General features: G+C 48.5%; 1 protein-coding gene and 1 pseudogene across 3 annotated transcripts in view; both read left to right on the plus strand.

Moving 5' to 3' along the window:
- Window positions 1-1,267, plus strand: part of LOC144111110 (DNA-directed primase/polymerase protein-like) — a 67,217-nt gene extending 65,950 nt beyond the window's left edge. For 2 of the 3 annotated variants that reach the window (XM_077644249.1, XM_077644248.1), the window contains exon 2: window positions 1-1,267. This exon is cut by the window's left edge and continues 4,575 nt beyond it. The gene's annotated coding sequence lies outside the window, so the exon portion shown is untranslated. The other variant, XM_077644250.1, reaches the window with a different exon arrangement.
- Window positions 1,268-19,611: 18,344 nt separating this feature from the next.
- On the plus strand, window positions 19,612-37,772 carry LOC144109858 (uncharacterized; annotated as a pseudogene).
- Window positions 37,773-72,089: the final 34,317 nt, after the last annotated feature.

Consider the following 72,089-nt stretch of genomic DNA (forward strand, 5'->3'; position numbering starts at 1 on the left):
AAATTGTCTTGCCATGTGATTGGAAGTTAGCGCGAGTTGTTCCTATTTATAAGAGTGGTATGAGAAACTCCGTTCAGAACTACAGACCAGTTTGATGTAGTTGCACATAGCCTCCTCACTAAGCTAGAAGCTTATAAGCTTGACTATAATATTAAATGGATTGCCGAATATTTTTCATTACGGAGACAGGCTGTTGTTCTGAACGGTGTTTTTCCCCAATATACACCAGTGACTTCGGGAGTTCCCCAGTGTTCTGTGTTGTGTCCACGGTTGTTTTTGTTATATATTAATATTTCAATTAGTACAAGGTCTTCATATAGAATGTTTGCTGATGATTGTGTTGTTTATAGAGTAATTAGTGGAAATTCTGATTCCCAAGACTTGCAAGATGATTTAGATACCATAGCAGGTTGGTGTGCACGTTGGTATGGTAAATAAAACTGTTCACATCACCTTTACAATAAAACGCACTTGCCATCCGTATAGCCATGGAATTGGTGACATTACCTTGGGCACAAGTAAGGAATTTAAATATCTGGGGGTCTTTTTTTACATCTGATGTACGGTGGAGCAGGCACGTTAACTATATTGGAAATAGGGCGGCATCAGTTTTGGGTTTCTTGAGGAATTGCAGTCATCTTCTAGGTAACTTAAAAGCCCAGCTCTATTTCAGTCATGTTCGACCAATACTTGTGTATGCATGTGTTTGTTGGGATCCACACACAGATGAGCTTATAGACAAATTAGAAAAAATCCAGAACAGGGCAGTCAGTTTTGTTCTTGGAAATTACAGCCTGAAACTTAGCATGACAGAAAACAAATATGAACTTCAATGGCAAGAGCTAAAGGATCGTAAAAGAAATGCTAGATTAAAATTTTTCAATAACATTTATTACTTAAAACAGGAATCAGCACGAAAAATATATCCAGGCACCAAATTATATATCGAAGCGGCTGGACCACAATTTGAAGGTCTGGGAATTTTCTTGTAGGGGTGACGTCTTGCGTTACTCTTTTTTTGTTAGAAATGTGCGAGAATGGAACAGTTTGCCATCAAGCACTGTATATTTCGATGAGCAATTCTTTTTCCATGCATTGAAATAATATGTAAAGTGACAGTTTACTTTTGTAGCCCCCCTGTGTAATGCCCTACGGGCGATGCAGGTATCCAATAAATAAATAAATAAATAACATTTTCAAGCACAGCTCAATTTCGCAAATTTGCAATGACATATGAATCTAGTTATGAAAACCGCGATGAATATGTTTTTGTGCTAAATGTACAGGTGAGAAGGAATATAACAGCTTAATTCCGCCATTTTTAGGAAATTGTCGCTTACTGCAAAAAATTTCGAAAACGACATGTCTAAAATAAGCCTATTTTCATGAATTTTTTTCTTCGTAAATATAAAGCACATTTCCTGCAAATTTTCACAATAGATAAGCATCGAGATGCTAAAAGATTGTAGCGAATTTCGTTGTTATATAATCAAGGGAAGTTCCAGAATTAATGCCATAAATCTGACATTTTGAATATAGTAGTGTTTCAAAAATGAGGAAAAAACCCATCTCCAATTTTTCTGAACACTCCTGAAACAAATCTCTAGAAGGAGGCAAAAAAGAATACGTGAGAACTTGCTGCATTGTTTTGTTTCCAATAATATTATGCAATCTCAAACTTGTAGCTTTTTGAGCATTGGCAGGAGCGCCTAAATGAGGGGGCGGAAGCGGCAAACATGCCCTCCGCTGCTCTAAATTTTACCCAAATCCCGACAGACCATTTCCATCAAGTGAGAGCGTACCTTATTAGCTTTTAGTGGACGAACACCGATCTGTGACATCAGCAGGATTCGATAGCGCCGCTATCCCCATATGCGGGTAAAAACTTAAAAACTTGGAGTGCGGCTCATAGGAATGCATGTAAAGAAATGTTTGTATGTAATTTTCTGACTGCACAGTGCATCTTTGAAGTCGTGTGTGTACCCAGGCTCTTGCTTTGTTGTTACACTCCAGGCATACTGTGGCTAATTTTCTAATTCGCGTTTGATTTAAAAATACATATTGGTTTCATTTTTAGTCACTGTTCATTTCTTTTGATTGGCTATGCTAGTATATGCTGGATTGGTTATAGCTATACTGGAGTAGTCATTTCCTCAATTTATGTACAATCACAGAGCCTTCAGAATGAGTAAATGAGGCCGTCCTTCATTAATAAAAGATGAGAATGTGGATTTGTAAAATGTCTCTGGCAAGCACTTATTGTGATGTTATAAAAAAGAGAACATTGCCGTTCAAATGGCGTCGTATACTTCCACGTTCCGTTCTACTATGTAGTCAGCTTTTTTTAATGAGGCAATCTTACAGGTGCACTGTGCAGTCAGAAAATTACATTGAGCGCTTTTCTTTACATGCATTCCTATGGGCCGCACTCGCATTTTTTACTCGAATGCAGGTATAGCGGCGCTACTGAATCCTGCTTATGTCACAAATCGGTGCTTGTCCACCAAAAAAGTAACCAGGTACGCTCTCACTTGATGGAAAAGGTCTCAGTCTTGGATCTGGGAAAATTTAGAGCAGCGGAGGGCGTGTTTTCCGTTTCCGCCCCCTCGTTTAGGCTCTCCTGCCGATGCTCAAAAAGCTAAAGGTTTGAGCTTGCATAATATTATTGGAAACAAAACAATGCAACATGTTCTCTTGTATTCTTTTTTGCCTCCTTCTATAGATTTGTTTCTGCAGTTTTAAGAAAAATTGGAGATGGGGTTTTTCCTATGATTTTTGAAACACTACTATATTCAAAAATGCCGGATTTAAGGCAGTACCTCTGGAACTTCTCTATTTTATATAACAATGAAAGTCGTTACAATCTTTTAGCACCTCGATGCTTATCTATTGTGCAAGTTTGTAGGAGATGAGCTTTAAATTTACAGAGAAAAAACTTCCTTAAAATAGGCTCGTTTGAGACTTGTGTCGTTTTTGAAATTTTTTTCCATAAGCGACAACTTCCTCGAAATCACGAAAATAAACCTGATATATTCCTTTTTACCTATACATTTAGCACAAAAATATATCTATCGTGGCTTTCATATCTAGATTCTTACGTCATTGCAAATTTGCGAAATTGAGCTGTGCTTGAAGACGCTGTCTCTGGCACGACGTCCTTTGCAATTTTTTACTCCTGAAATATTAGAATTTTCACAAAACAAGATTCATGGTTGGCCTGCCTAATAATGTATCGACAATATATAGAATAATTGAGAAAATTAAAAATTTGAAATATCTAGACAGTTCGATCGCTCGTGGAATCACCCAGATATGAATTACAGTGACAAGGTACATATTTGTTTTGTTAATGTGTCTCCTTGGCTAGCTGTGGCAAAAAATTTACTTAGAGAAACTGTCAGCCCAAAAAGAGCTTGGATAGCAGTGGTTTCTGCAACATAATAGAGGAGTGAAAGGAAAAATAAAAACAAGAGTGCAAACAACACGGTGCAAAAATACAATAATAAGAGCGGTTTTGTACAGCGTGATATGAGCATCCCTTCGAAAACTTTCTTTCTTGGACGGTCCTACAATGCTTATTTAACATTATGTGTGATGGAGTTCCATTGGTGTACATGTGTTTGTCTACTGGTGTTTTGTCATTCTTAATATAAAACAGATTGAACGTTTTTATTTTCGTTTAGAATGGGGAAATTTGCTCCTGCCTCCGATACTTAGAAAAGATGAAACACAGTACTCGTCTTTGCACGTGCTCCGGTTTAGATGCCAGGGACTAAGTGCGGGGTCCCAGTCTTCACAAGTGTGCTTCTTCATTGGATGTACTGTCATTTTGTAAGCTATCAGTTTTTCTTCTGATGTGCCAAGTCTAAGTGTACGTCTTAAGTATTCTATTTGCTTTCCTTAATAAGTTTTCTATATGCGTGGTCCAACTTGTTTCGTATTAATTGTAATACTAAGGAACTGTTATCCGTGACCTTCGATAAAGTGCATTTTTGTAATGCATAGCTATAGTGCAGAGGTTTGTGCTTATGGGAAATTGTCATAAATACCGTTTTCTTCAAGTTCAAAGAAATTTGCTAGTCATTACACCAGTCGTTTATTCTTATTAATTGATCGTTAACTCTAATCTGGTTGGCTACTGCTTTTACTTCAGTATAAATAATGCATTCGTCAGCAAAGAGTTTTGCTTCCACAGATGACAAAAAATCGGGTTGTTCACATAAACCAAGAACCGCACTGCACGCTACATATACCCGAAGTAGAAGCTTCTATCCATCAGACAATTTGTTGTTCTGTAGAAGAGTTCTTAGCTTCAATGCTAGTTTTTGGCAAATGACAGAATCAAAGGCCTTTTTGAATCGAGGATTATTATATCTTTTTGACTGCAGTGATCCAGTTCCTCATTGATATCATGTACTGTTTCCATTACCTATGTGACAGTTGACAATCCTTGGCGGAATCCGTGCTGGCAGTTACTGAAGAATTTGTCTCTAAATGTTTTCAAAACATGTTTGGAAATAATGTGCTCTAAGATTTTTACAAGCACTGGACGTGGGCGCAATTGACCGGTAGGTGGACACGCACTTGCATCACTACTTTTCAATATGGAGATTATGTTACTCATTCTTCTGTCTTTAGGGAGTGTGCCAGAGGTTAGTGACTTATGCAATATCAGCAAGAGGTATTTAGCGGACCAGTCGACCAGAGAAGCATTTGGAATTTCATCAGGGCCTGCCGATATCATTTTCTTGTGGTTGAGGAACTGCATTAAGATTTCTTCAGTGCTCAGTTCAGTCTTGCCAAGTGGAAAGTGTTGACTGGTCAGCTGGTAGTCTAGAACCCGGTTATCTGTGGTAAAAACACTGGAGAAGTATTGTTTGAAACAGTTACCTATTTCTTGTTTGGGAGTGTAGCGGTATCTGTTGTAACCTCCGAAACTAACTTTTTAAAAAGAGCTAGCTGTCTCCAAAATTTGTCTGGTGATTCACATAGCTACTTCTGCAGAGTAACAATATAGTATTTGTGTTTAGAATATTTTATAAGGAGCTTCAGTCGATCGCTCAAAGAGGCAATATCATCCAATAATGCTGAGTTATGCCTGTTGCGTAAAGCTCTCCTGCATCGTCTAAGTTTGTGCTTTACGTTGATAATATTCCTCGTTATCCGAGGGTTGTTCATTCGTCGCTTTTTAGTCTTTAGTGGCACATAATACATTTTACACCGTAGTTTTAATTTAAACAACAGTTCATTAACAGTTACTAACATATTCATACTTAAAGCCATAGAAAGGGATGTTTGAGCTAGGCTTTAAAATGCTTGCGCTATGTAGAGTACCGGCCACCGAGCGTCCACGCCGCATACGAGACCTCAAAATCGAGCGGGAAATTTAAAACACATTTTTAAAAATTCCCCCTTTCGCAGCGACGCGCGGTACCGGGCTTTGGCGCGAAACCTGGCATACGACGTCATTTTTAAAAATTCCCGCTTTCGCACCTCGCAGCGACGCGCGGTGCGCTAGCGGGAATTTTTAAAAATATATTGTAAATTTCTCGCTCGATTTTGCGGTCTCGTATGCGGCATGGACGCTCGGTGGCCTGTACTCTACATAGTGCAAGCATTTTAGCAAGTGACGTCAGCAGCCGGGGGTTATCATTGGTTCACAGCGCCAAATTCTTTCAGACGTCACGCGCTACCGCGGCCACGGATCCACGCACGCCGAAGCCGGCGAGGGTAGGGGAGGGGCCGAGAGGGTGAGGCTAAAGCCCCTAGATCAGCTTTCTTTTTTAGAAAAGCTCGTGAAGGGACTTAAGGTGAGGCCGGCGGACGAGCGCCGCCGTTTTGGTGTGCGAGAGAGGGAAAGACGCGGAAGTTCAAATTTTGTCCGCATATAACTCAGCTTCGACAAAACGCATTGAAATAATTCTTGCTGGAGGATAATCATGAAGCGGCATCTTTTAACATCCCATACATATCGCAACTTTATTCAGAGCCTCTTTCTGGGGCCCTTTAAGGTCACAAAATCCCCGTATTGCAGGCCTAACTCATAAAGAATAGCCGAATCGTCAGCCATATTGAAGCCATGTTGAGACAGTCTCTTCTATTTGAAAGAACAGGCTCACAGTCATACTAACAGTTGAATGATCGGACTGCCTGGCAGTACTTCCACAGTGTTTGGTCGGGATGCAACGTTTTCACTGAAAAAATGTGATTAAGTACTGTTGCCTTGTGTTCTCTTGTAGTTGTAAACTCTGTATGAAACCGTAAGAAAAGCATAGATCGGTAATTGCCAGTGATACTTCATGGTCACGTGCTCCAGGAATAGTTTCCTCCCATTCAACACTGGTGGCTTTATGATCCGCGTCTCATTCGGGAGGTGTTGGGTTCGATCATCGGTGCCAGCGGGGACTCACCGGTTTTCTAAAGGGTACAAGATTTCCGCCGGCCTGGTGCTCGGCTTTTCGGGGTGGAATATGCTCGGCGAATGAGCCATAAGTGGGCTTTTACCGCATGAGGTGGATTTAGGGTTGCATGGCGGCGAAACGAACCGCTGGCCGGTCAACGCAACTGTTTGGTCGAAGACCCTTTCTTCAAGCATTTCACCCCCGAAAAGCCAAGTACGAGACTGGGGATCAAACCTAGCAAAAAGTTGGCTGCTCGTGCCAACAGGGCGATTTCCCAAGCAGAGCTGGGTCCACTTTCAGAGAGTTGAGGTCCTGTGATGGCCGAGCACCGGACTGTAAGCGCCCTAGTACCTACTTCATCGGTAGGCACCCGGCGACACCGAAGTGCCTCCCACGATCTTGGCGGATGCTCAACCACGAGGCCATAATTATATTTTTATTTTCTACGTGCAGGTTATGCAGAAAATCGCCTAAATGCTCGATATAATTTGCCTCAGTTCCTGGAGGCTGATACACTGCTCCTTAATCATTTCATGCACGCCAAGAAAAATCTTGCACCATGCACATTCTGTGCCACCTGCACTTTTTTTTAAAGGTTTGGGTATTTCATTTTATCGAGAAAAGTAGCTACGCCACCACCCCCACAATGTCGATTGTTCCAATCCCATTGTACTCAGGTGGGCTTATGTCGCAATTAAATATGTCGGCACGTAGCCATGTTTCTGTCATAACTACTGCATCTAGCTGCCCATGTGCATCCAAAAAGGATGGAATGTCGCAGTACAACATTTATCAAACATTTCCAGACCGTAAAGGCTGGACACAGAAACACAAGCAAAAGGGCAGTGCTCTCAATAAGGGTCCAGGAACGTTTTTTTCGACAGTGTTAGGCAGAAACAAAAAACAATCATAGCACTTTGTTCCCAGAAAGGTAACTGGGGAGAACGTTTTGGGACCAACGCTTTTCAGCAAGAATAAAAATCGACTCCCCGCTTTCTCCCTCGCGACACAAGCTGCGGTGAGAGAAGGTTCTGCTCTTGCACTCGCCGTTTCGAGAGATCAAACAGTTTCGCTCGAACAGCCGAAGGAAGCATGCAGTTAACCCCGCATCTCTATCGGCGCATGCGTTTCTCGAGTACGTGGCCGTCGGCTCCATGCTGCAGGCAGACGACGGCGGTCTGCCTTTCCGTCGCGCCGCCGGAAGCGGCGGTCACCAACATGCCCGTTTTCTATAGTGTTTCCCGCTTCAACACGGTGCGGTGGTCCCTGCAGGCACTTCCAACTACCAACAGTCCTCGTTGCGCCGCTGTCCAGCAGAGGTGCAGTAATGGCCTCTCGTCGCTCGACCGCCTTCCTCGCTGGACGGAAGCCATCTTGCGCACACTTATTCGCGCAGCCCCTAGCCGTTCCCGCGCAAGCCCCAGCGTGCGGCAGCTCTTGCACTCATCACTAGGCTGTCATGGACTTCGTTCCCGCGCACCTCGGCGTGCTCACATAATTCCTTTGGGACTGACGCAGCGGCGGCGCATCGGAAGTCCTTTGCGCAGCTTCACGGCCCTACTCCACGATGCTGCTGTTCCAGGCGGCGTTCGCGGCCGCGGATTTCAAGGCAATGGGCGACTCCTAGCATGCACACTGCATTCCTTAGCGCCTCCGACGACTGTGGCGTGTTGTTGATGGCAGCGTGGCCGTCCACTGCGGTCATAGGCGGGAGAGATCTTCGGAGGCCCACCACTCTTGCTGCGAGTGCCCATGGATTAACCTGCTCTACCTACATTGCCGTCCTGTCGCAACGGTATGGTTTGTGTTGTGTTCGCGTCGTATTGCGGTCTGCTGTACCATGGGTGCGGCGCGCCAGGGCTCCTACCCCAAGACGTTTTGGCTCCAAGCATTATTACCTCCACACTTAGTCACAGGAAAATAAAAATTTGGAGGACGCTTAAGCTTCGTCTTTAAGAGTGAGACGCGACAGCGTCTTGCAGCGTTGCCAAGGGGTCCACGGAACGCCATCACCCGTTCCGCTCGACGCGTGGCCCGTTGGAGAATTTAAGGAAAGGACGCCTTTCTCACGTATCTCGTTGGACACCCGAACCGGGCCGTAAGGGAAGCAAAATTAAATGAAAATTGTTTTTAAGGAAAGGAAATGACGCCTGTTACAATTCTCGCTGGACACCCTACCGCGCTGTAATAATAATTGGTTTTGGGGGAAAGGAAATGGCGCAGTATCTGTCTCATATCGCTGGACACCTGAACCGCGCTGCAAGGGAAGAGGTAGAGTGAAAGAAGAAAGGAAGTGAGAGGTGCCGTACTGGATGGCTCCGGAATAATTTCGTCCACCTGGGGATCTTCAACGTGCACTGACATCGCACAGCACACGGGCGCCTTAACGTTTTTCCTCCAAGGGAAGGAAAATCTCTCCATTACGGCGCGGTTCAGGTGTCCACTGAGATGTGACATATACTTAGGGTTGTTCGTTTTCGGGTAAAGCCCGAATTTACCCGATTTTTGCACCCCGAACGTGTTCCTAAAATATCGGGTAAAACCTGATTTTTCCCGATTTCTGAAACAACTGTGCCCACGGAATTGCTGTGCCTCCAGTTGGCGCGCAGGCGAGAGGCGGCCAAAGCGGCCGACAGACAGACAATCGTTGATTGCAGGGCCCGTGGCGCCATCTAACGTCGGAGTCCCGAACACAGCGCCTGCAGCTTGGGCACGCGCAGCGGCGATATTTACACGTCGTGCATTCGCAGCACTGCTGACTAGCGTTCACGATGGGAAGAAAACGAAAGACATTGGATGATTGGTGCAAAGAACACGAGGATTTACAGACTACAACAAAAGACTGAAGGCAGCCGCGCGCTGGTGTGCAAGTACTGCAACACCGAGATGGTCACCGATCCAGCGAAGAAGCCCTACGACCGAATTCGCGAGCATCTCGCGTCATCGCGTCATAAGAAGTTGAAGATGGCGGTCCAAGAAGCTGAAAAGGCGGGAACATCTCAGCCAACCCTCTTCGATGTTTCCTGTAGGCAGCGTGCGAAGGAAAATGAAGCGAATGGCGTGATTCACGACTTCGTTCGTGCCCTGGCGTACAGTGGAATCAGCATGCATCAGGTGGACGGACCTCTGGGGGATTTCGTACGCAAATACTGCAAGGCCGCTAAAACTATGCCGACTGGACAGCGACTTCGGATTAAATACCTGAAAGAAGCTTTTGACAAGGACATGGCGAAAATCCGTGATGATATGCAAGCCGTTAAAGTGAGTGTTATCGTCGACGAATCCCCTGACATAACCGGAGTGCCTGCCATTAACACTCTGCTGTGCTATTATAGTCAAAAAGCAAAAAAGAAGCAGGTTTGTTTAGTCGACGCCGACATAGTTAATGCTTCGAACAGCTAAGTCGGCAAGGCTCTCTTTACTGTCAGCAAGACGTGGAAGGATGTAGCCGTAGCCACAGATTCCGCGGAGTACATGCGAAAAATGGTACGTGAGATCTGCGAAGCTGAAGCGATCCACATCTTGCATGTAAATGACTTAGCTCATTTGATCCATGTGAGCGTTGACCATGCGATTTCGTCACCTTGCGTGCCTGATGTTCGATCCACAGTGATCAAGTTTGGAGCATTATTTAAGCACGCTAACAAGCTGCACCAAAAGTACATCGAAATATGTGCCTCTAATAGCCTGTTTGGCGCTGATGCAAAGAAGCCTCCTTCTGTAGTTCCGAACAGATGGCAAAGCTTCTACAACGCGCTTGTTGTCGTCATAGAAATGTGGAGCTCATTAATAGAACTTGTTGAATGCTCGCATGATAGCACCAAAGCGGAAGCTATTCGAGCGATACTTTCTGAAAAAGAGGTTCTTTATGCAAAGGCAGTCTTAATGAGAGATGCACTCGAGCCTCTTTTAGATGTCCAGAAAACGCTTGAAAGTGGAGAACTCCTCATGCCAAGCTTCGATCACCTCGTAAACGTCAAGCTACAGCAGACTGTCAACGAGCTTTCCACGATGATCGGTAAAAGTGATCGGGCGAAAGGTGTTTTGTCTATGTTGCCTAAGAGCAGTGCCACATTAGTAAAAACTTGTTGTGAAGAGTTTTGCGCCAAAATCTCCGCAAAATGGGACTGCACTTTGAAACGGAACATCTCAGACAAAGAAGAAAACCAGTTGACATTGTGGAAACTGGGAGCCGTACTCGATCCATTCCAGAAGCGGCTGCTGAGTCAGTCGTTTGATGACTGCCGACCTCTCTTTAATTCCGTGATGGACGATGTAGGCTCGCTTCGCGAGGAGTTCAACCAGTACTTGCTGGAAGCAAGCCCCACAAATGAAGGTGTTGAAGTGATGGACTTTTGGAACGACGCAACTGTGCGTTACCCAAGGCTAGCAAATGCAGCGTTATCATTGTTGTGCCCAGCTAATGGCAGCTGGGACGTTGAGCGAACGTTCTCTCAGCTAAGGTACCTGCAGAGACCAGACAGGTCTCGTATGGAAACCGAGATGTTGCGCATGCAGATGATTATGCATGTTAATAAGGACGTGCAGAACGTCGAATGACCAGCCCTCGTGAATAAGATGTTTCTTTTTTCAAAACTGACCGTTGCCTCTCACTGCGAGTAATAATTAATTACCAAAGAAACGCCAAATTTTGCAATATTTTCTTGAAAGCAGCCCAAAATCTAGCCCTAATTGTCACCCACCGGTTAGAGCAAATCGAATAAATTATTAGTTTGCAAATTTAACCCGATAAAACCCGGATTGCGGAATTTTTCCACGAAAAACCCATTTCTCCCCTATTATCAAGCCGAAAAATAACGCCCGATTTTTACCCCCCGAATTTGAAAAAATATAAAACCCGAAAACGAATAACCCTACATATACTGCACCATTTTTCGCTCACGGCCAACGCCGCCGACGACACCAGCTTTTCTGCGACGCGGGGCCCTTAACGCTATCGCTTTAAAATGGGGTGCAACGGTGACGTAACGCATATGTTTGAGTGTTTGCTGTGCTGTGAGAAGGCGCAGAACAGAAGGCTACGTTGAATTATTTTGCAGCTGTTTTTTCAGCCTTTTATTTCATCCCTGGGTTTCCGTTGGCAACGTCGTCAAGATATGTTGGTTTATGCATCTCTAGTTGCGCCGGAACGCTACGATAATGTTAGATTTTTGTTATGGTCAACTGTTATTTAAATATGCTTATGTCCTTTTTTCTAATGTTATTGCAATGTTACATGTAAACGTTAGAATAACATATCTCGTACATTAATAAAACGTACATAACATAAACAAATGTAACATTCAAAAATGGTGAAGCAGCCCTGCACAAGTATGCAGGCCCGGCGGTTGTGCTGGCACGCAAATTACAGTGCTTTGAAAGAATCAGCAATGAGAGCGACACTTCTGTTCCACTATACAGCACAACATACAATTCGTATTCACTGACCTCCGAACGGATATCATAGAGTCAAGCTCATATACCCATTACTAAGGGATGTCCCATGAGTGATAGTGGCGAATGGGTAATAACCAAAGTTTTGTGACGAAATATTGGGGCTGTGCACGCAATCTATGGTGACTACTATCTACGAGGTGCGGTTAATTGCAAAATACTGCTAGTTGAGAAATATCTTTCTGTAAAAACAATGGGAAAGGTTCGGGAAATCAGTGCTCGAAATATATTTGTAATTCAGTAAAACAACTTTTTGGGCTAGTTGGTTCATTTTGGACCAAGGAAAAGGAGCAGCGCAAAAGCATGCATCCACGCAAAAAGAAAGGACAAGACACAGGCGCTGACTAACAACTGAATTTTATTGAAGGAAGGAAGGCCCGCCTTAAATAAAGCGAGCAACAGAGGTGAAAAGGAGCAGAGCGAACAATCGAGAAAGATAACAGCAAGCCCAAACAAGCATCAAGACATGAAAAACTCAAACGTTGGCTTCTTCTAAAAAGTCTACCTCTGCTGCAAAAAGTGGTAATGAGGGAGTGCTTATGCAAGTGTCGCCATATCTCTTAATATTGTTACGAGCAATTCGAAGGAGAACCTCCACAGATTGATAGATAAAGAGGAGAAGGGAAAGGCAGGGATGTTAACCAGAAAGGGGTTCCGGTTGGCTACCCTGCACTGGGGAAGAGGAATTAGGAGACTAAAAGGAGGAAGAGAGAAGGGGAAAAAGGCATAACACACGCACAACGCTGTCACAATTTGTCACTCAATCCAGTCGCTCTCAGTCCCCGCAGGGGGGCGCCTGCAGCTTGCAGGCGTCGCGACGGCGAGTGGCGACACCGCGGGTTCCCGAGCATCCGCAGGGACATCCCCGCAAGGGGATGATGGTGAACTGTGCATCACCACGGACCCGAGCACCCGCGCCTCGCCGTGCGTGGCATCGCCGTGTCCGGGGAAAAGGGGATCCTGGTGGTTGAGCCGATGCCGAGCGTTTGGACCCTTTAGGCCCCTTGGCGGAGGCAACACACCACTTTGGCCCCAGCTTCCTGCAGACGGCACCTCCGGCCTGACCCGACCGGGGGGAATCGGCAGTTGCCTTTTCCTATCCTCCTCTCCATCTTTCACTTTCCTATCTCTGTCTCAGAACTCTCCTATATCCTACTCACTTCTTGGTTTTTCCTGTTTTCCTGGCGGCGAGGGTTAACCTTGTGTGACCAACTACCCTGAGTTGAGTCATATTTGGTTATAGTTGAGGTGTAGAGCTGGCGTGGGCAGGACTTGCTTTCAAGTTCCTGTCCCGTCCCCTTGTTGGACTCCGTGGTGGGTGGCTGGCACCATGACCGAAAAACTAAATATTTTCATGGCTCCACCCTTATCCAAACCTGATCGCTCTCTAAAAAGAGGGCGGAACGAAGCAGCTGATTTTTTCTCAAAAACGATACAAACATTTTCAAAGTTCTACGTAATCCACAGTGAAAGTGACGGAATACAGGCAAGAATAATATCCCCATTCCTTGTGTCAAAATGCTTAACCGATACCTTAGGCCCTGGCTACAAGGTCTCAAAAATGTCCAGCGGTGACTTACTTCTTGAGCTGCGCGACAGCATCCAGTGTTCCAAACTCTCCAACATTGCGTCTATAGGGGACATCTCTGTATCTGTAACCCCCCACCGATCTCTAAACACAGTCCGAGGTGTAAGCTCTGAATCAGACTTTATCCATATCACAGAAGCTGAAATGCTTGAAGGGCTTACCGACCAGGATGTAATCGACGTTCACCGTATCAAGATCCGCAGGCATAACAATGAAATAGATACCAAACACATGGTCCTCACATTTAAGACCAGTACCTTGCCCGAAACGATCGAAGTTGGATACTTGAAAGTCAACGTCAGACATTATATACCCAATCACCGCCGATGTTTCAACTGTCAAAAGTTTGGCCACGGCTCACAAAGTTGCCGCGGCCGCAAAACCTGCGCGAAATGCGCTTCGAAAGACCAGCATTCTGAAGAATTGGACGCAGCACTGCGCTGCGCAAACTGCGAAGGAGACCATGCAGCGTACTCCAGGGCATGTCCGTCCTGGAAAAAAGAAAAGGAAATAATTACCATAAAAGACAAAAGAAAACATTTCATTCAAAGAAGCAAGGAGGCGTTTTGCGCTTACGAACACATTCTCTTTCACAGCAAAACCTAACTTCGCTGATGTGGTGCGCGGGGGCGTAGCACCACACAGCACTACGGCACCTGCCGAGGCTGCTTTCACAGAGCCAGTGGCAGGGCCATCCACGCCCCAGGCAGGGACAGCGAAGGCTGCTCTGCCACCCTCAAAGCAGGGAGCGCCGGTCCATGGGTCGGCATCCCGCAGGACCTCCCCCCGTCGGGAGAGGCCTGAAACTAACACAACCGCGGCCCCTCCGCGGTCCTCCGGCACCTCGGTTGAGGTGATGGATACAGCACCCACTCCGCCTCCACTACGGAGGCGAAACAGCTCTCTTGAGCGGAAAAAAGACAGGCCCCTCATAACGGGCCCACCACATAAGTGAACCCCGCTTCATTTCTTCTCAAACACATAAACATGGCTTTTTTAATTCAGTGGAATTGCAGAGGACTTATGCGGAATTACAGCGACATAACACATATTTTAGGGTCAATGTTACCCACAGCTTTATGTCTTCAGGAGACCAATCTTGGTCCACAACATGTACATATCCTGAAACATTATAAAACTTTTAGACGCGATCGAGAGCAGGCAAATCGGCTATCGGGAGGCGTCGCGATAGTCGTTCAAAGCGGCGTCCCTGCTCAAGAAATTAAACTCAAAACAAAACGAGGCGGTTGCAGTCAGTATCGTAAGCTACAAAACACTAACAATCTGTTCCGTATACATTCCTCCACATTTTACGTTAACACTCCATGATCTACAGCAACTGATCAGAGAACTTCCGGAGCCATATCTGTTACTTGGGGATTTTAAGGCTCACTCCTCCCTGTGGCGAAGCGAACGCTGTGACGCTAGAGGTCAAATAATCGAAGATTTTATCCTGACGAATAATGTATGTCTTTTAAATACGAAAAAGGCCACATACTGTTCCCCAACGTCTGGGAAAATGAGCAGTTTAGACCTGTCTTTTTGTTCACCTTCTGTTTTTAGCGAATTTAAGTGGGACGTTTTAGACAACCCGTTTGGGAGTGATCACCTACCAGTTTGTATAAGCCTATCATCCTCACCTGCAGTCATCCCAACCAAACCACGGCGATGGAAGCTACATTTAGCTGATTGGGCGTTGTTTAGAAAAAAGGCCAGATTAGAAGACATTTACTCAGAAACACTTAGCATAGATGAACTCAATGAAATTCTCACAAAGTGTATCATCGATGCTGCACGGCTAGCTATTCCCCTGTCCACAGGCGTGGTGCGCCAGAACCACAAGGTATGGTGGACGCGAGAACGTTGGGAAGCCAAAAAACAACAAAATAAGGCCTGGGGTGTATTCCGTAGGTATCCTACTCACGAAAATCTAATAGTTTTCAAAAAGGCAAAAGCTAAAGCCCGATATATATGGCGGAACGCGGAAAAAATGTCTTGGCAAAATTATATGTCTTCAATAAACAGCTCGGTAACATCAAAAAAACTGTGGGAGCAGGTCAGAAAAGTAAATGGCAGCTATTCCCCATTCACCCTTCCTCTGCTGACGGATCCTGGTATTCAGGCAAGTATTAAACAAGCAGACATTTTGGGGCAACATTTTTTTATAGTTTCTAGTACTTCCCACTATACACAGTAATTCTTAAAATACAAAAACACAACCGAAAAACAAAGGCTCCCTACGGCAGGCAGCACAAACGAGCCTTACAATAATTTGATTACAATTCAAGAAATACAGAGAGTGCTGTCTATAGGTAAACAAACTGCACCAGGCCCCGACGAAATTCATTATGAAATGCTGTCCCATATATCTGAGCAATCTGTAGAAGTTCTGTTAAAATTTTTTAACAAAATATGGGTAGTAGGAAAAATACCAGCTGCTTGGAAAAAAGCCGTTATTGTTCCATTTCTAAAACCAGGAAAGCCACCAACCTCCCCTAACAGTTACAGGCCTATAACCCTTACAAGCTGTCTTGCCAAATCTTTTGTGAGTGTTATAAATATTAGATTAATGTTTATTCTAGAATCCCGAGAGCTTCTTGATGTTTTTTAATGTGGTTTTAAAAAAACATGTTCCACAGTCGACCATTTAGTTCGCCTGGAAAACACAATCCGAGAGGCCTTTATACACAGGCAACACTGCCTTTCAGTTTTTTTCGATATGGAGAAGGCATATGATACGACCTGGAGGTTCGGGATTCTTCGCGACCTGGCAGAGCTTGGTATCCGCGGGAGGATGCTGAAATATTTGAGCGACTTTTTATCCAACCGTTCTTTCCAAGTTCGTCTCGGCGCAACCCTCTCAAATAATTTTACTCAGGAAAACGGCGTTCCTCAGGGATGCATTTTAAGTACTACATTGTTCATAGTAAAAATGAATTCTTTAACCAGTATCATTCCACAGTCCATTATGCACTCGGTCTAGGTTGATGACCTTCAAATTGCATGCACATCTTCTAGCCTGGCAACTTGTGAGAGACAACTACAACTCACAAAAAACATATTAGCACTTTGGGTAGACAGAAATGGATTTAGGTTTTCTCCACAGAAAACTGTTGCGGTTCTTTTCTCGCTGCAGAGAGGCCTGCAGATTGATCCCACCCTCCACTTGAACAACACCACACTTCCAGTAAAACAAGAACACAAATTTTTAGGCTTAACTTTTGACAAAAAGCTAACGTTTCTACCACATATAAACACCCTAAAAAAAGAAAGCCACCCAATCCCTGAATATACTCAAAGTACTCTCACGGAAGCGTTGGGGATCCGATAGGAGGTGCCTATTGCATATCTATCGCTCTCTAGTACGCTCTTCGTTAGACTATGGATCCATAGTGTATGGGTCTGCGAGACCATCATACCTTAAAAAGCTAGATCCAGTACAAAACCTCGGGTTGCGCCTTTCAACTGGTGCTTAAGAACATCACCCATAAATAGCCTTCACGTAGAAGCAAATGAACCGACCCTCACCAACAGGAGAACAATGCTTACTTGTGAATACGTACTGAAAATAAGGTCGCTACCGAAAGGTCGCTACCGAAAACACCATAGTTACAAAATGCCCATCCAGAACACTGTTCACCAACAAACCTCAAGCTGTAAAACCATTGCTCCTCCGCTTTGAAGAAATATGCCAAGAAATAAACATACTAGATGCACTTCCTGATGTTGCCCAGAGACCCGATAGGTTGCCACCTTGGTACTTGTTTCCTGGTGTATGCGATTTCGCACTGACACACATTCAAAAAAGACATACCCCACTGGAATATATACAGCAAGAGTTTCTTGGAGTAAGTGAAAAATACAAGAATTGCACATATTTCTACACAGATGGATCTAAGACAACACTCTATGTAGGGAGCGCGATAGTGCAAGGGAAATGGGAAAAAGTAGTCAGGCTGCCTCAGTGCGCTTCAATCTTTACAGCAGAATGCTACGCCATTGCTCTAGCTGTAGAACAAATATTGAAGAAAAACATACAGAACAGTGTTATCTACAGTGACTCCCTCAGCGTAATTACAGCAATAAACCCCAGAAATGCAACCGAACCCTTAACAGGAAACATAATACATAATGTAATACGAGCTGATTCACAAGGACATGGACTGGGTTCCCAGTCACGTGGGCATCAGCGGAAATGAGAGGGCTGATGCAAGCGCCGCACTTGCCTTTAACGTAGAAATAAAACCAGTAAACATACCGCATAAGGACTGCATCAAGTTAGTCCAGAATAAATTGAGAGAAAAATGGCAGGCTTCTTGGGACAACGAGGTTAACAACAAGCTGCACTTTGGAAAACCTGTCCTGGGTGAATGGAAGACCTCTAGGCACCAGGAACGATTTATTGAAGTAATTTTATGTCGTCTCCGCATTGGACATACACACATTACACATAATTTCTTACTAACGAAACAAGACAAACCTCGTTGTGAAAGATGTGGAGACGAACTAACAATAAACCATATTTTATTCTCTTGTGCAAAACTCTAAAAACTAAGAAATAAGCACTTTACGAAGTTTTATAATGAATACATTCCTTTACACCCAGCGCTGCTTTTAGGCGAAAATGCCATTGTTAACATATCTTCCGTTTTTAGCTTTTTAAAAGAAGCAGGTGTTCTTCAGAAACTGTAAATTTTGATCCACAGCTTTGCTTTATAATATGATGCATTTCAGCCATTTTCTCATTCCATGAGAAGAGGGCTGAGGTGGTTATTTGAATGGTTGGGAGCCTCAGGATCCTTGCCCAGCCAAGGATGGCTACTGAGGTTATCTGACCTTTTTGAAAGCGTTTATTTTTAGCCATTTATAAAATTTCTTCTTTCTCTTATTACTACCAGAACGAAATAGCAATTTCATCCTCTACACAACCATGTTTCCTCCCACCTACAGAAAAGTTCATATACCTTGAGCCTGGCGCATGATAGCCTTAGCTGCTTATGTGCCATTAAACCCAACACAACACAACACAACCAGCCGCTCTCAAGTAGGCAAAGAGTGCCTTGTATGCCTTGGGGGCAGTCGAGTGCCGCAGAAGACACGTAAAACTGCGGCGGTTCCTAAAGGGCGGTTCACATGCAAGCGAATTGGCGAACAGAGCGAACAGCGGCGCGGCGCTGCGAAGCGGTTCGCGAGCTTTCGTTTCACATGCATCGCCGCTCCGCGTTTCCCACCGCTATAGAGTATTCTAGTACACTATACCCACCGCTATGGTGGCTGAAAGGGGGCAGTGTGACGGGCGCCCTATGCGCGCCATGGGAGAGAGAGGCGCGATGTGCGATGAAAGTTCCCCGCGCCGCTAGGGGCGCTGAAGCGCGCTGGTGTGCAAGCCGTTGCCGCCGCTCCATACCAGAGGCCGCAGGTGCGTGTTTACCGATTGGTCGCGTTCACTTTAGAGCTGGAAAGCTCTGCATATGTGCCACTGTGATTATTTGAAGATGTGTAGTGCGTGATATAGTGCTATTCCTGCGCTATGTGATAGATAACGCTGCGTGCACTCATGGCGTCAAAAGCGCGAACATGTTTTGTGCCTGGCTGCAGAAGCGGATACAGAACGTGCAAAGACAAGGCCTCCCTCTTCAGACCGCCTAAAGATGCAGCTCGACGCGAACTGTGGTCGCGAAATATCAAACGTGCTGACAAGGAGCTAACAGCAGAGTGTGTCGTTTGTGAACGCCACTTCGAAGTGAAGTACATCGAAAGGGCCTTTCGGCATGTGATAGATGGGGACGTAGTCGATATTCCACGTGATCGGCCACAGCTGACTGACGACGCTATCCCTACTGTCTTTCCGGATGCCCCCAAATACTTCACCAAGAAAGCACCCGTCAAATGGAAGGAGAGGAATTTGTGCAACCAAGACATAAAATGTTCAAAACGCAAAAGGGTAGGCACGGCCAACGACGCGCAGTTGGCGCAGTCATCGGATCCGCTCGACATAGCCGTCTTGTCACCGGGCCAGTCACCAGCACGGGACAAGAACGAGGCAACTGTAGAGAGCATTTTCCAAAACCTTCAGCTGCCAGATAGCTCCTGGAGCAAACTGAGATTTGCAGCCGAACCGCACGTTGCGTCGGCGTTTGCGAGCGAGACGGAGATGAGATATGTCGCATGCGGCTGCCAAAAGCGATCAAGTTTCAAGAAGACAACAACCAGCTGGGATCAATTCTGTGCTATGTCTATGTGCGAGGTGTAAAGCACTCGGAGCGCATTGTTAAAACCTCTGTTGAAGCTCAAGCAGTCCTCGACGCTACTCACTTGCTTGTGATGTGCACAGGTTGCGGACTTACCCCCTAAAAATCAAGCAAGTATGTATCGTTTGCTGGCGCCCACTTTTCCTCCAAATGCTTTCTCACATGCGAAGTGCCGAGACCCTGTATCCACTGTAAATATTTAAGGAAGCTGATTCAAAACCAGCAGTCACGGAGAAAACGGCCGCGTGCGGCAATAAGTCGGCTGCTTGTCACCGTGTTCCTACCAAGAATACTACAATCCCGAACATCATTGTGCAGTTTCGCAACCGCTTGAAGCGGGACACCGTTCTAACAAAGGCGAAAAAACCAATATGACTACAAGCGACCTTGGCCACCCCGGACAAACTTCCATTTACATAAATGAGCACTTGTGTCCTGCCCTGAAAAAGCTGCTAGGAATGGCAATTTCGCGTAAAAAGGAGAAAAGCTGAAAATTCGTCTGGACACGTCATGGCCACATTCTAGCTAGAAGGAACGAAAGTTCGGGTGCGGTCAGGATCGCTTGCCTAAAAGACTTAGACAAGATAAACTAGGCGTCCCCTCCCATGCATTCTTTTTGTTACTAATGTGGTATCCGGCTTCTTTACACATGATGATGCTTCATCTTTGTACGCAAAAAACAAAAAAGCCTCAACTTTTTTTCATCTGAACGCACAGTCACTCTGTAACAAAGAAGATGAAGTTGTTGCCCTTTTGGATGCTTTTACCTTTGATTTTGATGTCATTATGATAACCGAAACGTGGTATAAAAAAGATACGGTGCCACTGAAACTACCGCAGTACGATATTTATCTCCAATCTCGCCTTAATAAAAAGGGCGGAGGTGTGTTGATAGCTGCTAAGAAATGTTTCCAATGCTGCTTTATTCCAGAATTCTCAAAAACGAACGAAAATTATGAGATACTTTCTTTGAAATCTGGCAGTAATGTATTTTCTGCTGTATACCGTCCCCCAGCTGGGAACATCTCAGTCCTTTTTTCCTTTTTAGATCTAATGTTATCTTGGGTAACCGAAAATGACTTAAAGCTAATACTAAGTGGTGACCTTAATATTGACTTTTCGTCCTCATCTCCTGAGTCACAAGAAGTGAACAGGTTGTTCAGATGTTACGCCCTTACCAACTTCATAAATGAAGAAACGCGACCGTTAACACAGACATCCATTGATGTTTTCTGTAGCAATGTGTCAAAGGAATTTATCAAGTCTGGAGTGGTACTAGCGCAAGTTAGTGATCACCTACCAATTTTTCTTTTTGTCGAGTTGCTAACGGCATTTCGAAAGAGTAAGCCTTCCTATATGACATACCAGTGCATAACAAAACAAACTATCGAAAATTTCAGTAATGAAATACAAAAAGTTGACTGGAATCACGTCTACAAAATAACTGACCCTAGCAAAGCATATGACGCATTTATAAACACACTAAAATTTTTGTACAATAAATGTTTCCCTTATAAAACAACTAAGAGGCCTAGTAAAGCGCGCAAGCCCTGGATAAATCGTCGTTGCTTAAATATGATTCAAAAGAAAAATAATCTTTTTAAACGGTTTCTTCGAACTAGGTCTTCCGACGACTTAGCCAGATTTAAATCATATCGCAACAATGTAACTTCATTTCTTCGAGAAACCAAGAAGGAATACATGGAAAAATTATTTTCTGGTAATGTACAAAATCGAAGCGACCTCATGTGGAAAGAAATAAATAAAGTTCTAAACCGTACAGAACAGGAACCCGTGGAGCTAGAAATCTTAGTCCGAAATCAAAAACTTTCGGGAAAAGAACTAGCAGATACTTTTAATAATTACTTCGTGTCTTTAGTTAACAGTGTACATAATCCTGATTCCCTGAGCTATCTGAAATCTAGAAATCACAGTAGTGCATTTTTATCACCAACGGATCGCAGTGAAATTGAAAGCTGTTTTCTTGCTCTCCGAACGAGTAGTACAAGGGACGTAAATGATCTAAAAATTCAACCTATTAAACATACCATTTATCTAATTAGTCCTGTTTTAGAGCATATATTTAATCTATGCTTTCTGCAGGGAGTTTTCCCACAAGCCATGCAAGTTGCTAGGGTGACAGTAGTTTTTAAAGGTGGCGAGAAAAATAACTTGTCGAACTATCGTCCCATAACAATCCTCTCCATTTTTTCAAAATGCTTAGAGAAACTGCTGTACAAATGGATCATTAGCTTTTGTATCAAACATAACTTATTGACATCTCATCAACATGGGTTTAGAATTGGCCACTCCACAGATACAGCGCTTTTAACTCAAAAGGAAATAATCCTGCAATCTTTCGAACAGCACCAATTAACTCTCGGTGTATTTGTAGATTACTCAAAGGCATTTGATTCTATCAATCATCAGACAATGCTTGCTAAACTTGAGTTCTATGGCTTCCGTGGCGTTTTTCATAACATATTGAACTCTTATTTATCTGCGCGAGTACAACAAGTAGTAATTAACAATAAATTATCCGACCCGAAATCAGTTTTAGCAGGTGTCCCGCAAGGAAGCATATTGGGGCCTCTACTTTTATCATCTACATTAATGACATCGTTCTCATTGACCCACGCCCAACATTTATAATATATGCTGATGATACCAGTTTATTTTTCAACTCTAGCAATATACAAAATCTGACTGAACAAGCAAACACGTGTTTACATCTTTTAAATCATTGGCGCACGTCAACTCACTATCTATAAACATAAATAAAACAAAAGTCGTGCTTTTTAGGCTAAGAAATAAAATAGTGTGTGATAGCGACATTTCACTTCGGATTGGGTCTGTGCCTTTAGAAGTTGTCTCCGTCGTAAAAAGCCTTGGAGTATATTTTAAGAAGCATTTATCGTGGTCAACACATGTCGATAAAACAGCGGACAAGGTGTCAAAAATAACTGGTGTGTTAAGTAAACTACGCTATTTTTGCCACAAAAAGTGAAACTAATTCTTTATAATTCCATGTTTGCTTTCGTTTTAAACTACGGTTTCACGGTATGGGGAACTACTACACTCTCAAACTTAAACAGGTTACATGTAATCCAAAAACGAGCCATAAGAAGCATTGCAAGCATCCCCCGCGACGTTACGACAAAACCCCTTTTTAATGCCTTCCACATAACTCCAATACATGAGCTATATAATGTCAACTTAATAAAACGATATAGGAGAAGTAATACCTATCGTAATTTTCTTGAAACTTTGTCTCAACTAACACCTAGAGAACACACTTATGCCATAAGAAACCGCGATAAATGGTTCATTCCCCAAATACGAACTAACTATGGACGTCAAATGCTCAGCTATCTCTTACCATTATTGCTAAATGCTTTGTGTTAGTCTTACAAACCAGTATTTTTGCATCTTATTTCTTTTCCTGTTTTTGTCTGTTTTTATCTCCTTTTTTATTTGTTCCGAGTCAGTTGTGTCTCGCTTATTTTTCCTCAAACGCAATTGTTATGTTAGTTGCTGCCAATATATGTAATCAAACAAACCTTGTGACCTTGTACGGGGGCGCAGGCACGCAATCAAGCTCCAGTGAGAGCTTTTTGTCTGCGCCCCTAACATCTGGATGATGTAAATAAAGATTTGATTGATTGATTGATTGATAAAAAAGCACGCAAATACACGCCGTCGCTTGCAAGCCGCGCAAAAAAAAACTGCGCAACACAGCGAGGTTGCTAGAGGCTATGAGGCGGGCATATGAGCAAATGGGGGATGAAGTGCTCAGTGACCGCATCAAAGCATTGCCTCTTAAACAACAATTGGCCATTAGGACCTGCTTCAAAGCAGCAACAAGAAAGTCGACGTCTGGCATGTATTATGAGAAAGAATGGATTCTTCAATGCGTACTCTTACGTATGAGAAGCCCTAAACTCTATGAATACCTTCGAAAACAGAAGATCCTGATCCTACCCAGCCGGACCTGCCTACAGCGCTATGTTCAAAACTTTAAAAGTGGCTTTAGCTTCAGTGAAAATGTATTTGAGGCCATCGCTCTGAAAACTGAGCATATGGACACGAATGCACGACATGGTGGCATAGTGTTCGACGAAATGAAGTTGTGCGAGCACTTCAGTGTCAACACTGCAGGTAAGCACAGCCACTGCAACTACCTCTCCCATGACAGTTGGTATCTCTAGCATGGTAGCATTGTAATTAAATATGACATGCAGCACTGTGTAGTCATGGAATTTTATAATTTCAGGTGCAGTACAATATTTCGTAGACCTCGGAAGACATACACCCGAAGAAGAAAGAACTGTTCCAGCAGATCACGGAATGGTGATGCTCTTCCAACCATTTCAAGGTTTGTAATGCTGCTTATTTTGACTTGTATGTGCTTATAGGCCTTGTGTGCCACTCCGATTTGTTGCGCACAAAGAGAAGTGGTTTCCCAGTCTTCACTTACGGCAGCCTTGTTGTAGTAAGGAGTGTTAGCCCCAGCTACACACACAAAATAAGCACTAAGCAGAGACAAGGTTTCCATTATGGTTGATTCAATAAACATTCTGTGCCGCTGACTGAATATACAAGCAGTGTTCCTAGAATAAGTTATGCATGCTGCCTATGTGGTTTTTTTATTTTTGTGCAGGTGACTGGACCCAAATACTTGGTGTCTTTGCGTCAAGAGGCAACATCAAGGGCGAAATGCTTGCAAAGCTTTTGCTGGAAGCAATAGTGCTGGCTGAACGGGCTGGACTGTTTGTTGACTTTTTGACTTGTGACGGAGCATCATGGAACCGCAGCATGTGGAGGTCATTTGGAATTGGTGGTAAGAAACCACTTGGTGTTCGATTTATTTGGCATGGCACTCCAAGGCTGGAGTGCAGTAATCTGGAGAACACATCTTGATCTAAACATCTAGAGGACGTACGACAAGAGTTGGCTCTAAATATCTCCATTTCTCTTGCAGCATCCTCAAGCCATGTCACATTCAAGAAACGACATCCTGTAGACTCTACAAGAGAGCTTCATTTCTACACAGATTTTCCGCATTTAGTGAAATGTGTTAGAAACGCATTTGTAACCACTGGTTTCTTAACTCCAGATGGCCGAGCATGTGTAGAGCATATAGAACTAGCATGGGAAAAGGACAAAAGCCCTTTAACGCTGAAGGCAATGCCACATATAACCAGTGCACACATCAGACCCAACTCGTTCGAAAAAATGAAAGTAAATTTAGCCTTCACACTCTTTAGCGAAAAAGTGATAAAAGGCCTCTTTATACTTAAAGCACACCTAAAGCACTCTTATGATTCAATTACGCTGACAGAAAGGCTTGTGAAGTGCATGAGTGGCCTCATATCCCTTCTCAGGTCAAGGTTTCCACGCAGTGGACTAAGACCATCCTCTCAGGGTGTTGCCGACCTGGCGGCTTTTCTGGACTATTTAGATAAATGGGAAGATGTGGCAAAGAGGGTTGGAGGTGGCTTTCTTAGCAAGAGCACTGCTGAAGAACTGCGCGTTACAATTCGAAGCACACTGTCACTTTTGAACTTGTTCGGTATTATCAGGCAGTCCTCGGTGACAAATGATCATCCAAGCCCTGCACAGTTTCTCGTAACTGTGAATTGCCTCAGTTTCTATAACCTTGCTCGTCCGCCCAAGTCAGGAAACAGTCCAGCCCAGCTTGTTAATGCCCTCCTTAGTTCACCAAGTGGTGAAAATAAGTATACATTTAGCATGCAGGACATAATTGAGGACATGCTGGAGGTTGGCAACATTTATGATGCTGGCTCTGTGATTCAGCAGTGCCTCAGTTCGGACCACAACAGCTATGTGGTTGAGACAAGTGATAGCCGGCTTGTCTTTTACATGGCGGGATATGTGGCCAGGAAGTTTAGTGGCAAAATTTCTTGCCAACGTTGTGCTTCTGGCCTCACGGTCACCAGAGAAGGAGCTGAATGTAATGCAGACAACAGTGTGTTCACTCAACAATTTGATAGGGGAGGCCTGTTGTACCCTGGCGATGAGTTGGCCACGCTCAATAAAGTGCTAGAGGGTGCATTCACATTGTTTTTCTCCACAGAGAAGCTTTATGCTTTCAGTGTGCATGATTTTATGCAATTTCTGAGCAGTCTGATGCTCCACCAAGTAGGATTAGAGCTTCATCGCAGAGAAATTACTGCCAGAATTATTCAGTTTGTGGTGCTAACTAAGCTGCATTTTTTTACAAAATCCTTAAATAAGGACAAGGCTGTTCAGAGGGAGCGCCAGAAACATTTGAAGTTAAGAAGAGTGAAGTAGAGCACACTGCTCCACTCGGTCTGATGTGTGCATATGGTTATATGGTTTGCTGCACTGTTAAATAAAAATTATTTATTCTCTTGTGGACATTGAAGTGTTTCCTCTGGCCTTGTGGACCTGTACAACAAAAGCAGTGACGGAAAATATTTACTGCATATTGAAGTTTGCCTCTGCATCCACATAAGCACCTAATTTTTTTTTGTTTTCACAAAGCTAAAGCTTCTGGTGCTGGCGAATGCTGACGCGGACAGAACAGAACGAAGATTTGGTGATGTCGCCGAGTTTTATTGCGCGCGGCCACAACGTAGTATTTGCTTGTTTCCTTGTGCGTATTTTTTTTCTGTGGCCACTGACTATATTACGGCGGATGTGTGAATGACAAAGTTGAAAAGCGTTCCGAGTCGTTCGTGTTTGCTGTCCGTGTTCGCTTGGGTTAACATCATGTCTTTTCTTGGAAACCAAGGCGTCCAGCAAGTCAAGGTTCTACTTTGCGTTCAAGTGCAAAATATAATCCTTTTTTTTTAAGTCGCCCATCTAAGCTCCTGCTGCGCGTTACGATGAAGCAAATTACGCCTCGTTTTATTCTTTGCTCTCCAAAGAAGCTTCACTCTTCTTATTAATGAATCTGAGCAGAAAACAGCTTGTAGTACTTGCGCCGCGCATAATTTGTTCTTAAGCGACTATTAAAAAAAACGCGACGCTAGCTAGGCGGGCGTCCTAGCTGCCCAGCGCCGCCCCCTGAAACAGGCGCGATGGCTGCACACCAGCTGCAGGTAGCGCCATCTACAGCTTTCAGCGCTCCTCTGGGCGCCCCGCCGGCTCCTGCCCGTCACACTGCCCCCTTCCAGCCACCATACCACCGCTAGGGTGGCTAGAATGGGAAGGCGTGAAGACCGGCTTCCGGATGCTGGCCCCAAAACCAGTTCCTGCCGCGCGGCGGCGCTGCCGGTGGGGGCGCCGTCGTTTCTCGCGGCGTCTGCATTGCTGCGGCCCGGCGAAATGATTTGGTCGCGCGTGTTTATATCCGCCTGAATGCTTTACATGCTGACAAGTATCTTTTTTCAGCAATGCAGGTGCTAAGATAATTTAATTTATTGCTTCACTACTCTAATTCTACGTGAGAAACTGCCAGCACCAAAGCTGATACAGCGAGGGGCTTGATCTTCAACGCTTATCTCCTGTGCTCTAACGCGGTCACCTATTGCCGAGGTTGGCGCACTCATGCGTTGCCGAAAGTAAAGTTCGCCATAGGAATTACTGTGGAAAGGTCAGCACACTGGCAGTACCTTGAACATGTTGCCCGCTCATTTTTGACGTGTTTGCGATTGTGATAGTACTTTAATGGGAGGAAGAGATTGGTGCAATATGTACAGTCGTTAAATATATTATAAAGTACAAAACATGGTGGCTGAACACAAGTTTATTACACATAGTTCAGTTATGGCTGAACACATTTTTACAGAACACAGGGCTTAACCCTCATGGCTTTTTTGTGAGTATCAGGCTGGTTTTTAAACCTTTGAGCCCCTACTCGCCGCGGTAGGGAGTGCCTGGGTTCCATTCCGGCCACATTTCGATGGTGGTGAAACGCAAAGTGCACCCGTGTGCTGTGCGATGTAAGTGCACGTTAAAACAACCTCAGACTGTCCGAAGTAATCCGAAACTCTCCACTACAGCTACCCTCATGGCCCGTTCGTCGCATCGGGTTATTAAAACCTCAACTTTTGAGAGAAGCTTAAACCCGTACCTTGCGTCGAAGAGCCTTTCGCAAACCGCAGGATTCTCTTGCAGCGGCTTGTCGGCCCTTGGAATATCACGTGCCCACTTTTCAAATTCATCTTTGCAGGCAGGCGCGCGGAAGATGTAGACGACATCATCGCCACCTAGCACAAAACCTGGGACTCCAGAACAAAGGGGGGATCGCCCCCCCCCCCCCCACATTTTTCCAGAGCGGGCAGCCCCCCCCCCCCCCCCCCCACCCCAAAGTCACCGACTGCTTGCACTTGAATCGGAGTTCTGACAAGTGAAACATTTCAGTTCTAGGACTCTTTTAATGCAAATCACAGTGGCGCTGAGCTACTTTGCTTCGTAGCCAGATGTAAAGCATTTCGTATAGCCAGTCATGTCCCAACAGAATTAAGTCGACTGTCTGACCCGTGTACATAATCATGATTAGCGGAATTAATAAAAAAAAAACTATGCACAAACTTTTTCATGCAATTGATCACTCCTCTTGCGTACAGGTTCCCATTTCAGTTCGTTTTATATGGCCGCGAATCTTTTGCACGCACCGTTTGTTCGTTCGCAGTCAAAACCGCCGGCCCGCGGCTTTATCCTTTTGTTTTGTAATGCGAGATGCGACCAGACTTAGCTCTATTGATCGTGGCCACGTGCATATGCTTCAACATTTTTCCAGATTGTTGTATTTGCTTTTGGTTCTTTATCCAGCGGTTTCCTTGCCAGCTTTAAATTGAGATCTGGAAAAAAAAAAACAGCGCACCGTAAAACAAGGGCAGAGGAAGGTATAACGACACAGCTCTGACTTCAACTAGTTGAAGTTGGCGCTGTGTCGTTATATCTTCCTCTGTCCGTGTCTTAAGGTGCGCTGTCATTTTTTTTTCAACAATGAACTACCAACTAGCCCTTTTAACCACACTTGCATTCAAATTGAGCGCGGCCAAGAACTGCAAGCATTCATTTCGATGACCGCCGAGCACGTTTGTGGCTGCCGTCGCCGCCGAGTCATTTAGTTATTAGTAGGCGCGAGTCAGCCCCATAAACAACTTCTTTTGGAAGCCTTTTCGTTTTCTTCTCGACTTCTGGAGTGTCGTCACCACATCGTGACAGTTTGCATCAACCTTTGAACATTGAAGAAAAAATAATAAAAATATAAAATTTATTACGTAAATGAGCAGTAAATAAATAAATAACAAAATAAGCTCGAAATCCTTCCCCCTCCACTCAAAAAAAAGTTCCGGAGTCCCTGCACAAAACACCACCATTGCGTTTTTTCTTCGGTGTTGACATGATCTTTCAGAGCGTGTCAAGGGGTAGCGACAGCTGCTCAAACCACCAAAGTTGAAGAATTACTAAAGAAACGCAAAGGAAACAAAACAGCACTATGTAGGTAGGTAGGAAAAACTTTATTGAAAATGCCGGCAACCGACGGTTTGACGCGTCGTGACGTTGGCCAAGCGTCGACCCGGGGTTATGCCCTCCTCTGCACTACCCCCGTTCGGCCCGTTTGTGGTGGGTCGTGAGGCTTGTGCTTTTCGAGCGCACCCCGGGCTTGCTGGACGGCCCATAGTTGAATGTCCTTGTCTGCAGACTGCACTGCACTTTGAAGTTCGGGCGGGTATATCCTGGAGGTAGCCTCGGTCGGGAACCTGGCGCAGTCCCACATGATGTGCCATTGGTCCGCCGGACCAGCTGCACAAACATTGCACACATCGCTCGGATAGAGTTCTGGGTGAAGTACGTGTAGCACTGCCGGGGCGAGGAGTGACCCGGTCTGTATCTGTCTTAGGATGACGGCCTCCTCCCGACTGAGTGCCGGGTGGGGAGGCGGCATTGTCCGTCGAGCTAGGCGGTAACACATGGTAACTTCGCCATAACTGGTTACGCGGTCCTTGGTTTCGAACCACCACACGGAACGGTCACTCTCTGGGGCGCGGAGGGTAAGCGCTCGCGCCGCCGAATGGGCCGTCTCGTTGTGGTTCGGCGAGGATGCACACTCGCCCGCGTGCGCCGGGAACCACTTGATACGGATGGTGCTGCGGCGGTCTTGGGGCTGGAGCTTGCCGATGATGGCGGCCGCCGGCGCGCTCACTCGCCCCTTGGCAAAGTTGCGCACGGCGTCCCTCGAGTCACTGAGCACGGTGTGACACTCGGCCTCGGAGATCGCCAGAGCGATGGCAACCTCCTCGGCGTCTGTGGCGTCCGTGCACCGCACGCTCGCTGCCGTTGTCGTGGTGCGCGCCTAGGCCGTGTGCGCGTGTAAATGCATAAGCCATGTACTACAACTTTGCAAAGACCGTTCATTTTCACGAAAGGAAAGGCGCACAACCGGCTCCGTGGGCAAGTGGAGACCTCAATCTAGATTTCACTTTGTATATCCTGGATTAGCTGGGCTAATCCACATTAATGTTTCTTTCTACCAGACCCCCTTCTAAAACTTACGTCCGCCCTCTCCTACTCGAGCGAACCGCCCGTCTGCTCGTATTGTGGGTTTTCTCGTGGTGGCGTGGGCTCCCCGGGGTTGGCCGCACTTGTCGGCACACACGGGGAAGTGGGTGACTGCAACGCCCGTAGTTACAGCGGGGAGTACACTAAAGAAAAGAAAGAGGTGTGCACGTATGTACCGGCACTATACACACGTACGAGAGCGCGGCACACAGAGAGGAGTTTCAAAATTTTTAACCAGAATCCCCCGCGCGACGCGCACCATGGGCGCTACAAACGCTCGTTTAAATGTTTGTCTCCTTAGACGCTTCCTTAGAGGCTTGGCTCGTCTTCACGTGACTCTACAGCTGACAACAAGCGCATGCGGTCTTAGCCGCATCGAGCAGTCGTGGCCGAGTGGTTAAGGCGATGGACTAGAAATCCATTGGGGTCTCCCCGCACAGGTACGCCCGTTACGTGGACGCAGCGGAATACAAACGAGAAGGCTTCGCTGCCGTTGTCGTGGTGCCGGTAGCCGCCGCAACGACCACTGCCGCGAAGCCTTCTCGTTTGTATTCCGCTGCGTCCACGTACCGGGCGTGCGGGTCTTGGGCGTGTTTCTCGATGAGGGCCTGGGCCCGTGCCTGCCGCCGTTCTTGGTTGTATTCGGGGTGCACGTTCTTCGGGATGGGGTCCACATGGATGTGAGCCCGCGCCTCCTCGCTGATCTCGCATGGTTGCCGGCTGGGGGTTCGGGGGTTGTAACCCAGGGATGTCAGTATACTGCGCCCCGTCTTGGTGGTAGAGAGGCGCTCCATTTGCGCGGTGAGCTGCGCCTCGGCTATTTCTTCTAGGGTGTTATGGACGCCGAGCTGCAGGAGCCGAGCCGTACTCGTGGTCTCCGTTAAGCCCAGCGCCGTCTTGTAAGCCCGTCTGATCAGCGTGTTGATCTTGTTCCTGTCAGTGACCTGCCAGTTGAGGTAGGCCGCAACGTAGGCGATGTGACTGATCACGAACGACTGGACGAGGCGCACGAGACTGTCTTCACGCATGCCCGCCCGTCGTGTCGAGACTCGGTGTATGAGCCGGATGGCGTCCATTGCCTTGGTGGTAAGTTTGTTGATGGTCTCGTCGTTGCGGCCGCTCTTGTTTAGCAGCAGGCCCAGGACTCTGATCTTGGGAACTTCGGGGATGCGTTGCCCCGATGCGGTCATGATCTTATGTGATCGCACTCCCGAGGGGGAGCGCGTTTCCGTCCCGGTCGTAATGGTGTGAGGACGAACAGCTCGGATTTGGCGGGCGAGCACACTAGGCCGGTGCCGTCAAGGTGCTGCTCGATGGTGGTAACCGCGGCTTGTAGCTGTTGCTCGATGCTGGCGTCGGTGCCGCCGGCCGCCCACAGGGTAATGTCGTCGGCGTAGATCGTATGCCGGACGCCGGTCCCCGCTACTGCCCTCGCTACCCCGATCATAACGAGGTTGAAGAGCAACGGCGAGATGACCGAACCCTGCGGGGTACCCGTGCTACCGAGCTTGCGTTCGGGGAGTCTGAGGTCTCCGGCGTGCAGTTCCACCGTGCGGTTGGTCAAGAAGTCTTGGATGTAATTGTAGCTCGTTACCCCCTTGTTGAGTCGTGATACTTGTGCTAATATGGCTGAGTGTTTGACTTTGTCGAATGCGCTTTGTAGATCGAGCCCCAGAATTACTTTGCTGTCTTGTGTCTTGTTGTCGATGATTTCTTGTTTTAGTTGTAGCATGGCGTCTTGTGTGCTGAGTCTGTGTCGGAAGCCGATCATCGTGTCCGGATAGAGGCCTTCCTTCTCCAGGTATTCCTGCCACCGGTTGGCCACCACGTGCTCCAGCACCTTGCCCACGCAGGATGTAAGCGAGATGGGACGCAGGTTGCCGATGTCCGGTGGTTTGCCCGGTTTCGGGATCAGGATTGTTCTTGCCGTTTTCCACTGTCCAGGGAGCTTGCCCGAACGCCAGCATTCGTTGAAGTAACGGGTTAGTGCCTCGATCGATGCATTGTCGAGGTTTCGTAGCATCTTGTTGGTAACGAGATCGGGGCCGGCTGCTGAGCGGGTGTTGAGCTCGTGCAGCGCTACTCGTACCTCTGACACGGTAATGTCTCGGTCGAGCCACGCGTTGGGCAGCCCCCCGTACGGCGGGTGGATTTCCGTTGGCGTGTCCGGCAGATACTTGGCTTCCAGGCTCTTGATAACGGCGTCTTTTCCTTGTTGTGTGGTGGTGTGCAGGAGGCGGGCGAGGCGGTCGCGCTGGTGTGACTTGGTCTTGGTTTCGTTTAGGAGGTGCCGAAATAGATTCCAGGTGCAACCGCGATGCAGTTGCCTGTCAGCTCGGTTGCAGATTTCGTTCCATTGCTGACGGCACAGGACCTAGCAGTGGTGTTCAATGGCCCTGTTTAAGTCGGCTACCTTCTTTCTCAATTTGCGATTCCACCGTTGCCGCTTCCAGCGCGCCTGTATCGAACGTTTGGCCTCGAACAGATGGGCCAGGCGGCTATCCATGGCGATGACGTCCTCGTCCGTTTCGATGGTTTTGGTGGCCGAGTGCACAGCATCGCAAAGCTCTTCCGTCCAGGTTTCGATGTCTGTGATGTCTTGTGCTGTGGTGGGACGTCCCTTACGGAAGCCGTCCCAGTCCGTCCACTTGTGCATAATGGTGTTGCCCCGGAATTGGTTCGGTATCGTAATTTCGAAGATGTAGTGGTCGCTGCCCAGGTCGACGCCGGTGTTGTGCCACGTTACTTTGCCCGTGTGGTCGTTCTTGATGAACGTAAGGTCTGGTGTGGTGTCTCGTGCTACGGAGTTGCCGATGCGGGTGGGATGAGCGGGGTCCGTGATCAGGGCACAGTTGTGGTCCAGGATATCTTGTAATAGGTCCCGTCCCTTGGCCGTATCCTTCACGTAACCCCACGCTCGATGGGCGGCGTTGAAGTCCCCTCCGATCAGCAACGTGTTGTCTTTGGCTTGGATGCTGGCTGTGTGTAGTAGGGTCTTGAATTTCTGTGTTTGGTGCTTGGGGTTACTGTAGATGTTGGCGATGAACAGGCTGCCTTTCCGTTGTTTGTTTGGGATGATTTCGGTGAAGGTATATTCCACCTTGCTGCGGCCGTGTTTGAGTTGGTGCTCGATGAACGTGAGCCCTTTGCGGACGAACGTGCAGACGCCCCGTCCCTCCGCCGGGCTAACATGAGCGCGATACCCAGGGAGGGTGGGGGTCACCGTCGCCGTTTCTTGCAGCAGGATGATGTCGGGTTTCTTGGTTACTGTGGTGATGTGTTGTTGCAGCACTGCTCTCTTGCTGTTGTAACTGTTGCAGTTCCACTGCCAGACCGTATGGCCCGGTAGCGATCCTATTGTGGCTTGGGGCTGGGACATGATTGTGTCGGAGTTGGGGCTTGCGTCTCTTCTTGAAGGTATGGGTGGTTGGAGAATTGCGCCACAAAGGTGGGGCTGCGTACTATGGGCTTAAGGGTCTGTTCAATGAAGGCGAAACGCTCTTGTATGGTGCAGAAGGACGTGGTGATCAGCTCCTCCAGCCGCGCCAGGCGATGGTCGGTGACGGCAGCCGTGCTGGCGTAGGTGTTGGCGAACGCTTCGATTTTTGCTTCGAGCTGAGTTTCCAATTGGGTCAGGTCCTTGTACTGTCGTGATGAGGTGCGTGCTCGTTTCTTGGGGGTTGGGTCAGTGGTCTGCTCCGGCTGGGGCTCGTCTTGGGTTGTATCCATTGATTGTGTGCCTTGGTGTGATGGCGTGTCGGTTTTCTGCTCGGTGATAACGGCGGGTGTACGTGTCTCGGATGACTGAGCTGGGACAGTGGCTGGCTGGGCTCGCTGTGCTTGGAGTTCTTTCTTGGCCTCGGCTAGTTCTTGGGCGAGCCGGCGCGTGGTTTCTACCAGCGTCGCGTTGGTTGCGCGGAGTTGTTCGAGTTCCTTGTAGTAGGGGCTGGTAATCCACGCCTGCCAGCTGCTCGGCGTGGTTCGGCCACTAGTGGCGCTGCTGGAGCTAGCGCTGCTGCTTTTAACTCCGCCCTTGGCGGCGTCGGCCCAGCTGACTCTGTCACGGGAGCGCGATCGCTGAACGCCGAAGCTGTTCCCGTCAGATGAGTCACGGCCGCGGGATGCGCTGCGCGAAGCATGACGGGAAGCGTGGCGTGAGGCATGGCGCGACGCGCTGCGGGATCCACTACGGGACGCACTGCGCGAGCGGGAGCGTCCAAGGCGTGGAAACGAGCTTGATTCGAGTGCTTGCTTTTGCTCTTCTTCGGCGTTACGGCGTTCCCATCGCCGTCGCCGTACGACGTATGGAACCTTGTATTTGGCTCTGCAGAGGCGGTCCCCGGTGGGGTGTTCTTCGCCGCAGAGCTTGCACTTGGGGACACACTTGTGGCCCTCTCTTGGATTAGAAACACCGCAGGCAAGGCAAACGCGAACGTCCGGTGTGGGGCACACGTCGCGCCTGTGGCCGACCTTGCCGCATACCTTGCAAACTTCTATTTGCTTCCTGTAGAGACTGCACGGGTAGAGCGTGGATCCGTAACGCACATACTTGGGAACCTTGATACCGTTGAACACTACGATTACTGTCGTCGTGTTTCCGATACGCTTCGCCCCCGCGGCGAGGGGGTTGTACTTGGTAACAATCTGCTGCATTATTTCGGCTTCGCTGTCCTCGAGTGCTATGCCCCTGATCACGCCCTTGACTGTGTCGTGGGCGGTCGTTCCGTACGCGCGCACCTCGTATATTTTGCCTCGGACGTTGATAGCTTGAATTCGAGCATACTTCTCCGCTCGTTCCTCGCTCGGAAAGCTGAGCACCATAATGTTCTGCTGGGTATTGGGACACGCCATATCCTCAGCTCGGTCTGCCGTCTCAATTCCCGCTGCCGCCATGATGGCATTAGCCACGCATGCAGCTCCTGCCTTGAAAATATCGAGCCCATCGCGGGGCCGCACGACGATCTTAATTTCTTCTACAGGCATGGCGGGCATGCGAGCCGCCCGAATAACTGCGCTCCTAACGCTCTTGTTGAATTTAGGCTTCTGTCGAGAGCTCGGAGTATCGGCACGAGAAGTCGACTCACCCTGCGTTCCTTGCAGGCGTGTTCGGCTCGTGTGCCCGCCGATGTGCAGCCATCCGGGCGAGCGTCGGAATTCCTCGGGCGTAATTTCTTCTCCTTCTACTTGCACGCACATTTGGGAAACCTGGGAACCGTGCGTCAAAGCGGCGGCGGAACCCTCCATGTTGTGGCAGAAGAACAGCTGGCTAGGCCTAGCGAGCCCTGGGTTCGCTTCGGCCTAGCGTCTCCTCTTGGCGGTGAACCAGGAAAAGTCCGATGAATCGATGAAAAACGCACCTTGGATGGAAAGTCGGGTATCGGATGATAGCGGATACCTTCACGAACACAGTGGTAATAAAATCTTCGTAATCCAAACTAATCAGCACTGCCAAAGCGGGCATTAACGACGGAGCCGATATGAGCACGTCTGCTCACCACGGCGAACGCAGCGCCCCCCCCCCCCCCCCCCACAAAACAGCACTAAACAGCTAGCGAACGCGGTACCTTGAGCGGCGCCGTGGCCTACGAGACTGGACTGGCCAGGCTGACGGCGCCCCCGACGGAAGCGCCATATTTCCCCCCGTGGCAGGAACGCGCAGCGGAGCCTCGCTAGTCAATGGTGGCGGCGCCGCGGTCTTCACACCTCCCCATTCTAGCCACCCTACCTACAGTGCACTCAACGTTTTTAGATCTTGAGTGCACTAGAATATTGGGTAGTGTGCTCACTGCGCCGCGTCTCCATAGGCCGGAGTGAAGCCGCCGATGTCGACAATTTTTAGTTTCCCGCTTGTCCGCTAGGTTCCGCTACCGTTCCAAACACTGTAGCCACCGCCGCACGGTGACACGCTTGGGAGTTGTTTTTTTGGTCGTCGTGGCGTTGTGTATGTATTGTGCTTGCTGTGGAGGATTCTGTGGCGTGCTTAGGGCATTATTTCTTGTCCCACGAACCTTCAAGGCGAGGCTGTACCATCCTGGATAGACTGCAAGATTTCCGTAAGGGAAAAGAAATGCCGGGTCGCCGGCAGAACCATTGCTTCGTGCCGGGTTGCAATACCTGCTATGCTTACAAGAAAGATGGCCCAAATGTAGCCCTCTTCAGCGTGCCGAAGGAGGCTGCTTTGAGGGAGCAGTAGGAAAGAAACCTGCGTCGCTCGGACAAAAAGCTTGACGACAGTTGTGCTGTGTGTGAGCTACATTTCGAGACGCGCTTCGTCATCCGCGATTACGTCCACGTCGTGCAAGGGGAAGAGGTTCGTATTTCTGGTGGCAAGCCAGCTTTAACACCTGATGCCATTCCGACCCTCTTGCCCAACTTGCCGAAATACCTGTCAAAGAAAATGCCGCAGCCGAGACAGTCCAGCAAGAGAAAACGGTCAGGTGGAGACGAAGAAAGGCCCACATCCAAAGCAGCTTGTGAAAGCTCTCGTCAAGATACCGGTGGCGCGGACGGTGCGAGCGTTGCTACCACTGACGGTACTTCGGTGACGGAACTGGCAGAACAGAGTCTCTCTGACGCTGTGCCATCCGACGCCTTTGCTTGTTCTTCCGTGTCACTGCAGCGAGAAGACATAGAAAGCTTGAGTGTGCCTTCAGCGTTCTGGACGATGAATGCGCTTCCTGGCCAAAACGACGCAACGTTTTACTGCACGTCAGTCCTAAACGCAAGGAATGAAGTGGTGTCGGAAAAAGTTGTCATTTTTCGTCCCGTATCCTTTGAGAACAGTGGGCTGTTTGTCGATTTTATAACTTCTGACGGGCAAGTTGGAATAGGACGATGTGGAGCATAATGGGAATACGGGGAAGTGCATCCTCCGTGAAATGCAAAGTGAGGCATCCTGTGGACCATTCAAGAAGCCTATTCTTTGTGTCAGATTTCCCCCATTTAGTCAAGTGTCTGCGGAACTCTCTTCTGAAGGGTCCATTCAACACCCCAGATGGTCACGTAAGTTAAATTTCACTATATATTCTCTCTTTGCACTGGCGTTTTAGCAACACATGAGACCTTGAAGGGGTACTCGTGATTGACGCACTTGTGTATTTTCATTAATCTTGGTTTGTACGTCTCCATGGATCACGTGAAGCAAGCCTTCAAAATCGATTCTAATAATGTGACATTGAAGGCGATGCCAGGAATTACAACACGCCATCTGCAGCCAAACAACTTTGAGAAAATGAGGGTCACGTACGCCTTCCAGCTGTTCGGTGCAAAGGTGCTTCAAGGACTCATCTTTATAAGACAGATTTGGAGGATATATGTGGTAGCACATCTGCTACTCAAGTTTTTTCAAGTAAGTATGACTGCGTTTTCTGATTACATGTGCATTCAGCTGTTTAAGTTCCTATTTGGCTAGAAGAAAATTTAGCATTTTTGTTGAGAATAGGTGCAAGGCGTACATGGTAGTGCCCCCTCAAGTTGAAACAGTGCTCTTCAGAGGCCCCAGTTGCACTACTCTAGTAACTCTTATTTTTGCATCTGATGTAATATTTGTTTTCTATTGCAGGAAAATCTACCAGCTGATCCAAGTGATGACCTCGCGCTTTCCAGCAGAAGCCCTGCGGCCAAGCTCGTCTCAAGTTGCTGTGCTGAAAACATTTTTGATATTCATTGATAAGTGGGAAGATCGTACTAAGGGCAACGGTGGGTTCATGAGCAACTCTACCGCTACTGGTCTTCGTGTAACGATTTCAAGCACTCTAGAATTGCTGACTTACCTCACAGAAAAGCTGAAATATAAGTACTTGATGACATCTAAGCTATGCCAAGACCCATTAGAGAACCTTTTCGGTATCATAAGACAGTCATCTGGCAGCAATGAGCACCCGACGCCTACACAGTTTTTAATCATAGTAAACTGCCTTTCATTTTATGGCTTGGTGAAATGTGTATCGCAGGGAAACTGTGAAGATTCCATATTGGCCTCCTTGTTTGATGTAAACGATAAAGATGCCGCTGAGATACCTCAACGTCGTATGCCAGCAGGAACTACAGTGAAATTGCCGGTTGGTCAGGCTGGAACTAGTCATGATCATAGTCAACATGTAGTCAACAGTGACTCACGACTAGTTTTTCACATTGCAGGCTATGTAGCGCGAAAATGTGTCTTAAAGGCAAAATGTGAAAGCTGCATTGGCCTTCTAACTATGCCATCCACTGATGACAGCTTTCAGCTCGCAATATACACCAAATACTGTGAAAAGGGAGGACTCATCTACCCTTCTGCTCAGCTCTACGATTTTGTGCTGAAGCTCGAGAACCTTTTCACAGAATGCTATAGCCAAAGTCAGCTCCATTCAGAGAGCATTTTTGATGTCCTGGATGTGGTCAGAGCGAAGTTGTGCAAATAGGTTGGTTGCCATCTTCACGCAGAAGATCTTTCCAAGGAAATTGTAAAGTTTTACATTGTAGTCAGGCTTCACTTCTTTGTGAAAGGAGTCAGCACTGAGAGGCCTAGCAGACGTGAACAGGTCAAGCACTTGAAGTTGAGCCGTAGCTGAACCACTGCCACTGTTGCTTGCCCTGGGAGGTTATCTCCTTATCTCAAACGATGTAAATAAATTTCTTTTCCCGCTTAAAGACGAATGGCTTCGTGTGTTGTTTCACTTCAAATATGCTGAAAACCTTTGGGCTGATGCTATGGCAGAGGAGTTACTGCATGCAAGTTCAAAGCGATGGGTAGGTAGGTACATGCAATTCAAAAAGAGTGAGCTAGTCGCGAAATGAACTGCAAGGATGTGGGAAGTTTCACAGCCACCATTAGCACTGATCCCAAGCGATATTTGTCTACCTTAAAATTGGGAATAAAGCGACACGCCGTAGCTGAATTGGTGGCTCAAACCATTTGCTTTACGTCGCGCTGGTAGGACGACGCTTAGTGTCGAGTCCGCAATCTGAGCTGATGAGTTCTTAGGATCGCAAAGTGGCGGCCGGTGTGCGCCTGCGCTACACGCGCTTGACTCTTCCTGTGTTCGCGCGGATGAAGGTTTTATTAAACCTTCATCCGCTAATGTTGAACAACGCACATGATGCAAGCTAGTTTACTCCGCGCAGGCACGATCTTTTGGCAATAACACTGTATTTTACCCCCGCATATGCTTGGGCCACTTTCCCGGCCTTTCTACAGTGAACACGACAGCAGCGCCGCCACCGCGCCGCCGCCATTTTTCAACATCGGCGGCTTCACTCCAGCCCGGCCAGTGAGCACACTACCCGTATTCTAGTTCACTGTACCCTACCACCGCTGCGAAAACCAATGTTGCTGGCAAAAGATATGCGCCTTCATCCGGTTTTGGTGGCCTGCAAACACAATAAAAGCGTGCTATATAAGCATTATTTTGTCATTTCTTTCTTTTCACAGTTTATTTAAATCAATATAACTATTGCATATTAAGCATTAAACAGCACTTTCTACAATTTCTTTCCTAAAGAAAAGTTCCTATGTGCGGCGTACAAACTCGCGTGGCAACGCCGGGCTGTCATTGGTTGAGATGCGGTGCTGCCGCGTCGCCGCTGCGAAAATTTCCAACTTGCCCGAACTATACCCGAACCTCGCCGCTCCAGCCGCTGGGGCTTCCTCCGCCGCTTGAGAGAGGGTGTATGCGCCGCGGCGGCGGAGTTCGCGAGCGGTTCGCTTGCATGTGAAACAGGCTTAAGAGTTCCGAGCGCGCGAGCGAGAGAGAACCATCTTCTTTCTCTACAAATGCAGGCGCTTCTACTTCTTCTACAGTGGCACGTATCACTGCCCACTCTTCTGCAGCATCGCCACGATGCGGCTAGGAGGGAAATGTCATCGAAAACACGGCTGCAGTGAACAGCTGTTCAGTAGGGTAGTCTGTCGTGGTAAGGCTTCATGCGAACAACGTGCACGACTTCAGTACGGTGTGACCGGCGCGATGAGCAAGCGGTTTGGGCGGGAGCAATTGCATAAGTCACATCACTGATGCGGTGCACTACTTCGTAAGGGCCGAAGTATCTGCGCAGCAACTTTTCAGGAAGACCGTGGCGACGAACAGGTGTGCAAACCCACACCAAGTCGCCAGGCGCGTAACTGACGAAGCGGCATCCGAGGTTGTATATACCTAGCGGCGTCAGCCTCTAGTTGATGGCTAATTCGCAGGCGTGCCAATTTCCGCGCTTCCTCAGCACGCTGGACGAAGGTGTCGGCATCGAGGTCAGCGTCAGAGTCGTAGTAGGGGTCAACGGGTAACACAGCATCCAACAGAGTGGTCACTTGCCGACCGATGACAAGCTGAAAGGGGTCAGTCGGGTTGTCTCCTGCAGGGCGGTGTTGTACGCAAACGTTACGTACGGCAGAATGGTGTCCCAAGTTCGATGCTCGACGTCAACATACATAGAAAGCATGTCGGCTAGTGTGCGGTTGAGTCGCTCTACCAACCCGTTTGTCTGTGGGTGATAGGCCGTAGCAGGTCGATGGCTGGTGTGCGTCAGAGTCATCACGGGCTGGGTAAAGCGGGCAGTGAAAGCAGTTCGCCAGTCAGTAATAACAACGGCGGGGGCTCCATGACGCAGGACAATGTTGTGGACGAAGAACTGCGCCCCTTCAGCAGCAGCGCCTTTGAGGAGGGACGTGGTCTCAGCGTACCGTGTCAGGTAGTCGGTGGAAACGACGATCCAACGCTTTCCAGATGAAGACTTCGGAAAAGGGCCAAGGAGGTCCGTGCCCCCCTGGTGAAAAGGGGTCTTCGGTGGATCGATGGGGTGAAGAAATCCAGCTGGTTTCAACGAAGAAGACTTCCGACGTTGGCAGTCACTGCATGTTTTTACGTAGGCCCGCACCGATGGCAGTAGCCGGGGCCAATAATACTTTAGTTTAATCCGCGTAAGTGCACCACTTACTCCGAGATGGCCAGCGGAGGGTGCATCATGCCAGCCACTCAAAATCTCTGGCCGCAACTGCGATGGTACGACAAGCAGGAACACTTCTTTGTTGCTGGAAAAGTTGTGCTTGTACAGAACACCAGATTGTAAAGTGAAGGTGTGGAGCCCACGACGAAAAACACGCGGGATGCGAGCTTCGACGCCTTCGAGGTAATCGATGAGCGGCGCGAACTCAGAGTCCGCCCGCTGAAGCTGCGCCATTTGGGTGGTACTAACAGCGCCCAGGAAAGGCAAATCATCGGCGGGTTCTTCGGGACCGATTGTGATAGGCGCACGCGACCAACAGTCCGCATCCTGATGCTTACGGCCCGACTTGTAGACGACTTTTAAGTCTTATTCTTGCAAGCGTAAGATCAATCTAGCCAAGCGTCCCGAGTGGTCTTTGAGGCTGTCAAAGGTGGGGATCGGGGTCGCTTTTGGACACAACCTCGGTCAAGATGACGCCCGCTCCGACCCGGACAGGAAGGCCGCTGAATGAAGAGTTCGTTAGTGGAGAAAGAAGACGGTTTATTTTACATATTTACAACCTTTTGATTTCAGAAGGGAGCTGCTTCAACTGCATCTGCTGTCCAGTTTTATACACTGCGTCTTCCCTAAATTCCCCAGGTAGTGAACGCCCTCGCCGTGGTGGGTGTGGCCAAAAATTCCACTCTCATGCACAAACAGACACCTCCCGACACATGGACACGCCCCTGGAATAAGCTGAGCCCGAGGGAGATGGATATGCTGCCAGGACCCCGCCGGGCTAGCAGGAGACATCAGGTGGTCGGCCCGCTCTCCGCCGGTCGGTGAACTTCGAAGAAGCCGAGGCGCAAAGCCGGAGCGCCCCGTCGGGAGATAATCCCCAGTGGTTCTGTCATAAGCGATGGCCGGCGAAGCCTGTGGCGATCCGTTCCCACGCTGGTGCTGTGCACGTGAAGCCAGAAGTCGGGTCGGTAGAGACTCCGGGGAAAATCACAAGACAGCCGGAACCACTTCGCTGGCGGCGACAGCTACTCCTTAAAGGGATTTTCGCAGAACCCTGCTCCCCGCTTGTCCCACGCAGCAACGACCGGGCGAGCCAACAAAAACCTGCCCAGGCGGTGTTGAGCGAGCGCAGTAAATGCACCCCGCAGACACCTGGCGAGAGATGCTGTCTTGGTGGCAATCCTCGAGACCTGCTGGCGCAAATCCGAATACCAGCTGGCGTCAACTCCTAATAAGGCTCGCCAGTCAGCATAAGAAGTGGTGGTCGCTTACAACACGGAAGGGTCGCCCGTAGAGGTATACGGTCGGAACTTTCTGATGGCCAATGTCACTGCGAGGCACTCTTTCTCTGTCGTAGAATAATTGGCCTCGGAGCACGTAAGTGTTCGGCTGGCACAATTGATGACCCGTTCGGCACCGTCTTGCCACTGGATCAGTACCGCACCAAGGCCAACATTGCTGGCATCAGTGTGGATGTCCGTGGCAGCGTGTTTATCGAAATGGGCGAGTATCGGAGTACGTTGTAGTCGGCTGCGAAGCTTGACAAATGCAGCCTCTTGGTCGCTTCCCCACACGAAGGGCGTGTCGTCGAGAGCCAGTGAGCTCAACGGTTCGGCGATTCGCGAGAAATTTTGAACAAAGCGCCGATAATACGAGCACAGACCCAGAAACCGGCTAATAGCCTTCTTGTCAGTTGGGCGTGGAAAGCCTGAGACGGCAGCGGTTGTCAGGGTCCGGGCGAACACCTTATGCGCTGACAACGTGACCAAGAAAGCGAAGTTCCTCAACGTTTATAGATATCTATAAACGTTATAGATATCTATAAACGTTGGGCAGGACTGCCACTTCAAGCCGGAGAGAACGGTGTCCATCATGCGTGGGAACGTGGCCGGTGCGGAGCACACACCAAACGGAAGCACCTTAAACTCATAGAGGCCGTTTGGCGTCGCGAAAGCCGTCTTCTCCCGGTCTCTCTCCTCCGCTTCGATTTGCCAGTACCCGCTTTTAGGATCTAATGACGAGAAGTATCGGGCGTCCCGCAGTCGGTCGAGCGCGTCCTCTATCCTGGGCAGTGGGTAAGCGTCCTTTTTGGTAACGTTATTATGTTTTCTATAGTCAACACATAAACGCAGAGTGTTGTCTTTTTTTTACAAGAACCACGGGCGATGCCCATGGGCTGGTGGACGGCTGAATGATATCGTCAGCAAGTATTTTGGCAGCCTGATTCTGAATGGCTTCTCCCTCCATCGGGGAAACACGGTAGGGGCGCTGGCAGACGGGTCGCGTAGTCTCATTAGTAATGATACGGTGCTTGGCGAGTGGAGTGCGGCCGACCTTCGAGCACGTAGCGAAACAGCCCGCAAAGTCTGCCGAGGTCCGACAGAAGATCATTCTGAACCGATGGCATGGCCGGATTTATTTTGACTGACTAAAGAACGTGATGTGGGCCAGCATTGTCTGGAGTGGGTCCTCCCACGGTGCACAAACCTGGGACCTCAGCAACGTCGTGGAGGAAGGCAATAGCCGTGCCTTTGACGAGGCTAGGGTTAGAATTCGTGGTTTCACGTACGTTGATGAACTTGTCGTGCTCTCCTAGTGTTCCAGAGACTTGATTCTGGGGATCGACTTCCTGCAGGCGAACGGCGCTGTGATTGACTTTAAGGACGCACATGTCACGTTCTCGACCAAACAGGCCGTGGCCTGCTCTGGCTCCCGAGATCCTTGCAGCAACGCTCTGTGCATTGTCCAGAATGACGTCACGGTGCCACCGCGGTGCAGTGCCCTGGTTCTCGTGCGATACTACCTATTTCACGACTACGAGGGCCTGGCGGACGGCCGTACTCTACTGGTGTTTGTGCGGGGCCTTGTCGTTGCCCGAGGCCTCGTCCGACTACGTGACAGCCGTACCCACGTCCTCCTGACCAACTTTGCCAACGAATATCAGCACCGGTGCTGATATTCGTTGGCAAAGATGGTCAGGAGGACGTGGGTGGTGATATTCGTTGGCAAAGTTGGTCAGGAGGACGTGGTTACGGCTGTCACGTAGTCGGACGAGGCCTCGGGCAACGACAAGGCCCCGCACAAACAGCAGTGGAGTATGGCCGTCCGCCAGGCCTTCGTAGTCGTGAAATAGGTAGTTTCGCACGAGAACCAGGGCACCGCACCGCGGTGGCACCGTGACGTCATTCTGGACAATGCGCAGAGCGTTGCTGCAAGGATCTCGGGAGCCAGAGCGGGCCGCGGCCTGTTTGGTCGAGAACGTGACATGTGCGTCCTTAAAGTCAATCACAGCACCGTTCGCCTGCAGGAAGTCGATCCCCAGAATCAAGTCTCTGGAACACTCGGAGAGCACGACAAGTTCATCAACGTACGTGAAACCACGAATTCAAACCCTAGCCGTGTACTTTCCAACAGGGGAAATTAGATGGCCACCAGCGGTGTGCATGTGGGTCCCCGTCCACGGTGTCAGAGCCTTTTTAAGGTCTCCAGCAAAGGCACGGCTCAGAACAGAATAATCAGCACCGGTATCGACTAGCGCGGTAATCTCAGTGCCATCAATTGTCACCAGCAAATCGGATGCAGCGTATCGGGTACTGCCGCTGCCGCTCTCTGTCCAAGTATCGTCGGCTCGATGGTTTCGCGATGCAGGATCTTGACACGTCCCGACGTCAGCGGCCTTGCCTGCAGAGGTCGCTGGTGTTAGTTTTCCCGACGCGGACTGGGCGAGCGACGGCCAGCAGAGCTACTCTGGCGGCCGGCGCTGGAAGCACGATAGCGGAGAGGCGAAGGCGAACGGGACTCGCGCCTTCCAGAGTAAACACGGTTCTGGCGCGCCCAGAGATGCTCCGCAATCTCTTGCGGTCGTTCACTATTCTGAAGACAAGGTGCGTCGGGACGGAAACAGCGAAGACCCACTTGGTAGTATGAACAGGCTCGGTAGAGACGACCGGGCTCCCCACAGTGGTAGCACAGAGGCCTACGGCCCGGTGTACGCCAGAAATCCGACTTTCGAGGACGTGGCTCAGCTGTAGCAGGTGCAGTTGCATAATATGGGGTGTTGCTATTGACGGGAGACGTCGAGGTGATACTGTAGCCAAGTGCGATTGCCTGACATGCGCCGATGCTGCTCATGACAAGCGTCGGAGTAGCTGGACCGTAGCCAGCCGTGCGACGTACAATGGATGTGTATGTGGGTCTGAGATCGAACTGGGGCGGTGCTTCGGGAACAGGAGGCGCCTGCGCAACCTGCCGCACTTCGTCCCTGACGACTTCTGTCAGCGCTGCCATGGGCCCAGGCGCAACCTGGGGCAGACGGTATCGTTGGAGTTCCTCCCGGACAACTGACCGAATCAGTTCGCGCAAGGTGTCTGCACTGCCGCCGAGGCACGACGAAAAGGTTTCGGGCACAATGCTGTTGATGACCCGATTGTACTGGCGGGCCCGTTGTTTGGAGCATCGTCTCCATGGTAGTCGCCTCGGTTGGAAATTCCGCTACAGTGCGGAGTGGGCTGCGTACGAGGCCTGCGAAGAGCTCCTGCTTAACCCCTCGCATCAGATGGCGAAGCTTCTTCTCCTTAGTCATGTTGGGATCGGCACGCTTGAATAGACGGGCCATGTCCTCGATGTACATGCGCACACTTTCATTCGTGCGCTGGTTTCGGAAGTGCAGCGCAGCTTCAGCCTTCTCCCGGCGGTCAAAGTTGGGGAATGTAGCCAGGAGATTCCGGCAAAACGTCTCCCAGGTGGGAATTCTCGTGGTTTTCAAACCGCGTCCGGGCAGACTCCTCCAGAGCAAAATATACATTGTGGAGCTTGTGCTCGTCGCTCCAGCCGCTGTAGCGGGCGACCCGCTCGAAGGTCTCCAGCCAATCCTCAGCGTCTTCGTAACAATATCATACTGCAAAGATCATGCAACGACACATGCTTTTGACTCTCTAGATGATGGCGATGATGATTATGCTAACAGTGTATCCTTGTATGAGCCCAGGGAAGTCTAATATACCGCTACCAAATTAAAAGTTGCCAGACTGTTGATTAAGTATTTTACATTACCCAGCACCTCCACCAAATGTTACGAGCAGTTCGAACTAGAACCTCCGGAGAAGACGCATAAAATTGCGGCGGTTCCTAAGAGGTCCGAGCAGAGCGAACTATCTTCTTTCTCTACAAATGCAGGCGCTTCTACTTCTTCTACAGTGGCACGTATATATATATATATATATATATATATATATATATATATATATATATATATATATATATATATATATATATATATTATATATATATATATATATATAGTAAGCTTCCAGGCTAACGCGCAGTCTTGTCCGCACTCTTACCTATAATCCTGGGCTCAATCGTTCGTTGATGCAACGGCTGGTTTCGCCTACATAAACCTTTCCACACGTCATGGGAATGGCATAAATCACGCCTGTTGAGCACTTGACAGACAGAGTGTCATTTCGTACTTGGCATCCTCTTTTTTGGAGCCGCAAACGCGTGGGCATAACTTTCCCAGCTTGTTGTGTGCCGAAAATACAACGGACACACCATGCCTCTTGGCCACTTTCTTGATGTTGTGCGAAATCTTATGCAGGTATGGCACAGCCACAGGCTTATCGGCTTTCCGACGGTCATAATCCATTCTTTTTGTTCCAGTCTTCAGTTTCTGAAGCAGGGTTTCAGCAACAGTAATCAAGACCGAAAGGGACAAACCCGCCGCCAAAGTCGGAAAATCTGATTCTGAAAACTCATTTGCATCTGATGACGGGACAATTTTTTGAGACAGGATTCCATACAGTGCGACGCAATGGCTCTTTTTACAGTCTTCGAGTGTGCCGAATCATAAGGCAGCAAATCCTTTTTGCACGAGGGTAATAGCCCCAGCAGACGTGTCTTTCAGAGAACGTTAGTTTCAAATCTAAAAACTGTAAAACAGCTGCGTCAGGTAGTTCATGGGTAAATTTCAGTTTGAGTCCATGTTTGTTAAAAGTGTCTAAAACTTCGCCGACCATAAGGGGTAGGCGAAGGTCGTCTGCCTTTCTAAAAGCACTAAAAATAGTCAACATATCTAAAAACCTTTAAACCACCCCACTCCCATTCAGATACCTAACTGCTGATCTACTTTTGCTAAATAAATATCGCACAAAATTGGAGCCACGCATGACGCAATACAAATTCCATTGCGCTGCAAAAAAGGCCGGTTGTCAAAGACGATAAAAGTAGATCTCAAGTAAAACTGCAATAAAGAGACGAAACTATGTACAGACACGCCTGATGAGTTCTGGAAAGACAAGTGGCCGTTTGCTTCAATTCATTCTTTCACAGCCAACACAAACTGATCATGAGGGACCGAATATGTCTTCCTTGAATCCGCGTCATTATTTGCGCTGTACCTTTCCATCATGAATCACCAACATGCCCAGACTGCCACATTAGTGAACTATATTTCTTGTAAACTGGGCTCCTTTCTATGTGTTCCTCGTGCGCCTTCATAAACTGTGGCCTTCATCGCAAGCAGTCTGCAAAGCCCGGTCAGACGTTCGCGCCTTGTTTGGAGGATTCCTGCCTTCCGTCAACCACGGAAATCGGATCTACAGAATTCAGAGTCTGAATGGATTCGCCTTGGTCGTCTCCACCGAAGGCTTCTTGCCACGCAGCTCTGCGCCGCTGGGGACCCGTCCACAACTGCGAGGCGGCTCCGAGGGTTCACCGTCTTTGTCGACCAAACCACCGAGCGCATCTAGCAACTTCAACTTCGGCAGCTCCGGCGAGCCCTCCCTGAGAAGCGCTCAGTGTCACTTGGTATTGTCCATGACCTTAAACAAATCAGCTTGCCTCAGGATGCACAGAAGGTGCTCGTACTGGCACCACAGTTCGCAGTCCAAGAGAAGAGGTCAGCCCCGGAGCTTGTGCCCTTGGTCAGACGGGTGGCCCGGTGTGCTTCCGTTGAGGAGAGTCCCTGCGCTGTGTGTCGGACGGCATGGACGCGTTGCATCACTGCAAACAGCCTGCCCCGAAGGTACCTGTCATGCGCTTTTTGTCCTTTTTAAAGAACGCGCCCTTTGTGTTCTATCCGCTGACAAGGAGGGGGGCTTTGCTGTGCTGTTTCACATGTTTTTTAAGGTCAAAGCCTTAACTTCGAATGCCTTTAATCTCTGCAAGAACTTAGCTATGCTAAAGGTTAAAACTCAAGAAAAGCAGCTCTGTACTAAGCTGAAGTTAGAAAAAGAGTATAGAAGCAAGTCGCCGTGATTTTCTTGAGGTCATTTTTAACGTTAAAAAAATAAGGTTGACACCCCTTTCAGGACAACTGTCACAGAATATGGGACTTGGCAAAAGTTCATTGTTATATTTCTTCAGAAAAAGCTCCATGTCAAGAACTCTGAGGCCGTCTTGAATTACCTCGAGTGTTCACAGCATAGGAACCTCACGGCGTTCTCAGTAGACATAAAGGATCTTTGCTATTCGTTGCCACAGTCAGGCTTGCTCTGTTGTGTCCAGGACTGTATTGATATTTTCAGAAGCGTAGCTTTTATGAATGAAACTGGAGTGCCAAGCAGTGGCTTCTTTGAACTTAGGTTTTATCTTCGGTCAACTTTTATCCAATGGGATGGCCACCCATATCTGCAGAAGGAGAGAATTTGTATTGGCTCCTTTATTGCCCCGGTTCTTAGTGATTTATTTTTAGCTCATCTTGACAGAACCCTTTGCAGCTGCCTACCAAATTTTAAAGTAACTAAGATTTTTAGGTACGTTGAGGATTGACTGCAGTTCGGAGTCTTTTGAAGTACTAGCTACAAATGCACTGAGCTTCTTACGCGCAGGCTTGTCGCTTCTAGATTTAACGCATGAGATGTCTTCTGACGACAGTATTCGATTTCTGGATATCAGGCTTTTATTTTGTAAAACACAGATCTACCGGAAGTACGAGCCACGCGCTAATAAGCCACTGCTTACATTCGGCTCCGCGCATTCCAAACTGGTAAAGAGGGGAATTGTAGGGTTATGCTTTAAAAATGCGCTTTGTAAATCTACTCCTGAGCCAATGGCTGCTAGCTTCAGTGAACAGATTCTTCGTCTCAGATCCGCGGGCTATCCTACTTATGTTTTGATCAGTGTCGCGGAAATCCTTAAGCGCCTGCGCTCAAAAGAGACTCGTACGTCACTATCGCCTTCAACGAAACGGACTGCTGGGATCCCGTACATCCATGGCCTGTCTCATCTCCTAAAAAAGATCGGCGAACCGGGGAATGTAAAAGTTCTTTTCTCTGCGCATGTGTGATAATTGATTGGTTTTTCAGCTATAAATGGGGGCGCTGCGAGCAGCCGAGGCGAGCGGACGTGCGTTGCCCGGAGTACGTAGCCCGGAACGATGTCCCGCCCCACCAACAATATCGCAGACCAACCGTTAGCTAGAGGACCAGCCAGGAATTCAGCAGAAATCCAAGAAACAATGGAAGAAGACCTTATTGACGCCGCCGAGCCCGACCACGTGCAAGACCGAGGCAGGTTCGAGGCAGGCAACCAAGACCCTAGAGGCAGCACCCCGCATACAAGATAACAGACCGAAATAGAAAGCCAGGATTGGGAAATCGCCATGTATAGAAGGAAAAAAAGGCGACAACGAGGCCTAACTGAGAAGAGGAGCGCAGCTGGCGCGCCAGCTGCGTCGAGGCAGCAGCAGCTGCGAGGAGAAGCGATGCGGAGAAGACTACCTCCGCTCCCAAAGGACGACCTGAAAATCGTGCTCCGGCCGAAGGGGCTCATAGTTAAAAATCTACAGACGCACCAAGTCACTCGGGCGGTCGTCGCGGCCACAAGCTCGAGATGCAAGGCAGAAGACTTGATTATAAGACTGCGTAACGGATCCAACATTACAATCATGAGCACAGACAGCGAGGAAGCGGCCCAGGTCCTACGAAAGATCACCCGGCTCACGTTCGGGGACCGCACTTACGCAGTCAACGCTCACGTTGCGGCGCCGGAAGGCACGCAGCGGGGAGTTATCCACGGGGTGGACCCAGGGACCACGCCGGAGGAACTCAAAGCAAATCTATGCGTCAGGACGCAAGGCGTCAAGATCCTTGCAGCCCGCATGCTGGGAAAAAAATCAAGCACCGCGGTCGTAACCTTCTACGGCCCCATCACTCACAGACAAGTCCTTTATTATTGTGGCGAAATGTGGTGCTACCCGTACCGACCGACAAGACAGGTATGCTATATCTGCTGTCAGCAAGGCCATCGGTCAGATGTCTGCCCGACTCCCGAGGCCAAAGCTTGCAAGCAGTGCGGCGAACAAAATCCGACGGAGCAGCACCAGTGCAGCCCCAGGTGCCTGATCTGCGGGTGCGACCACGTGACAGGCACCCGGGACTGTAAGCAGCGCCTCAAAACGGCAGAGGAGCTGCGAGGAAGACCAACCCAGAAAGGCCAGCGACGCAGTCGGAGCCGGAGTTGAGCACGGAGGCCACGTTGGTTCGGGGAGGAAGACTCGGACCAGGGCCAGGGCGGAAACGGCAGCGGACACAAATCACGGAGCCGGAGCTGTAACCGGGGCAGCAGCCAGAGTAGAGGCGCCATCAGGGGCGAATCCTACCCTCCCTTGGCGAAGCAGACCGGCGGCCCGGGCCAGCGGCAGGGGCAGCAGCAACAACCGCAGAAGAAGAGCAGCGGAGACAAGGTGAGCTGGGGAGCGGGCCCTCCCAAATCGCTAGTTCCGCACTCGGGGCAAAACAACAAAATCACAACAACATGCAGGAAAACTATGATAGAATCATAGAAGAAAACAAAGTGTTAAAACGAGAGTTAGAACTAAGCCGTGATTAGACGCGCCAGCTTAGCAAAAGAATTGACGACCTAATCAGGGAGCTGCAATGGCAAAGGCAGGCAGGGTGTTCGCCCGTCAGGTCGCCGCCGCCGCCGGCCGAGTAGCTCGCACAACAGCAACATTCAGAAGAGCAGAGCTTTAAAGATGAAGTACGCAACTTCATGGCAGCCATACAAACTCAAATGCAGCAGATGCAGCAGAAGGCAGCACTGCAAGATCAGAGCTTCAGAAATTACGTAAAGAGCCAAAACACCAAGAAAACCATTAATGATGCCAGAGATAGGCAATATAACGAAAGAAGATTTGGACAAGAAACCTAAGGGACAAACGCTAGTAACTCAGCTACATAGCAGGACAAAACCAATTAGAGATTTGGCAATGGAACTGCATGGGCTTCAGGCGCAAGCAAGGACTCCTGTAGCAGTTCATTTACACCAAAAACATACCACCAGATATAATCATGCTTCAAGAAACTAATTGCACACCCACGATGGGGGGGGGGGTATAAGTGCCAGGAGAGTGGACGAGCCGCAACCCTCGTAAGCAACAAAATTGTAGCCATAGCCCATGATGTAATCGAGGATACACAGATTGAACACGTAATAACGGAAGTTATACCTAAAAAGAAAAGAAAAGCTAGGAGTACCTTCATAGTAAACTTATATGGTCCCCCAAGGCAGAAGAAAGCGGACTTTATAAAGCTCTTCGCCGGGGCGAGCAGGCTTGCCGGGCAGAACACCCTAATTATAGCGGGAGACTTTAACGCTAAGAGCTCGAGCTGGGGCTACCACAAAGAAGAAAAGAAGGGTCGTAATATCAGCGTAGCTGCAGAAAGCATCAGATGCGAGCTCCTCACAGACGAAATTCAACCAACTAGGCAGGGTAACAGCGTCAGCCCAGACACGTGTCCCGACCTAACCTTTGTCAAAGGAGCAAAACAAGCGGAGTGGGAGAATCTGCTAGAAAACCTTGGGAGCTACCATCACATCATAAGAATAAGCACCGCAGCAGATAACGTCAAGAGAAAAATTGGCACGGCCCGCCTCACGGACTGGGACGCCTTTAGGCACCACTGCCGGCAACTAGAGGGCAACATCACCTCGATAGGAGAGTGGTGCCAACGACTTAAAAAATACAGGAAATGTATACCAAGGAGGGAGATCGTACAGAAGAAGCACCAGAGGTGGACAAGCGGCTACTCAGGCTACGGGAGGCAAGACGCGGTCTTATTAGGAGGTGGAAGAAACAGAAATTTTATATGAAGCTAAAGAAGATAGCCGAGGTAACATCCCAAGCAGAAGAGTACGCAACACACTTAGCCAGGCAAGGGCGGCAACAGTTCAGCACTTCGCTGAATGGAACACTCAGAACGGCTAAAACGTGGCGGATTCTAAAGGCTCTAATGGATCCTACCAAGACTAAAGCAGAGAGCGGAAAAGCCATACAGAGACTAGTGCACCAATATCAAGGAACAGACGAGCAGCTCCTCGATGAAGTCAGAACCAAATGCTGTGGCACAGATGAGCCCAAGGGCTACGAAGGAAACTACCTTGGAGAAGAAAATCCAGATATGGACAAGCCCATCACCAGAGAGGAAGTCACCGCGGCAATGAGAGCCATTACGAAAAACACAGCGGCAGGAGCAGATAGATTTAGAAACTCTCTCATAAGAAATTTAAGCGACGAAGCGCTGGACCAGTTGACGGCCTACCGAAACAGACTATGGGAAGAAGGAAAGATACCAGCCGAGTGGAAGCATGCCGTAGTAGTCATGATCCCCAAGCCAGGCAAGAAGCTGCAGATCGAGAACCTCAGACCAATCTCCCTCACTTCTTGCCTGAGAAAACTGTACGAGAGGATCGTCACGAAACGCATGCAGCAACACCTAGAAAACAAGAGGCTCTACCCGGACACCATGTTCGGCTTCAAGGCGAACCTCTCGACGCAGGACGTACTTCTGCAGCTTAAAGAAGAAGTCCTGGAGACAATGCCCAAACAAGGAAGAACGTAGTCATGGCACTCGACATAAAAGGTGCCTTTGGCAACGTCGGCCATGCCGCTATAATGGAGGGGCTAAACAACACCAACTGCGGGAGAAGAATCCATGACTATGTGAAAGACTTCTTGACCAACAGAACGGCCACGGAGGGAGTAGGGGAGCTGAGGAGTGACGTCTTCCCCACCCCAAGCAAAGGAACACCCCAAGGCTCGGTCATCTCGCCCATACTCTTTAATGTGGCGATGATCAGCCTAGCGAGAAGACTCAGCAGAATCCAGGGCATCCAGCACTCGATGTACGCAGACATCACGGTCTGGGTGAACCATGGATACCTGGGGGAAAAGCAAGATCTGCTATAACGAGCAGCAACATGCGTTGAAAGATACGTGAAGAAAAGAGGACTAGCTTGCTGTACAGACAAATCCGAACTGAAGTCTGAAGGAAGAAGTGTGTCCCTGCTAAAGTGGCTGCACAGCGCTCTTCAGAAAAACCTCGCTATCGACGCAAATACGCGCCCTATTTGAAGAGAACTGCATTCTCGTCTTCTGAAGAAGCTCCGGACGTCCTCCCACCGTCTGAGGCCTCCTGGAAACCATGCATGAGTGCAGCTGAGCTGGGCACTGACGCTAGGCTTAGTGCCTCCGCTGCCACGCTGGCGGAGGTAGCTATGCCGGTGTCTCTCGTGGCATCACCTGCCACGCAGCTGACACCTGATCCGTCCGCGCCGCCAGGTCCAGCTTTGTGCTCCCGGTTCATCGGCAGATGCACCCCTCCTGCCTTCCCGAAATGCCGGACTGCTCGTGAGTGATCTGCCGCCAGGGCACATGGCCATCAACTGTTCACCACCGGATGGGCCTCAAACCGCACGGCATGATGAACAGGGCATTCCAATGGACTTATCGGCACCTGTACCCGCGCAAAAGTGCCCTCGTGCAACTCACAAGCGTCCCTAAAACGACAGCCAACCGATTCCACCTTCGGCAAGTGATGGCTCCCAAGGTAAGTGCACTTGTCGTACGATCGAGAACTCGGTAGAGCCTTTACCCGGATCGTCTTCTTACAAAGTGACCATTAAATCACTGGCCAACAATAGCCTCACGGATATACCCAACAAGATTTTACAAGCTAATTTGTACGCGTGCCTCGGAACCAAAGGTTTTCGGGGCTTCACAGCGAGGACAAAGTCCAACGCCATTGCAGTGTGGCTTCCGACTCTGACTGCCGTAGAACGGCTGCAAACGCTCACCATTATTTCACTGACAAGCGAAATCTCAGTGCCAGTACATGTGTATTTAGTTGAAGGCTCCGACTGGCAGCGCTGCGTCGTCTACAACGTCGATATCACTGAGGATCAAACTGCCCTCCAGCGTGAGCTGTACTGTCCCACGCACCGTGCCATCTAGGCCCGACGCATGTGGAAAGGGGCGCTCTTGCATAGTCACCTTGCAAGGCCCTCTGACACTACCAGCCCGTCTGTACTATTATGGCTGTATTTTACGGCCTCGGCCATATAAACCGAGTGCGGTATATTGCTATAACTGCTTCCGTGCTGGACATATGCGCGAATCCTGCCCCTTCACTGCTGCCGTTGAAAGTACATCGGAAGGGAAAGTGGCTTATCGATGCGGCCTTTGTAAATCCGACGACCATGAGATAACATCTCCAAGCTGTCCGACAAAACAAAAGACAACACAACAGGCTCGTCGCCGAATGACTAAGCACTGGCCAATACAAGACAGTATAACTTCATTGCAGACATCCAATCGGTTCGCAGCTCTCCAGTGGGATGACGACGAGTGGCCGGAGCTTCCTGAGCACACCTCGCATGATCCTTCAGCTCAGCAGTCTTCTAACGGTGCTGTGCGAAAAGAACGCATCCAAAAACAGCCAGCAAAGCAGCGCAGTGTGCCTGAACTCCCGCAGGACGATATGGCCGCAGTCGACGAACAAATCGCACGTCTTTTAGCGGAGGTCACCAAGCTCCGGCAACACCGTGAACTGCTCGCTCGACGTAGACGGGCAGCGGAATCATCCGCCGCATCTATCAATGGCGCAGCAACATCGCCTTCCTGCCGCCCACCAGTGTCATTTCCTGCCGCCTCTTCCCAGATTACCGCAATGCCACTGGACAACTATGCGACTTCTTTGCTCCGGTTTATGGTCAACCAGTTGTCCAACCTGACGTCCGCGATTCTACAGCGCTTGGGCTAGTAACTAGATATGGCAAGTTCCAGTCGTGCTGGTGTGCTGCAGTGGAACTGCAAATGCATTTCCACGAAGGTGGGAGAGCTCAAGACCGGACTACAAATTCGCAAGCTCCAGGTATGGGCTATGCTGCTACAGGAAACAAACGCCTTGCCATCGATTCCAGGCTTCAGTGCCTACATGTCTCCTTCAATGATAGATCGTCGTGTACAAACTGCTGCTTCCCCGGGAAAGGCGGTGGTGTATGTGGACTCACGTTTTCTGCATGCATGTCTTGCTCTACAAAACTGGTACACGTGGTATCAAGAAATAGTGGCAGTGGCTGCGAAACTTAAGAAGGGAACCGTTGTGGTCGTTTCATTTTACGTTAGACCAGCCGGTGGTGCTTCCTTCCGTATTAATCTTGGCTGGTTAACAAGTGTCCGTCGGCAGTATCCCGGGTGTCCGATTTTAGTCGGAGGCGACTAACGTCCTTCATCAGGATTGAGGGTACCCCACTTCAAGCCCTCGTGGCAGGCGTGTGTGGGACGCCTTCACGGATGCCCAATTTGTGCTTCTCAACCATCCTGGGACAGCAACACGGCCAGTGGGTCAAACTCACAGTGCTTCCTATGCTCCAGACTTGACGTGGTGGTCGGGACCGGGTACTCCCTCCTGGCACATGGAACCAGACTGCTGGAGAAGTGATCATCACCCTATCATCCTCGGTCTTCACACCTCACATTTCCGACCTTTACGCTACAAATGTTCTGTGATCAACTGGGACAGTTTCCGCTCCTGTATGGACAATCTCTCCTCAGATTCTTCGCCAATCCTTGTTGAGCGCATAAAAACAGCGCTCAACAGTGCTACAACTACCACATGGACTGATGTTGGTCGACCGGCACCAGACCTCGGCCTTCTTAACTTGTGGGCGGCACGCCGTCAAGCCGAGCTGGCTGCTACGAGAGACCTTACTTTGTCGCAGGCACGTATGCGATTGCACTATCTTACAGTTAAGGCACGCAAATATGAACGCGACGTCTCTCGGCGGCTGCGGCTTGCGTGGTGCGAACAATTTTCTGCAAAATCCTAGAATGCCTCTCTCTGGCGAACATTCTGTACAATGGAACGCGGTAACCGTACGACTGACGCAGCGGCAACCACATGCTTCGCGGCTAACTTGTCGCCAGATGAGTTCGCCGAAGAAGCAGCGCGAAAGGTTTTCCCGAAATAAGATGCTGTGCCTTCTTAATCCACTAGTTTAAATATGGCAGGCATCCTAGCGCATGTATATCAAATGCCGTCTGATGTCGACGTAGATGGAATTGCGTGTCCATTCTTTATGCCTGAGTTGCTGGCTGCGATAGATGCTGCGAAACGGAAAACAGCGCCCGGCCCGGACAATATTCAGTACGAGGTGTACCAGAACCTGAGTAGCGCTGCACTCTCTCAACTACTTGACACCATAAACAAAGTATGGTTGGATGGCGTAGGGCCCGAGAGCGGGAAATCAGCTGTCGTGATTCCTATCCCGAAACCAGGAAAGCCTCCGATGGACCTCGCCAACTTGCGACCTATCTCCTTAACTCCTACGCTGTGCAAGCTGACGGAGAAAATGCTAGCCACACGACTGTCATGGTGGCTAGAGCAGCACAATTTTTATCACCCAGCACAAATCGGCTTTCATCCATATATTGGTACAGAGGACGGGTTGGGTGTCTTAGCATATGCAGTTTTGTCATCTAACCGCAGCCGCAATGTGCGCACTGTTTTAGCAATGGACGTTGAAAAGGCATATGATAACATCAGTCATGCAGCCATTCTGAACTCCATTGACATGCTTCATCTCCCTCTGAGAGTGCGTAGTTTTGTCCAATCATTTTTGGAAGGCAGAAAATTTGCAATACGCCTCAGCGGCGAAGCGGTCGGATCATTTGTTCCTCTCTGCGGCGTGCCCCAGGGATCAGTATTGTCGCCGACGTTATTTAATATTGCTTTCATCCCGCTGGCTTGGCGCTTACATGACATCCGTGACATAAGATTTCTTCAGTACGCTGACGACATCACAGTGTGGAGTACTCGCCAAGATCTCCGTACTCAGGAGGCTGCCCTTCAATCTGCCTTGGATGTTACCTGTAATTACGCATCATCCATCGGACTTCAGCTATCCGTGCATAAAACAACATACACGTCAGTCGCCAACCGCTGGGGACGCCGTAGACTTGCTGCAAGTCCAACCCGTCTTTTTCTATCAGGAACCCCACTACAGGAAAGTCCGAGTGTAAAAATCCTTGGCTTAATGATTCACCAATCAGGATCAGCGACTGCATGGCTTTCTCAGGCAAAAAGGCAAGCTATTCAGACTTTGGGTTTGATTAGAAGGATTGCCCCTAAAACTGGTGGCGCAGGCTCGTTCGTTGCATGGCAATTGGTGAGGGCAGTTCTGCAGCCACGTATTGTTTATCAAGCCCAGTTTCAAGATCTTACAAGAGCCCAATGGGATCGCCTTGAAGCCGTGAACCGAGAGGCTATGAGGACCATTACGTGCCTTCCACGCATAACAGCCGTGAACCGAGAGGCTATGAGGACCATTACGTGCCTTCCACGCATAACACCGGTCATAGCTTTACAAGAGAATGCGCAGCTGAATACCATTGATGAGCTGGTGCAGCAGCGCCGTGAAGCGCGCAGCCTTAAGGCCAGTCTATCGCACTCCACGCATGCACTGAGGACTTATGCAACGTCACACTCCATTCTTCAGCCGCCAACGCCAGTTATTCCCCCATGGAAGTTTGTACAGCTCAGCGACAACAAGCCAACAGATAATCGCCGGCCAACATCTGCTTATTCGGCATCATTGCTTCGGCAGAAATTTGAGGAACAAGATGCTTGCCTGCCTGAAGGATCCATTGTTGTCTACGCAGACGCAAGCATACAAGACTGCAAAGCAACAACAGCTATCTACTGCCCGTGCTCCTGCCCTGAATCAAACCTCTTGGTTTCAGCTTACGGAGCCCCCTTCGTCCTTTTGTGCTGAGCTCGTTGCAATTCTAGAAGCACTATGCTCTGTGGCCGACTTAACTATGCTCCCTGCGGCCCGCGTTGTCATCCGCACTGACGCCCTTCAAGTTGTCCGGTTGCTACGACGTGTTAGCCGCTGTCCCACGATGTGTCAGGGTGGTGCCCTGAGAGGTCGTTTTCCATGTTTTCTGTCTCCTGTCCGTGTTTTTATGCGCCGTCAACAACAACGGATCAGCACCAACCAGCCCGACAACTTGCCATACCAGCTGTGCATGGTTACGAGTTCTGAACCATGCTTAACAGCGTAGCGCTGTTCATGCGAAAAAGAAAACCGGATCAGTGATAAACTCATATTCATCACATCTCCAGAACAGTCTCTTTTTTTTGCAATCTTTAGCCAAGAGTTGTTTGCTAGTCACGTCATAAACAATACAGCGCTCCCGAATTACGCCGGAGGGAAAATCGTTATTTCCAAAGCTAAACCTGCCTCTGCATTTAACATCATGCTTGTCTGATTATCACTTGAGTTCGTAAAGCTTCCGTATGGCGGCACATGCATGTATATAGATGAAACATTAGAGAGCAGCGCAAAAGAACGGCACAGAAAAGCAGTAAAAAAGAATGAAGCAAAAAGCCGTCTCACATATTAAAAACAAGACAGAAGCTTAATCTTTGTTATCAACATATAACGCGGCTAAAAACTAAAAAGCGTAATAAAACAGCAGAAACATAGAAACACAGGACGGGCGCTGACTACGAACTTTTTGTTGTGAAGCCACCACGCGCATTATAAAGCCATAAAAATCACGCGACAGTCAGGAAGCCAATGAGGCACGAAGCAAAAATTCATCCACACGGCCGAAGGTATGTCCAAAGCAAAAGTCACAGCAGGTGATCAGGCAAGACGCACTAAACACATCAGAGCAAAAGTTGAGTCACAAGATAAAACCAGATAAAACTTATACAATACTAGGGAGGCCAACAAGAAACGCGGCTTAAGAGTAAAAAAAAAAACAACAAAAACCTTCATTAGGAGGCAGGCGAGCATGCACCGAGCAGTGAAAGAGAACGAAGCAAAAAGCCGTGTAACATACTAAAAACAATTACCTTATACACGTTATACTTTTTTGTGCTCAACACATAACGCGGCTAAAAACTAAAAAGCGTTATCAGGAGGCGTACCAAAACAACTAAGGATAAAATTCGCTAAACGCGTCACAGCTGAGGCGTGCTTAAATGCATTGACTTAACCGTGTGCAACAGAGAAAATAGAAGATTTTAGGCACGATCAAGGAAACACATTTCCTTTTCGCGCAATGAAACTGACGGAGTGTCGACACACGAGTATTCTGCCTTCGCAATGTGATATACCGCAATCACTTCGCTTTCAATCTTCTTCTTCGCCGTCGCCAGGAACCTCGTACTCACTAAAAAGTCTGACAGGTGTGGTTAGGCTCGACGCAGTGGTCTGAACGATGTCCTCCGGATCAGTGTGTTTTTTTTTACTTCGAGGAAATGCTCCTGAACCCTCACATAGGCCAGACGGGAGGTTGCTTTAATGTGAGGGCTCAGGAGCATTTCCTCAATGTAAAAAATTGGCAGTGGCTTAACCTGCCTAACCCTGGAATTCAGCGAAAGCAAGGACTCTTGCTAAGCGTCGTTGGCAGCTCCGCTAAGTGCTCGCGACAGTTGTTCTGTATATACTTACAAGACAACGTGGTTATTACGTGGTTTCACATGGTCTTGCGAAAACCCCATCGGATGTCATCGCGTGGCTTCACATCACCACATCTAATGTTCTTAAGGTGAAAGGTCACCCAATGTCAAAGGTCAACTATAGGTCATAGGTTAAGCTCAGGGGTCAAGGGTTCGACACCATAACTGTACCACATATGGTCATACAGGGCTAATGTGGTTCGCCCGAAGGTAGTTCAAGGTAACTCTCCAGCCTACACAGCGACTGCTTTACCCAGCGTAGTGAAGCTTTTAGCTTCAAAAGCAGATCCGGGGGACATCTTTCAGACCACTGCAACCAGCCTAACCACACCTGTCCGCCTTTATTAGTGAGTACGAGGTTCCTGGCGACTGCGAAGAACGAAATTGAAAGGGAAGTGATTGAGGCATTTCACATTGCGAAGGCAGTGGCACTCGTGTGTCAGCACACCGTCAGTTTCATTGCACGAAAAAGACACGTGTTTCCTTAGTCGTGTCTAAAACCTTCTCTTTTCTCTGTTGCACATGATTAAGTCAATGCACTTACATTCCTTCTTAAGTTTCATCTTCACGGCCACTCTAAAGCTTTTCCCTTTTTGTCTCTGCCTTAGCTATGATGCGTTTAGCGAATTTTAGCCCTGTTTCGGCTTGCCTCCTATTTACACTTTTCAGTTTTTAGCCGCGTTATGTGTTGGCTAGGAAAATGTGTAAGCTTTAATTTTTTTCCTTTAATACGTGGCACGGCTTTTTGCTTCGTCCTTTTTTACTGCTCGGTGCATGCTCGCCTGCCTCCTAATCAAGGTTTTTGTTGTTGTGTTTTACTGTTTAGCCTCGTTTTTTTTTTTGGCCTGCCTAGTATTGTATAGGTTTTATCTGTTTTTATCTTGTGACTCAGATTTTCCTTCCATGTGTTTTGTGCTTCTTGCGTGATCAGCTACTCTGACTTTTGTTTTGGACACCCCTTTGGCCGTGTGGATTAAAGAACCGTACTTCTCCACTTTTCCCGCCTTTTTTTTTGCTTTGTGCCTCATTGGCTTCCTGACCATAACGTGGTTTATTATGGCTTTATAATGCGCGGGGTGGCTTCACAATAAACAGGTGGTAGTCAGCGCCCCTCCTGTGTTTCTATAGGTTTCTGCTTTTTTCTGTGCCGATATTTTGCACTGCTCTCTGTTTCAGGTATGAACCAACTAGCCCAAACTCAAATTTTTGTCGAATGTATGTAGGGTTTCTAAGAGAGACGCGTGAGTAAATGATCAGCGAACAGCCGCAACAAGCTAGCAGCAAGCCGCAAGCCAGCGGGAGGAGCCCCGTCGCTGCTTCACAAGAGCGACGACAGGCGGCGCAGCCAGTGTTGGGCTGATTACAAGGCTTGAAATACCCGCAGTGCCGTACAGATATCTCGGGGTATGGGTAAACGAAGGGCAGATCATATGCAGGGATAATGAAACATAAGGCATTGGGGGGGGGGGGGGGGGGTTCAATAGGTATGAATGAAATACCCGCAGTGCCGTACAGATATCTCGGGGTATTAGTAAACGAAGGGCAGATCATATGCAGGGATAATGAAACATAAGGCATTGGAGGGGGGGGGGGGTGTTCAATAGGTATGATTTCTCAGAGTTATTTGGAAAGGAATAATGGTGCCGCGGCTTACTTTCGGGAATGCGGTTCTGTGCTTAATGGCAGAAGTTCAGTCGAGGTTAGAAGTAAATCAGAGAACTGTTGGAAGATTAGCACTAGGTGCCCACGCGAAAACCACAAACGAGGAAGTACAGGGTGATATGGGCTGGGCATAGTTCGAAGCATGGGAAGCTCAGAGTGAAATACTATACGAAGAACGCGTGAGGAAATTGGTGGGAAGATAAGGTATTTCAATACCTATACAGAAATAGTGTTGACTCACACTGGCGAAAAGAACTAGACAGCTAACCAGTAAGCATGCCAGACACGAGGACAGAGAAAGAAAGAGTATTAAACGACAGGTTAAAAACGCGGAAAGTAAACATTGGGTAGATTCAATGGAAAAGAAGCATAGTGTAGAACTATATCGATACTGTAAAAGGCAGATCAGGAAGGAAGCGTTTTATGATAACACAAGAGGCAGTGCCCTACTCTTTGAAGCTAGGTCAGGATTTCTTAGAACGCGCAGCTACAAAAAGAGATTTAACGAAGATGACATAATGGCTGTGTGTGGTAAATGAGTAGAAACAGTTGAACACCTCATACAAAAATGTGGTGGTATCCAACCCAATGTCGATGCAGGCGCAGCCACTCTTCCTGAGGCCCTTGGGTTTATAAATGACAATAGTCATGTAAATAAATCAGTGGTGGAAATTAGCAAAAAGTGATTGGAAAATTTGTGGCTCAAAAGCAGAGAGGTGACAGAAGGTTAAAACGTAGGCAACGTATTTAAAGTAGGGGTGTGCGAATATCGAAATTTTCGAATACGGAGAAAATTGGCTTCGAATATCGAATCGAATATCGAATATCTGGTCAGCACAAAAAATAAATTCAGAAAAGATAAACAACCAAAAATTGTTGCACATATTTTTTCCAAAATAGAGTATGGCCTTTGCAACTGAAATACACAAAACTAGACTACCTGATCAACGTATAAAAAACATGATGTGCGCAGAAATGTATACTACTTAATTGAACAGCATAACAGTATCCAACCTGTAATGTGGTCAGGCAAAATGCAATCCATAACATGACACGACTGGAAACAAAAGTAACATGATGGCTAGTAAAACCTCATTAATTCAAAGAACCGACAGAAATGCCCATGTTATTTGAAGGTCGACTTATAAAATGCTCCGCAGCCAAGAAAAAAAAAATACCGAAAATGCGGTAGTCATATGAGGCGGCTCTGTCGTGCAAACACCTGCAATCCCGTTACGAGCACAGAGTTTCGGCGTGCTGAAAGACATCGCGAGATAAGCGAGATGGGAACGCGCATTGACGTCGTAATGGCGAGACTGTTTCTAAAAAAAGAAAAGAAATGACGAGCGACGTGTCAGTCAGCGTCTGAAAGCGGCGCGATGCTGAGATTGGACTACTGGCGAATGCGCGGACCGACAGTTGCCATTGCAACGGGCGACTGGCCAAGCTCAGAAACCAAAACTACGCGGCCAGGTTATTTTTTTTTTTGACCTAGTGACAGGGGCCCTCCGAACATTGTCACGCCTGCCATTACGCCCACTTAAGAGGTGCATGGGTTACAGTGCAGCATGCAATAGGCGCGATTTTTACAGGATCGCTTGCCCTGTTGTGACACATCGACTCACCCCGTCGGGAGCCTCACGCGAAATTCCGCAAATAGGCTTTCCCGCATAGCGTAGTTGACCAAAACAAGATGGCGGTGGTCACGCTCAGAGAGTTAAGGTGACAGAACGAATGCCATGGGTGTGGGCAATAATTAGATTACATATTACGGAAAGATAAAAAATAAATGCGCTTTCGCGTTCCAATTTTTAGAAGCGGGTCGTCCCCCATGTTGTTCGCAGCATGCGTGGTATGTGGAAAAGCCCACTTGCGGAATTGCGCACAAGGTCAAGCCTAGCGGCATCGGAATGCGTACGCTCCACGCGATAAACGATGGAGAAGAAAGAGAACAGGGCCTTTATATTGATTTCCTGTAACTTTAAACTCTATATGCAGATAATTTGCCCAGATATTGCGCTTTTGCAACAATCAGATTTACGAAAGTCGGCGAGTATTATCGAGCGAGTATTGTCGGCGAGTACGATCGCTGCCGAGTATTCGGGAATTTTCGAATATTCGGAAATTCACAAATATCATTTTTCGAATACGAATATGAACCGAATATGAAACATATTCGATTCGTATTCGAAATTTCGAATATTCGCACACCCCTAGTTTAAAGAAAATGGCGAATTTTAATACATTACAACACAGTTAAACAAGAATAAAAGGGGAAAAAGCTGAGTATGGTGGCAACTGCCATCACTCCGTTTCATAGAGGACACTCCCGCATTCCATTCATCCATTCATCATGGCGTATAAACAGCAGGTTGTCTGAGCCCCCTGCAGATGTGGCTTGACGGGCTGCGGTGTTGAAGGGAAAGCGAGAAGCTAGCCGCGCCAAAGAAGCCGCCGAAACAGAGGGATGAATGAATGAATGAATGAATGAATGAAAACTTCATTGGTACACCGAGAAGGAGCCCCCGAATCCCGGGTCCCGGCACGCAGGCCTGGAACGCAGGTAAGGGATGCTCCGCAGACTAAGGACCAGTGAAGTTGCATTGTTTCTTCACGACCTCAGCACGCCAGGCGGGTGGCTTGCTGCTGGATGGCGGGGTCCTCGCTCCGCATACTAATTGGAGCGCGACCGAATCGACATCATAATTAGGAAATGCGTGAAGCGAGCACTAGGACTCCCTATATCCACTTCAACGGAAAAGCTGGAAGGAATGAGAAACCAGATAGATGGCAGGAACTAACTGAGGCGATAAGAGCACCGCAGCTAGAAAGACTGAGCCAGAAAAAAATGGGGAGAACCATCCTCGGGTGGATAGGTGTCACGTATCTCACCGATTAACACTCGGACCGAAAGAATGGACCAGGCGATAGGTGTACCCACACAAACGCACATTTATTACACCCCACGTGACCCACTCACTAGAACACCAAACTGACAAAACTAACACAAAACTCAAAGACTATAAATACACACTACCCGTAAACACTGCTACCAGCGTCTACTACTAGCATTCTGCTGTTAGTGTTCGGCGTTCGTGCTCACGGTTGGTTCGGTGCGGCTGCAGCGTTGTAGGGCTCCAGTAGGCGGTGTCGAGGCGGCGTTCGACGTGTTTGTTCTGGCGTCGCTGGCTGCATCGTATAAGCTTCCGGTCCAAGCACCCGTGGAGATGATGCCGGTGTTGTTGGCGTTGGGGCACCACCCGGGTGGGTGGCAACAGCGCTGGAGACGTCCCTGGCCGTAGCAGGTGGTATCGTCCTCCGTTGACTTCCCGGAACGGGCTCAGGCACGGCATGAAGTCCACGATGCCAAGCCGTGGAACGCGAGCTCACTGGAGCAGTAGCCGGCGTCGCTCTCTTCCAGCCGAAGCGTCCCTGAACCGCCGGAGCCTCCGCTTCTTTGTTATTTCCCCCACCCCGTGCCTCGCTCTCCCTCGCCCTTTCATAGCCTTGGCGTTAGTCCACGTAAGCCTTGTCGTCGTCTTCTTCTCTTCTCCACCAATCATCTCTCTTCCCCTCACCGAATGCTTCTCCACCAATCATCTCTCTCCACCTCACCGAATGCTTCTTCTTCTTCTTTATTATTATTCGGTTAATCCACGTCGTCGTCTTCACACCTCTTTCCTTCATAATTTTATTTTAGGCCCCTTATTATATGTGACAAGGGCTCCCTCTCTCAAGAGCTTTTCCATGAAAAACTGCTCACGTCATACTCATACTCAAGCCATCCAGCCAACCGACTATCTTCTGTGGCGATTCTGGACCCAGCACACACCAAGAGCACACTACTAACGTAGCACACCAAACTGCGTTTTCAGAACACTAACACACCACTGCCGTTGTCCGTACAGAGTCCATAATAAACATATTGGTGTCCACAACACACTCCCTTAGGCTACTTCCTCGGCTGCCTTGTTTCCCATATTTTTGGCGATGGTTTTTGCTCTGTGTTATCTGGATTCTTTGTTGTTTATCGGCTGTATGTTTCTCGGCAGAGGTGAGATCAACAAATACTTCCTCGTGTCTAGGAGAATGTCTGTTTTTTCGTGTTGGCCTTTCTATGGTTGGAGGTCTATTGTCACATATAATAAGGAGCCTAAAATAAAATTATGAAGGAATGAGGAGTGAAGAATTAAGACGACGTTGATTAACCGAAGAATAAAGAAGAAGAAGCATTCGGTTAGATGGAGAGAGATGATTGGTGGAGAAGAGAAGAAGGAGAAGACGACGACAAGGTTTACGTGGACTAACGCCAAGGCTAAAAAAAGGCGAGGGAGAGCGAGGCTCGGGCGTGTCAGGGACGCTTCGGCTGGAAGAGAGCGACGCCGGCTACTGCTCTGGTGAGCTCGCGTTCTACGGCTTCGCATCGTGGACTGAGCCCGTCCCGGGGAGTCAACGGGGGACGCTACCACCTGCTACGGCCAGGGGTGCCTCCAGCGCTGTTGCCACCCATCCGGGTGGTGCCCCACACGCCAACAGCACCGGCATCACCTCCACGGGCGCTTGGACCTGGAGCTTATAGGACGCAGCCAGTGACGCCGCTAGCGACGCCAGCCCAAGCACGTCGAACGCCGCCTCGACGCCGGCTACTGGATCCATAAAACGCCGCAGCCGCACCGAACCAACCGTGAGCACGAATGCCGACCACTAACAGTAGAACGCTAGCAGTAGACACTGGTAGCAGTGTTCCCGGGTCGTGTGTGTTTATAGTCTGTGTTTTGTGTTAGTTTTGTGTTCTAGTGTGTGTGTCACGTAGGGTGTATTAAATGTGCGTTTGTGTGGGTACACCTGTCGCCTAGTCCATTTTTTCGGTCCGAGTGTTCTCCGGGGAGATCCATGACAAAGATAAGTGGCGAGCCTGTGCCAGGATTCATTTCCTTTTTCTTCTTGCTTTGTTTTGGATTTTTCTGATCTCTCGACGGCAGAAAGTATGGATTTGGCAAGAACGTTAGAACTGGCGCTCAAGCTTGGGTTAAGCAAGGAAGAGGCGATGCGTCTCTGCGACCAGCAGAAAGAGGAGGCAGATAGGCAGAAAGAGGAAAGTGCGCGAGCACGCGCAGACGCTCGTGAGGCAGAAGAGCGAGAAGCTAGAAGAGCTCGCGAGGCAGAACAGGGGAAAAGAAGGATAGAACGGGAGAAGGGTTTTTTTTGTGGAAACAGGCGCATGTCGCGGCAGGATATGAGGAGATCACGGACAGTGATCAGCGTTACTTAGCGGGTACAGAATCTCCTAGACCGGCCAGAGTTTGCCCAAGAAAGCTGATGGCTCCCTTCGATGACAAAACAGATGATCTGGGCGCATATCTGCAACGATTCGAGCGGATAGCTTTGGGGCAAGGCTGGGAGCGCAGTGAATGGGCCACGGCATTGAGCATGTGTTTAGTCGGAGAGGCGCTGAATGTGTTTGGAAGGATGCCTGCTGCTGATTCCATGGACTACGAGAAAGTCAGAAAGGCACTCCTTTAAAGATTCAGGCTTACAGCAGAGGGTTTTCGTGAGAGATTTTGCACCGCGAAACCTGAGGATTAGAAAACCGCTAAGAAGTTTTCCTGCAGGCTGACCAACTATTTTGATAGCTGGCTTGATATGTCAAACACAGAAAAGAGGTTTGAAGGAGTGCTTGACAAGCTGGTCAGATAGCGTGTTGCAGCTCAAAGCTAGCGCTATTCCTTAAAGAAAGAAAGTTGTGTTCATTGGAAGAGTTCGCTGACTCTGCAGACCACTTCCTTGAGGCTCAAGGGCTAAGGAATTTGAGTAAGGCAAAGCAGGAAACCCAAAAGATCCTAGAGACAGATGCGGCAAAACCAAGAGCATATGGCGGTGCTTCTAAGGCGCCAGTAAGGAATTTTCTCTGCGGCAAGGTGGGACACCGTGCAGTTCACTGTCGGACTAGTAGCGCTGCCCAATAAACACAGGTTGTGTGTCGAGGTTGTAAGAGGAGGGGCCATACTCTGGATGAGTGCCGATACTGAACGCAGGACCGAGCTGCATGCGTTGTAGACTCTAGGTTAGAACTTGTCACGCCCCCAGAAGTTCCACAGCTGAAAAGAGAGCAAACGCCGATGGAAAATGAGGCGGTGAGTGGAACACCCAAGTCGAAAGCAGCAATGCCGGTGGTGGCTGGAAAAATAGGGGACCGTCCTATATTGGTGCTTAGAGACAGCGGAGTTAACACAGTTTTGGTTTGGAGAAGCCTGGTGAAGGACGAGGATTTTAAGGGGCCGTCACTCTTGTAGATAGCACAATAAAGTACCTTCCTGAAGCAAGGACTCTAGTGTCCACGCCATATTAACTGGGGCAGGTAGTGGCAAAATGCGCAGACAAACCCATTTACGATCTCATCTTGGGAAACATTACGTGTGCAAGAGGTGTCGAAGACCCCGATCCCGAGTGGAGGATGCTCGGCATTGAAGAACATCCAAATGAGGAAAGGCCCGCGACAACTTAGACGGGTGCAGTCAGTTTCTCGTCGGCAGTGGAGACAAGAGCTCAAGCGACAGCCAGAGCAACGCAGCGTCCGCTCTCTACTCCTGTTACGATGTGCCTGAGCGTAACACCGGGCGAATTTGCAATTAGGCAAAAGGAAGACCCGAGCTTGAAGGCCTGCATCGAAATAGTCGGGAAAAAGTGAAAAGAAAGAAGAGTCGTACGTCATTCGAATATCAATTAGTAAATGGTCATCTGCACAAGGAATGCATATTTAGTTCAAGAAGGTGGGTCCAACAACTGGTGTTATTGAGAGATATGCGAGAGGCCGTGCTACGCTTAGGACGTGACGCCATTATGGCCGGACACCACGGTGTTCAAAAAACGGTGTCTAGGATCACCGAGGAGTTCTTTTGGCCGGGTGTTGAGAGTGACGTTAAGCGCTTTGTTCGCTCATGTGACGTATGCCAGCGCACAGTTCCGAAGGGAAGAATTGATCCCGCACCTCAGGGCAAGATGCCAGCCATCGACCTACCGTTTCAGCGAGTGGCTATTGACATTGTGGGGCCATGGTCTCTCCAGTATCCACCAAAGGTAATAGATATGTGCTTACTCTGGTTGACGTGGCCACTCGTTATCCTGACACTATTCCCCTGAGAACTATTGACAGTATCCAAGTGGCGGAGGGTCTCGTGGAAATATTTTTGCGTTATGGGTTCCCGAGGAAAATTTTGAGTGACCGGGGCTCGAACTTCACATCAGAACTAATGAAGGAGGTTAACCGCCTTTTGTCAGTAAGGCAGCTACTGACGACGCCTTACCATCCCATGTGTAATGGGCTTGTAGAACGGTTCAACGGCACCCTCAAAAACAAAATTGTGGTAGGAGAGACCTACTGATTGAGATAGATATATCCCAGCTCTTTTGTTCGCTTACCGCGAAGCACCGCAAACGAGTCTTGGTTTCTCGCCTTTCGAGATGTTATATCGGAGAACCGTTAGAAGTCCACCTGCAATACACAAGGAGCTGTGGGCTAAAAAGAGATTGCATCAGATCTGAAGACAACATACACGTACGTTCTTGAGGTGTGGGACAGGCTGAAGGAAATATGCAGGCTTGCACATCAAGGCCTGGAAAAGGCACGTGAACGCTATCAGGGATATTATGAAAAGAAAGGCATTCACAGGATTCCGAATCCGGGCGACAGGGTTCTCGTCCTGCTACCCACGCATTATAAGTTACTGATGCAATGGAAGGGCCTGTACCTTGTGACGCGGAAGAAAAAGGACATGGATTATGAGGTATTGATAGATGGCACTAAGAAGGTTTTTCATGTAAATATGCTGAAAAAGTACGAAGAAAGGAGTGCCGTACGGTACGCTTCCAAGGTAGCATATTCGGTAATGGCCGAGAGGACAGATCATGTTGCCGAGGTGCCCACGTGCGGTGGGGAGAAGAATGCAGGAGGGGATGAGGTACAAATGAAGCCCAATGTGAATGAAAACAGACGATCACAGCTCTACTCCAAATCAAGGGGGAGATGTTTTCGGGCGGGCCAGGCAAAATGGAAGTCATATGTTACAAATTAGAACTCTCTACAGATAGAGCCAACTGAGCAGCTCGAGGTATCTCTGGGATGTATCTTGTTGGTGGTGGTGTGCCAATGTATCTCTGGGATTTATCTTGTTGTTGGTGGTGTTATGTGATTATACGACGACGCGTCAGGCGGAAAACATGAAGCGAAAGTATCGGCAGTGGTAGATGGAGACTGTGTACCCGAAATTATGGCGTCGTCCCGCACCAGAGGCATAGTTACGGCCGAAGAAGCTGCAATAGCGCTCGCTTGCGTCGGCACTTAGTGACCGTAAAACAGCCATTTCGAATTTTGCGAAAGGTAGAATTTCGGAGGAAGCCAGACGCATCCTCTCAACAAACTCAAATTGATCGAAAAATCTCCATCATATGGATACCTGCGTACGAATCTGTTCCTGGCAACGAGGATGCACACGCGCTCGCTCGAGATCTCTGCTACCGAGCGGCCGTAGAAAAGCCCGGTGCAAGGGAATGACAGATTGCATCATTACATACAACGAACTTGCCGAACACTCTAAATTATATAGAAGGATATTTCCACCCCCAGATCGGTCTCTCTTCAATAATGAGGGGCGCATTTGGAGGCGATTACAAGCTGAAAATTACATCTGCCCAGTCTGGCTCTACCTGACACAGACAGCGGATGAAAAGATTCTAAATGTAAAAATCGCGGGAAAAAAGGGTAGATTGAGCACATAATTTGGGAATGCGCCGATTCCCCGTGTTCCTGCTTAAACATCACTAATAACGTGAGCAACGACTCGCTAAGAGGCGGTTGCAAACCAGGTAAAGGCTACAGATGAAGGCATTGGCAGGAGGTGCTAGTTTCCAATGCATTCACTTTACCTAGTCATTTTGTTCTTCGCATAGGTTGGTGAAAAACGTTTCTTTTGCTGTTGCAAAGGTTACAATCGCGGTGTTCTAGTGCTGCCGAGCCCAGATGTTTTTTTTATCGCTATTGAATGCTACAATATCACTGCAACCTTGCAAATCCTGACGCAGAGAATGACGCTTTGCTGAGAGAGACTGTAGAGAACCAACAAAAAATGGAAGCTAACATGACTGAGGTTAATAAGAAGTTTATGAGCCTGGAATCAGCTGTTTCCAAGTGAACAGAATTCTGTAAACGGCTCGACAAAACAAAGAAGTTCTAAAGGTTAAGACCCTCGTGTGGGCCAGTCGGCGAGGTGTCATGGAGAGGTGCAGCGTAAAGGAACCAAGGAGGAAAAGACACAGAGGAAACAAGACTCAACGCTCATCCGGTTTCCTTTCAGTCTTGACGTCATTTGTTCATTTGCGCTGCTCCTCTCCATGCTGCGCTAGGCCTTCGTTCAAGCTTTCACACTTTATCGGCAGAAATAGACGACCTGCAGAATTGAAGTAGACGGAATAACTTAAATATCTGGGGACTAAAAGAGGCCCCAAAGGAAAGGGAGACAACTTAAAGGAAGAAGATGTAAACGGAGTGATGGAAATGTACAGCGCAAATAAAGAGGAGGAAACAAGTAAGACACATGGGACACACAAGCGCTGACTTGAAACAGTTTATTTCGAAACTCGGACCAGTATTTATAGGTGAGTTAGAGAGAGAAAAAAAAGCTTTATTTGGTCCATTAAGTGTTTAGCATTCGGTCTTCGTCTGCATCGCTGCAGACTCTTGACCTTCAAAGCAGGGTTGGGCCCCTAGTCCAGGGCTCCACTGAGTCGCGGTGCTTCGCTTTCGTGCTGCACCATTGCCGGGTGGGGCACCACCCGGATGGGTGGCAACAGCGCTGGAGGCACCCCTGGCCGTAGCAGGTGGTAGCGTCCCCCGTTGACTCCCCGGGACGGGCTCAGTCCACGATGCGAAGCCGTAGAACGCGAGCTCACCAGAGCAGTAGCCGGCGTCGCTCTCTTCCAGCCGAAGCGTCCCTGACACGCCCGAGCCTCGCTCTCCCTCGCCTTTTTTTAGCCTTGGCGTTAGTCCACGTAAACCTTGTCGTCGTCTTCTCCTTCTTCTCTTCTCCACCAATCATCTCTCTCCATCTAACCGAATGCTTCTTCTTCTTTATTCTTCGGTTAATCAACGTCGTCTTAATTCTTCACTCCTCATTCCTTCATAATTTTATTTTAGGCTCCTTATTATATGTGACAATAGACCTCCAACCATAGAAAGGCCAACACGAAAAAACAGACATTCTCCTAGACACGAGGAAGTATTTGTTGATCTCACCTCTGCCGAGAAACATACAGCCGATAAACAACAAAGAATCCAGATAACACAGAGCAAAAACCATCGCCAAAAATATGGGAAACAAGGCAGCCGAGGAAGTAGCCTAAGGGAGTGTGTTGTGGACACCAATATGTTTATTATGGACTCTGTACGGACAACGGCAGTGGTGTGTTAGTGTTCTGAAAACGCAGTTTGGTGTGCTACGTTAGTAGTGTGCTCTTGGTGTGTGCTGGGTCCAGAATCGCCACAGAAGATAGTCGGTTGGCT

This window comes from Amblyomma americanum, chromosome 11 (assembly GCF_052857255.1).
Source record: "Amblyomma americanum isolate KBUSLIRL-KWMA chromosome 11, ASM5285725v1, whole genome shotgun sequence".
Lineage (NCBI taxonomy): Eukaryota > Metazoa > Arthropoda > Arachnida > Ixodida > Ixodidae > Amblyomma > Amblyomma americanum.